General features: G+C 45.3%; 1 protein-coding gene across 1 annotated transcript; it reads right to left on the reverse strand.

The window, feature by feature from the left end:
- Positions 1-4,286: 4,286 nt before the first annotated feature.
- Positions 4,287-57,658, reverse strand: LOC141197674 (uncharacterized). Its single transcript, XM_073662761.1, has 11 exons — positions 57,600-57,658; positions 29,847-29,996; positions 29,538-29,717; positions 29,331-29,454; positions 29,150-29,247; positions 14,818-14,967; positions 14,509-14,688; positions 14,298-14,418; positions 14,117-14,214; positions 8,714-8,804; positions 4,287-6,537 (listed from the first exon to the last, which is right to left on the reverse strand). Exons 2-11 carry the CDS (start codon positions 29,922-29,924, stop codon positions 4,925-4,927), a joined length of 2,733 nt encoding a protein of 910 aa, XP_073518862.1. The 5' UTR covers positions 29,925-29,996; positions 57,600-57,658; the 3' UTR covers positions 4,287-4,924.
- Positions 57,659-72,089: the final 14,431 nt, after the last annotated feature.

Here is a 72,089-nt window from a genome sequence, read left to right on the forward strand (position 1 = left end):
GCTTTGTTACCGTGGCTGTGATCAATAAAATATTGTTGCATCGTTAACCTGCCTAGGTGATTACTTACAACCCACAACCTCAGATCTTTACAAGTGGTGGCAGCGGTGGGATCACCTATCTCTGGACCGCATACCAGGTAAAGTTATTGAGAGGTGACTTGGCAGAAGAAATGGCAGACTCCATCTACAAGAAGCTCAAGAAGGAGGAGCTGAGAGCCCTTTGCTCTGAGAGAGAACTAGAGTGGTTGCTGGAGGACAATCGGGCGACCCTAATGCAGCGCTTGGACTATTGGGACCAGGAACAACTTCATGAGGAGGTCAGTTCAGACATGGATGAGGGACAACAGCCCAATGCTGTCATCCAGATGGTGGAGGACACTGGATCTACCAGCCCAGATAATGTCCCTCCAGAGCTCCCTTTACCAGGCCGCCAAGTGACAATCGCCCTAACTGGGTGTCATCACTCAGGGGGTGGTTGCAATGGATACAAGTTTGGTTCTCATTGGGCACGTGGGGAGTTTCCCAGGACAAACCAGGGATCGGGGGGGGGGATATGGAGGACTCCGCGGAAGGGACAGACCCCTGATCCAGCAAACCAAATACAGAGTCCTCGTCTCAGGGCTTCCCCCATCGGGAAGTTGGCAGGATCTGAAAGACCATATGAGAGAAGCTGGAGATGTCTATTACACTGACGTATAAAAGGGTGGAATGGGGACTGTGGAGTATATTCGCAAGGACGACATGGAATATGCTTTGAGGAAGCTGGATGATACAAAGTTTCGTTCTCATAAAGGCGAGACCTCTTACATTTGTGTCCCTGCTGAAAAAGTGGGGGAGGTATGTGAGGAGCTGCCCACTTTCTAAAGACTATGCTACTTTTCCAGCAACGGACCACCATTTTTGTTAATATTATTATTGTGTATTAATGATTTACTTGTTATGTTTTATATAGTTCTGCTAACTTGTCAGTATGTGCACTAGATTCACTTGTAAAATGTCCAGCATTCCACTAATCTCATCTTTATCTCAGGAGTCCATTGTCTCAACAGCCAATAATCTCATTAGGTGAGTGTAGATGGAGACACAGTGGAGCAGTCATCACAGGGGGTCTTACATGCAGTCTCAGATGAAGGCTTCTAGACTATTCTTCATTGTTTTTAGCTAACAGTGAATGTTTAAGGGGGAGGGTGTGATCACTTCTGACCTGGGAGGGGACTGAGCCCAGTGGAAGAAAGGACAGACATGTTTTAGGGAGAGTTGTGTGGAAGAATTGAAAGGAAGAGGATGGAGACCGTGGAATTGGAAGGATGAATGGATAAACATGTTACCATTATGGATTATGTTGTTTGGATTTACACTTTCTTACAAGGACTGCTGCTACGGGATACATGTGCTTTCATTGTTTTATCTGCTGTCTAGAGGATCATAGACTGTGGCTACAGACTATAGTGGCTGGAGATAAGAAATCTGTGGGCCAGCCAAAAGTTGGGAGACAGTGAATATGGCCTTATACAAAGGCAGTGGAACTACTGAACCCAGATTGGTAATTTGAGGACTGAGAGAATGGTATTTTGGCCATTTACTTGGAATTGCTTTGTTACCGTGGCTGTGATCAATAAAATATTGTTGCATCATTAACCTGCCTAGGTGATTATTTACAACCCACAAACTCAGATCTTTACAAGCTCCTACATCTGCTTGTTCACATATGTCGTCAGGGTTGTTGCATGAAAGTACTGCTGCTTTCTGTGTAAGTGGGATAGTCATGCAAGGGAATATTGCTACAAAAAAAGGGACTGGCCTCTCTGACATTCACTTCAGAAAGGGAGTAAACTGTCCTGCATCCAGAAATTGAGGACCCACCTAGGCAATGGTGGTAACAAAATCTTATTAAGGTGGGCCTAATGAAGAACTTTGAAAAGGCTATGGATAAAAATGTAAAAGCATTCATGCATCTGATTGATAACTTTCCAAGGTTAAGTGAAGCAAACAGGGGCGTACATAGAAGTCATGTGGCCCCATAGCAGAAGCTCTAATTGGGCCCCCCCCTACAAAAAAATAAATATTTGTCTGTGTCACAGAAGAGCAGATCTCATAACTTTCCAGTCTTTACATAGTAATTTACCTCCTTCTGAAGTCGTAGATTCCGCCTTCATTGCCCCCATAAAGTATGATGCCAACAAAAGTGCCCCCCAAACAGTATGATACCCCTATGGTGCATTCCTCCACATGCACCGTATAATGACCCTATTGTACCCCACTTCAACTCCCACAGCAAAGTATGGTGACCCTAACACAGTATAATCCCCCAACTGTGAACCCCACAGAGCCCTCCATACACTCTCATGGCCCCCACACAGCCCTCCAAACAGTATAATGACCCCACACAAACATTCACACTGTATAATTGCTTTCATACAGTATAATGGCCCCCCACATAGCCCTCAAAATATTGTAATGGCCCCACATAGCCTTCCATATAGTATAATGCACCACCAATAATCTTCCATATAGTATAATGCGCCCCCATAATCCTCCATATAGTATAATGCTCCCCCCATAAACCTCCATATAGTATAATGCGCCCCCCATAATCCTCCATATAGTATAATGAACTTCCCATGGTCCTCCATAGAATATAATGCACTCCCCATAGTCCTCCATACAGTATATTACACACCCCATAGGGTAAAATGCAGCCCCCATATAGTATAATGCACGCCACAGTCCTGCAGTATTATGGGCACCACGTACTCACTGATTTTAAAATACCGTATATTTTAAATAAGCCGAGGCCCCTAATTTTACCACATAAAAATGGGAAAACCTATTGACTTGAGTATATGCCTAGAGTGGGAAATGCAGCAGCTACTGGTAAATTTACCCATCCTCGTATGTGTGGCCCCCTCAATCCCACAATCCCTGGTATGTGTGGCCCCCACAATTCCTGGTATGTGTGGCCCCCACAATTCCTGGTATGTGTGGCCCCCACAATTCCTGGTACGTGTGGCCCCCACAATCCCTGGTATGTATTGCCCCCACAATCCCTGGTATGTGTGGCCCCCACAATCCCCAAATCCTGGTATGTGTGGCCTCCTCAATCCCCCAATTCTGGTATGTGTGGCCTCCTCAATTCCCCAATCCTAGTATGTGTGGCCTCCTGAATCCCCCATTCCTGGTATGTGTGGCCTCCTCAATCCCCCATTCCTGGTATGTGTGGCCTCCTCAATCCCCAAATCCTGGTATGTGTGGCCCCCTCAATCCCACAATCCTGGTAAGTGTGGCCTCCTCAATCCCTAAATCCTGGTATGTGTGGCCTCCTCAATCCCCAGATCCTGGTATGTGTGGCCTCCTCAATCCCCCATTCCTGGTATGTGTGGCCTCCTCAATCCAAGTATCCTGGTATGTGTGGCCTCCTCAACCACCCAATCACTGCACACAAAACAATAAACACTTATACTCCCCTTCCTTCTTCACCTCTGCTCCAGCGCTGAGTCCTGTCTGCTGCAGCTCATGTCGGCATCTGAGCTGTGCGCGCTCTCAGATGCCGAGGTGAGCGGCTGCCGGCACATTCACTCCTCTGCACTGACAGCAGGAGCCGGGGCTCAGCGCTCCTCCGTGCCCGATACTAAAGAGAATGAATATTTCGTCTTCTCCACGCCCATGGGAGTGGAGAAGAGATAATATTCATGTCCCTTTAGCAGCGGGGACACGTGGTAGCCGCAGCAGCCGGCTACAGTGTGTGCCCCGCTCCTCCACTGCGCAACCCGCTCTTCTGCAGCCGCAACGTCCTACTCACCTATCCTCTTCGTTTCCACGCTGCTTGGGGCCCTCACGGGCCCCCTCCAGCCACGGGCCCCATAGCAGTGGCGTGGTCTGCCGCCATTGGCGGTACGCCACTGGAAGCAAATATAAAAGACTGAGTCTTTATTGGACTTCAGATTTGTAAGCTTTTTCAAGATGAGGAGTTTCTTCAGTTGTTGCAGGGCAAGGAAAAGGCTGTATGGTCTAGATTTGCATTTGTGGTAACTAACGTTTTGGGAAACTCAAGGGCAGATACAGAAACTATGAAGAGTTGGTGTTATTTCTCCTCAAAACATATAAGGATCTTGGCTGTAACATGTCCTTAATGATTAATTTCTTACATTCTAGAATTTTCTTACACCAAACTGTGGAGTAGTGAGAGACGAGGGTGGTGAGAGATGTAACCAAGATATTGCAGCTATGGAGAAGAGATATCAAGGAAAAAGGAAATCCATCAATGCTTGCAGATTACATAATTTTAATAGATGATCCGATACAGGAGTACAAGAAACAAGCAAAAAACAGTTGTCACTGAATGAGGACTAATTTTGTAGTGCAATTTCTGTAACTGTTTAAAATTCGCAATAAGGTAGACAGGTTTTAGTTATTTGAATTTTTCTAAGTTTTCTCTAAATAAATATCAAAAAAGTGGCATAACAAAATATTCTGCATCTGTATATTTACAAGAATAATAATGTTTCAAAGTACTGAAACTTTTATCATTAATTATATGTAGCAGTAAAAGGAAAACTCAATTGTCCAATTTGAATTCAGGAGGTCAAACTCATTAAGAAATGGCTCAGTTCATAGCGGAACCTGACAACTTTTAAAAATATGTAAAACAGTGTTACATAATCTGAAAGGTCATTGAGCTAGGTTCTTTAGCTGCTCAGTCAGGATGTGCAGCCTCTGTACAGGTCCTGGTACCTTCATCTCCTCTGCACCAATCAGATAAGTGTGGGGCTGGAGGAGAGAGCAGTTCTCTCACTGATCAGGAAGGACACTGTCTCTCATTGTTCTCGGTCACAGGAAGCTACCTCCAGTCTATAGGACGCACTCATTTATTAGCAAGATTTTTTCTTGCTAAAAGTGTGTCTTTTCAAGTAAAACATTTTCTACATTAAGGATATAAAAAAGGCTTCTCCCCTCTGTGACTTCTCTGATGTCTAACAAGATGCGCTTTCCGGTTAAAACATTTCCCACATTCTGAACAGGAAAAAGGCTTTTCCCCTGTGTGAGTTCTCTGGTGACTAAGAAGATTTGATTTCTGGCTAAAACATTTCCCACATTCTGTACATGAAAAAGGCTTCTCCCCTGTGTGAGTTCTCTGATGTGTAACAAGATCTGATTTCTCGGCAAAACATTTCCCACATTCTGAACATGAAAAAGGCATCTTTCCTGTGTGAGTTATCTGGTGTCTATCAAGATGCGTTTTCCGGTTAAAACATTTCCCACATTCTGAACATGAAAAAGGCTTCTCCCCTGTGTGAATTCTCTGATGATTGAGAAGACTTGATTTCTCTGTAAAATATTTCCCACATTCTGAACATGAAAAAGGGTTCTCTCCTGTGTGAGTTCTCGAGTGCTTAACAAGATTTGATTTCCCTGTAAAACATTTCCCACATTCTGAACAGGAAAAAGGCTTTTCCCCTGTGTGAGTTCTCTGATGTCTAACAAGAGCTGATTTGTTGTTAAAACATTTTCCACATTCTGAACATAAAAAAGGCTTCTCCCCTGTGTGAGTTCTCTGATGTGTAACAAGATCTGATTTCTGGTTAAAACATTTTCCACATTCTGAACATGAAAAAGGCATCTTTCCTGTGTGAGTTCTCTGATGTCTATCAAGATGCGCTTTACGGTTAAAACATTTTCCACATTCTGAACATGAAAAAGGCTTCTTCCCTGTGTGAATTATCTGATGTTTGGTAAGACTTGATTTCTCTGTAAAATATTTCCCACATTCTAAACATGAAAAAGGCTTCTCTCCTGTGTGAGTTCTCTGATGTGTAACAAGATCTGATTTCTCTGTAAAATATTTCCCACATTCTGAACATGAAAAAGGCATCTTTCCTGTGTGAGTTCTCTGATGTATATCAAGATGTGCTTTCCGGAAAAAACATTTCCCACACTCTGAACAGGAAAAAGGCTTTTCCCCTGTGTGAGTTCTCTGATGTCTATCAAGATGCGCTTTCCGGTTAAAACATTTCCCACATTCTGAACATGAAAAAGGCTTCTCCCCTGTGTGAATTATCTGATGTTTGATAAGACTTGATTTCCCTGTAAAACATTTCTCACATTCTGAACATGAAAAAGGCTTCTCCCCTGTGTGAGTTCTTTGGTGACTAAGAAGACTTGCTTTCTTATTAAAACATTTCATACACTTGAAACAAGGAAATCTATTCTTTGCTGCGTGAATTTTTTGAAGTTTAAGAAAAAAATTTTTGAGAGGAAAACTATTTCCATAAACTGACCGTGAAAATGGCTTCTTAGCTTTAGGAGCAGTTAGTTTTTTAATGCTTATTGTGTGACTTTGATTTTCCTTAGTAGTCGGTAATGAATCAGAAGATAGGACCTGTTTGAAAGGATAAGATGACAGATCTTTGCTGTGAAGGGATGATGGTAAATTTGGAGTAACAGCATTCACTTCAATTGTATCCTGTGAGATCTCCAGCTCATCTGATTTGAAAATTGAAGATGTCAGCTGTCCCGCTGATCTCCTAGTACAGTCATCTGCTAAGTAAAAAAAAGTATTATATTTGAATAAAATATTCTTGAAATTTATATGTTTGAACAGTTCTACTTAAACGGTTGGTACAAATGGCAAGTTATGTAAAAATATTGAATTATTCACCAAGACAGTCTGATAGAAAACCTCATAGCATGAACCAGTAGAGCTTGGTGTTCAACTGTTTGTCCATTCTGCCTCCCATATATGAAATATGCGAAAATAATACCAATAATAGGACCACTGTACATTCCAGATTTGTCCACTGCACAATGTGCATAGGGTTTGTAAAAATTAGCCCTATGGGCTGCGTCATGGTTGATGCAGGAAGCCACCATGCCAAAGGCCTCCAATCACAAATAGTAGTTAGGCTGGAGTAGGAATACTGTCCTGGTTTGTCCACTGCACAATGTGCATAGTTTGTAAAAATTAGCCCTACTCATCTCACAAAAAACAAGCCTCCACTCAGGTCCATCATCTGTCAATGGAAAAACAGAGGTTTCCACATCATTAGCGACTCAAAAACTCTTGAAAAGAAACATGGCTTCCATAAACCAATACAGCAAAATCCGCTCTTCCAAAGTCAAATATGATCCCTACTTAACTCAAATGGAAAGCACCACACCCTACTAAAGCTCATGCATAATGCCGGAAGTTGCCCGATACAGCCTTGCTCTCCGCTGGTTAAGTCTTCTGTGTTCAGCTCCCGTGTTGTGTATTTTCTTCTTAGTTTCTTCTTGTGATCCCAGCCCGTTTACTGACTACTATTATGTCTTCTGATTTTGTATTTTCTCTGCCCTCCTGGTTCTGACCCGGCTACCTGACTATTCTTCTTGTCATCTCACACCACAGAACAGCAGGCAACACTAAATCCAATCCTAGGGGTCTTTGTGTAAGTACAGATCAATGTAGAGGGGTTAAAGGGTGATGGGCAAAACTTTGACTATAGACAATAACACGTCTAATGGAAAGATAAAAAAAAAAAAAAAAAAAGAAAAAAAAGCAACTAGTGGTGAAACCTCTCTGGGATAATTAGAGTATGCATCTTGGTAGCTCCTGGCAATTTAAACTATAGTAAGGGCCAATATTTTCTGTCAGATGAGTATCAAGAAGAAATATACATTTAATGCGAACTTTTTACAATACTGCAGAGCTGAGGTGTCTTAAATGTAGAACTCGGGCATTTGGAAGAGACAATGGAGACCTTTTTTGAAAGAGTACCAGGGAATTACAGAGTTAAGTGAGACAGGCCGATCCCACCACAATCAAACTATCATACAGAATTAACCTGTAAAAAAAAAAGAAGACAGAATAAAAAAACACGTTACATCCCCAACAAGAATGTATGTTTGGGAGGGGGGGGGGGGGACAATTCCAACACTAAATCAGAGTTGCACTTATTTATGGTGGACCATTGGAGCTACTATGAGTCCTGACCAGAAGAGTAGAGAAAGTAGTACTGCTCCCCATTTCAGGATAAATTGTATCTAAATTCTTTAGGATCGATAATATAATTTATGACGTGGAGTGAATCCATGAAACCAGGGATCAAGTCATGCCAACATATCTCCTGCAGGCATGAATACATTTTTTACAGCCATCAGCCACTCACAGCTTAGAGATATATCATAGCACAGGTGTAATGTTTTTTGTATACTTTACCTATTTGAAGTTATTTGGTTTAAAAAGAAATTAAAAAGCCAGGGTAAAGGGAAACTCCGTTGTTATTATACAGAAATTCACACTTGGCCCTCACTGCACGTTTAATGTTGCCTATCATAAAAGCGAGGTTTGGTCATAAAGACTGGATCTGGTCTTTTAGGGACCATATGAGCACATTCAGCAGCACAGAAGGGAGAGAAGGTAGATTCATCCAATAAGATATCAGCACTTCCTACATATGCTGTCCTTTGGATTGGTAGTTTACAGATCTGGGCAGGTAACAGTCAGGATCTTCTAATTTCAGTTGGTAGGTGGATCTTCCAGGTTGTAAGTTCTACAGAAAAGGGATTTCAATGCCCAAAGTCATTTGAACTGTTTTTGGTGGAGGACAATGTTTTGGTCTAGAGGCAAAATGGTGATCACACGATTGTGATACGGCCGGACTACACCACCGATAAAGCAGCCACAGCCGGTGACTGAGAAGAATCTGTGACTTCTCTGCATTTAGTGGTTACTACTCACCTGGGTAGTCATATGTAGGAATCTCCTCTTTACACCACTCATCACCCCTCACATATGTCTCTGTAGTATTAATAAGGGTCAGATCTTCACCCTGAAACAAATATTGTACAAGTCACAGACAGATGGAGAAGTCACATATATGATCAGTAGTGATGAGAGAGTACCGTAATATTCGTAATCGCTATACTCGTAACGAGTACTTTGTAATAATCGCGTATTCATTCCAAATAGCGAGTACAATGCAACTCAATGGGAAATGCGAGCAGTTTTCTGCTTGACCCTACAAAGGGGCCTGGGCGCCTGAGGAAAAGGCTGAAATGGATGGGGAAGTGATGAAACAGAATAGGTAGAGCCTGGAGAATGTGCCTGCATGCATTTCTGACTCACATATGGTTTCTGGGAATAAGTTTGTCGCAGTATTACGCCACTTTACAGACACATAAGAACAACTACCAAACCTAACCTAAATTGCATTTAACAGGCCAAAAAGATTAAGAAACAGTTTTTCCTGCACAATCACTTGTATACAAGGCTAAATAAACTAGAGAAAGCTAAAAAATATCCTTTTAGCCTTTGTTCACACATAATGTTGTGGCTTTTTTTCACCTTTTACAATTGGGAGGGCCCTGACTTATTCATTTTGTAGGTCCCTCTGTCATAATTCATTTTCAGTTTGCTATTCCCCAGCACTTTACAAGCTCAGCTAGAACGTACTTGTATGTATGTAGATCTTTTACCTGAGAGGCCTCAGGTGGCTCTGTAACATGCGTTTTGGAGGGACAGCTGTGGACATTTGGGCGGTCCCTCCATCAACCTCCAATGACAAATATTAGTTTGGTAGGACTACTGTACATTCCAGATTTGTCCACTGCACAATGTGAATGGGGTTTGTAAAAATTAGCCCTATGGGCTGCGTCATGGTTGATGCAGGAAGCCACCATGCCAAAGGCCTCCAATCACAAATAGTAGTTAGGCTGGAGTAGGAATACTGTCCTGGTTTGTCCACTGCACAATGTGCATAGTTTGTAAAAATTAGCCCTATGGGCTGAGTCACGGTTGACAAAGGAAGGAATCTGGTTTTTATGAGAAGGGGGCGAGGTTAACAGCAGTAGCATGAATCTGCATTTTTGGTGAATTTAGGTTGGCTTGCTGTCATATGGAAGGATTACAAACTGTGGAGATATCCAGTCCTTGTTGAATTTAATCAAAGTCTGTCTGCATTTTCCGTGGAGAGGCGTGTGCGCCTATCAGTGATGATTTCCCCAGCGGAACTGAAAACACGCTCAGACACCACACTAGCAGCCGGGCAGGCCAGCACCTCCAAGGCATATAAGGAGAGGTCAGGCCAAGTGTTCAGCTTAGACACTCAATAATTAAAGGGAACTGAAGCGTCAGAAAGGACACACGTATGGTCACTTAAAGTAACCCTTGACCATGTTCTGCAACTTATTCCTCCTTGGGATTTTTATAGGCACAGATAGCCCTTGCTGTTTTGCTGGTTTATTGAAAATTGGCCAATTTGGGCACATTTTCCCCCCACCTCCGTTGGAGCTGGGGTTCGTGTATCTCCCCATTATCCCTTGGTGTTGAAAAGAGCTGGTACCTCTGCCACCAGCATTATCTGAGGGTGATGTTTTCAACAACTGATCTACAAAGGCCCTCTTAAACGATTCCATTGTACAACCCCTGGCAAAAATTATGGAATCACTGTGCTCGGAGGATGCTCATTCAGTTGCTTAATGTTGAAAAAAAAGCAGATCATAGACATGGCACAAAACTAAATTCATTTCAAATGGCAACTTTAGGTCTTTAAGAAACACTAAAAGAAATCAAGATTAAAAATGTGATACTCAGTAAGGGTAATATTTTTCAGACCAAGCAGAGGGAAAAAATTATGTTATGGAATCACTGAATCCTGAGGAAAAAATTATGGAATCACCCTGTAAATTTTCATTTCCAAAACTAACACATGCATCAAATTAGATCAGCTCGTTAGTCTGTATCTAAAAAGAAGTGATCACACCTTGGAGAGCTGTTGCACCAAGTGGACTGACATGAATCATAGCTCCAACACGAGAAATGTCAATTGAAACAAATGGGTGGATTGGACAACCTTTCAGGGTAGGATCTGGTGTCCGTCAGTGCTGTCCTCTTAGCCATTTGCTTCACACCTTTGCAATTGATCCCTTTTTCAGAAGGATCGATTGTGGATCGTTGGCAGGGGTGTGGATGGGCAGGGCAGCACGGGAGGCTATCTTGAGGGAAGTGGCCTATGCGGACGATGTCACCCTCTGTTTCTTCACAAGAGGAGGCAATTGTGGTGATGTCAGAAGTGGAGCGCTACTCTGAGGCATCCGGGTCCAAGGTCAACCAGGATAAGTGTGAAAGTCTCTGGCTGGGAGGCGGAGATCCCGGGTTTGATCTTCCGGACACCCTCCCCGAACCCCAAGAACACGCCAAAGTCCTGGGCACTGAATTCAGCCAGGGTTCTTACCCCATGAAAAACTGGGAAGGCAGAATCAAAGATGTCGCCCAAAGAGTGGACCAATGGAAGGGTTGGTCTTTGAGAATGAGGGAAAGGGTTGGCCTGTGCAAAGCTTTCCTGCTCCCCTTGCTAATCCTACCTGGGCAGCGTCTGTGTCTTGCAAAAGCCTCTCTGGACACGGGTCTACAGTCTGTTCTTCCAGATGTTATGAGGGAATAGACAACCTAGTCAAGCGGGAGGTCACTTACCGCACGAGGAGACTAGGGTGCTTGTATATGGTGAACCCCGTGGTGTTCCTAGTGAACACCTTCTTGAAAGTTAACGTGGCAAACCTCTGGAAGTAGAGGGCTCCTTCATGGGTATTATCCTGCAAGGGATGGTTTCAGCCATCAATCTTCAGGGGGAAGATTGAAAGATCCTCGCACACTGCATGGGCATCTCCCGGCTTATGTTATCCCGGTTCTGAAAATGATCCATCGGTGGGGTCTGGGAATATGGGGAGTGAGGTCCCTCCTGAGGAAACTCCTTGATAGGAGGGTCTGGCTTTCTCATTTTCAGAGTCCATTGGTCCTCAAGAACTGCCCAAGTCGGGATCTGGAGGTTGGGTTGAGTTTGTTAAATTCTAGCAGGATCCCCAAGAAGTACTGCGACTTGACTTGGCGCTGCTTCCAAGGTAAGCTGTGTGTAAGGGGCAATTTGAAGTAAAGGAGCTCCGAGGACAGGAATTGCCCCCCCATGAGGCTTGTGCTAACATGCTGGAAAGCATGGAGCACTTCCTGCTTCATTGTCCCTTTAATACAGAGGTGTACAACAGGGTGGGAGCTTCTATTGGTGGGCCACGGCTGGCTACTCTGTCCTATGCTGGGTGGGCCTATGGATCGTTCGGAGACCATGGGAGAAGGGACCAAACAACTTTATTCATAATAAGTGTGGTCAGGTATTTCACGTGGAATGCACGAGTTTTAGTTTCGACGCAGAGTAAAATCCTAAGTGCAGATGAAGTTTGTAGGAACATCCTAGGTGACCTGGTGATGGTACGTTCTCTGGAGTATGAAAGACTGGCTTCCCGGAGGGCGGCCCGTCTCTGAAGGAGCTTTTCCTTCAGGGTGCCTTAGTCCGGTAGTACTCCTATATCCAGGTGGTAGGCTGATGTCTTTTGTTTTGTATTTATGTCTCCTGAATAGATTTGCAAGCATCGAACTTGAGCCTTGGATGGTGAGCATGTAGGTTGCCTTTGTCCTGGCCTCTGCTCAACTTGGTATGGCAGATGCTACAGCCTACAATGTTTTTCTCTGAAGGACTTTCAGAAAAAAAATTCCACACAGCAGCTGAACGCCCCCTTGCCCTGACTTGGCAGACAGCGGGGGTGCTCTTGGGAACAGTTGACCCAGTTCTCACTCTGGGAAAACCATGACCCCTTGGTGCCTGTGTTGGTGCTACATATCCATCTTCCTCTGTGTTGCTGTCATGGCTATGCATGCCAATGGTCCAGGTCGGATCAGTGGACTCATCATAGACTACCTCATCTTCCATCTCATCCTCCTTCCCAGTTGACATTGTAGGCTGACCTGATAGCAACTATGTCTCATCATCATCAGCCTCCACCTCTGGAGACAAAAAATAATGTTCCGCCAAGTGTCTTTCTTCTGGCCATAGGTCCTCAAATACATAAGCATCAATGCACGCCACCTCCTCTTGTCCCTCTTCAATGCTGCACAGTGATAGACCAGAGCCAACCAAAGGATACGTACCAAACAGATCCTCGGAGTGGCCAAGCTTGGGGTCATATGTCTCCTGTGACTGATAATGGTTGGAGGAAGGAGAACCAGCTTCAGGATTGGATGGGCCAGCCTTCTGTGAATCCACAGTAGACTGCGTGGTCGTGGAAGATTTGTTGTTGCTTGACAAATGCGTAGAGGCCTTGTCTGCTATCCAAGACAGAATCTGTTCTCGCTCTTGTGGCTTCCACACACGTTTACGTTCCAGACCGGGAAATTTTTCCATGAACATAGTGGATGCATCAAGCTGCTTCGGACCTGACACAGACTGAGTGCCTTCTCGCGCACCACTGACACATCCCTTAACAACAGTCTTTTGGCATTTTAGGTTTTGTTGACAGATTTTCAGATGTTGATGGCACAAGGCAAGCTAGCAGTCACAGCCAAAATAGTGGTTAAAATGGCCTGGTGTGTGCTTTGTTGCAGGCAGTAGGAAATGTTTGGACTACTGCTTTGAGTAGGGCACAAAACACTTTTTTAAGTGGACTAATATGGACAGAAGGTAGGCTCTGACCCCTAAAACAGCAGGGAAAATAGACCGGTGCTATTCTTTTATGGTATTATGGAGCTAGTGAGCGGCTCCTTTAAACACAGAACTTGTATACATTGCAGGTAGCCCTTAAAAGGGCTTTTGTTTTATCAATAGGCCTAAACACTCTACCTAGCAGCTCAGCAATCTCTCCCTATGCTTATAGAATGCAGGCTCCAGATGCAATGTGCACAAAATGACGACAGGGCTTAAATAGACCCTATGAAGCTGGGTGGTCAGCCAATCACAGTAATGCCACAACCAAGATGTCTGAAGCATTACTGTGATTGGTTATGAAGCCCAGAATGTTTAGTGGCGGCAAAGGAGGCGCCAAAACTGCAGGGCGGGACATTCGAATATATCGAGTCGAGTACACAAATACTCGCAATATAACTAGCAACCCGAATACCGTACTATCTATGCGTATAGCGAATAGTAACGAATACACTCGCTCATCACCAACGATCAGCTCTAATCCAGCCATCTTCACCATTCTCATTATACAAGTATAAACCATATAATTCTGGTGGATAAAACAAGACCGAACACAAGACCTTCACAGCCGTATACACATCACAGGAGAGATCTCATGACACCTTCTCTCCATCTACCTGATGATCCTGAGGAATATTGGGATCTTCTTGTTTACAGTCCTGTGAAAGAAGAGGATGTGGACATCTCTCTGGTGTTGTCCTCTTACTGGATAGATCTAGAGGAAGCACATATAGGGACTGAATTCATTCTTTACATATAGACAATTAAAGGCTGTGTGTATTCAGTCCTGTCTATTACCTGGTGATGTGAGGGGCTGGGGAACCTCCATCATGACGTCCTTGTACACATCTTTTTGTCCTAAACACTCCCACTCCTCCATGGAGAAATAGACAGCGACATCCTGACATCTTATAGGAACCTGACACATACATTGATAGAGTTATCCCTCCAATCCCTTCATAGCTTTACTATAAAATGTCCCAGCATTCCTCATTCCTAGCAGTGTCACCTCTCCAGTCAGCAGCTCAATTATCTTGTAGGTGAGATCTAGGATCTTCTGGTCATTGATGTCCTCATGTATCAGGTGGTGAGGTGGAAGCTCCGTGATTGGGCTCAGGGTTCTTTCCCATCCCTCAAACAAAGGGTCCTGACAGCGCTCACTAGAGGTCTTCTTCACTACTGTGTAATCCTGATTATGGAGAGACACATTCATAAATCTCACTACGGATATTTCCAGAGTCCTCACCTCTCCAGTTCTGTCCATCTGTTATTTCCATACATAAGAATGATGTAATGTGACGTCATCAGAATCTCTCACCTCTCCAGTAACCCGGAAGAGGATCTCTAGGGTGAGGTGTAATATTTTCTCAGCCATCTTGTCTGTGTCCATATTCATCTTTGATGCGTAGTTCAGGAAAATTCTCTTATATAGAAGATATTCACTGAGAGGATCCGATATTGTAGAGACCTGAATGAGAAGTTGAGCAGATGTAACGTCATAAAAACCCTGTGTAATAATACAATTACTGGAGAAAATAAGGGAAACATTTGAGGAGATTTAGGTTTTACAGTATCTAGTTTTCTTCTTTACATCTACTAATAAAGCCTATATATTTTAGGCCACAGACAACAAGCAGTTTCTTCCTCACAATCTGTAAGTGAATACCTTTCTCATAGACTCATCTTCCTTATTGCTAATTCTCATCTCATTTACCAACACTGGAATCGGCATTAGCAATACTGCAGGAGATACTGATTACACGTGACACGAGAAATAACTACTTTATGATGAAGACGAAATCTTCATCTTCTACTACGGCTCTATAAACGTATTTGGCCAGAGTCCGTCACCGACTTCATCACCACCGGCCGTCTATATGTTTCCCGTCTTCACCGGACTGTCCTCTTCTATCACGTTAGATCTCAGGTCTGATTCATACTTAGAAGTTTGAGGCATTTATAAAAGCTTGTTTGTAAGACCACAAAGACAGGAGTTATTTGATACCAAAATTTCCATGTACAGTGTTTTATGGGGTTTCAAAACAAAGTGTGAATCTCAAATTGAAGTCATTGTTGTTGAGATTTTGTGCAAATTTCAATGCCTCCTCCTGTGTGCCTCCCCACATCAGGAGGAGGTCGTCGATAAATCGACCGTACCAGATGATTTTTTGGGCTAGAAATATTGCTCTCATGGTAAATGTGTTGCTCCTCCCATTGGACGTGAAAATTTGCTGCCCATACTTACTTCCCTCCTTTGTAAAAAAAAAAAAAAAAATTGATTGTCAAAGCAGAAATAATTATGATCCAGAAGAAATTTATCTGACATGATAATGAAATCTTTTATTTCTACTGTATACGTGCTATAGGTATCCAAGTGATAGCTCAGGCTAGTTAATGCTACACTGTGTGGTATGGATGAATATAGAGCTACACGTGGTCAAAATTGTTAATACCCCTTGTTTAACCCCTTACTGGCCTGGGGCATATTAGTACGCCCCAGGCCATCACCCCCGGTTCAGCACAGGCTTCGGCGCTGAGCTCGCACTGAACCGGGCACATGTCAGCTGATTCTTACAGCTGACATGTGCCTGCAACAGCCTCGGGTGGAATCGCAATCCACCCGCGGCTGTTAACCAGTTAAATGCCTCTGTCAATCTCTGACAGCGGCATTTAACAGGGCCGCACCAGAAGTGTGTCACTTACCCCGCCCATCAGTGACCCCGTCATGTGATCGCGGGTCACTGATGGGTGGGCATGGCAACCCGGGGTCTGCAACAGACCCCAGTGGTTGTCATGAAAAGATTGCTATGAGCGCCACCTAGTGGTCGGCGCTAATAGCACAGGAGCATTTCTGCTACACAGAGGTGATCTGCTCATCGCCTCTATGTAGCAGAGACAATCAGACAGTTGCTGCTTCTAGTCTCCTATGGAGACTATAGAAGCAAGCAAAAAGTGTAAAAAAATGTTTTTAAAAATATTACATTTTTTTAAAAATATAAAAGTTTAAATCACCCCCCTTTTCACCTCATTCAAAATAAAATAATAAAAAATAAACCCCCCCACACACATATTTGGTATCGCCCATTCAGAATTTACCGAAAAAATAATTAATCCGATCGGTAAATGGCGTAACAAGAAAAAAATTCCAAACGCCAGAATTACGTTGTTTTGGTCGCCGCAACATTGCAATAAAATGCAATAACGGGTGATCAAAACATCGGTTCTACCCCAAAATGGTATCAATAAAAACGTCAGGCAAAAAATGAGCCCTCGCCCGGCCCCAGATCCCAAAAAAATGGAGACGCTGAGGGTCTAGGAAAATTGTGCCATTTTTTTCTGGAATTTTTTTTCACCACTTAAATAAAAAAGAACCTGTACATATTTGGTGTCTAAGAACACATAATGACCTGGGGAATAATAATGGCAGGTCAGTTTTAGCACTCAATGAACGTGGAAAGAAAAAAAAAAAAAAAAAAACAGTGGAATTGCATTTTTTTGCAATTTCACCGCACTTGGAATTTTTTTCCCCGTTTTCCAGTACACGATAGGGTCAAACTAGTAATGACGTTTAAAAGTACAACTCGTCCCCCAAAAAATAAGCACTCACATGACCATATTGACTGGTCATGAAGGGGTTAATGAAAGAAAAACCCACAATGGTCACAGAAATACCTTGAATCTGACAAAAGTAATAAATTAAAACTCTCTGAAAATGAACAAATTAAAGTCAGGATTTTCTTTTCAACCCTGCTTCCACAGAATTAAAAAAAAAATTAAACTCATGAAATAGGCCTTGACAGAAATGATGGTTCTTCTTAACTTAATATTTTGTTGAACAACCTTTTGAGGCAATCACTGCAATCAAATGATTCCTGTACCTGTCATTGAGACTCCTGCACCTCTCGACAGGTATTTTGGCCACTCCTCATGTGCAAACTGCTCCAGTTGTCTCGTGTGTGAAGGTTGCCTTTTCCAGACGGCATGTTTCAGCTCTTTCCAAAGATGCTCAATAGGATTTAGGTCAGGGCTCATAGAAGGCCACTTCAGAATAGTCCAATGTTTTCTTCTTAGCCATTCTTGGGTGTTGTTAGCTGTGTGTTTTGGGTCATTATCCTGTTGCAAGATCCATGACCTGCGACTGAGAACAAGCTTTCTGACACTGGGCAGCACATTTCTCTCTAGAATCCCTTCATAGTCTTGATATAGGGAAAATATATATTCTTGTACCATGTTAGCCAGTAGATAGCAAAATATTTAGATTTGAGAGTCCTCAATGGTTGATACCTTTTAATGGCTAACTGAAAAGATGGTAACAAATTGCAAGCTTTTGAGACTACTCCGGTCTCTTCATCAGGCACAGTATACCACAAAATCTGAAAAGTCACATATTTATACACAATAAGACATACAAAAAATGCAATAGGTAAGGCAGGTGATGAAAAGCAGAGTTATTATGGAAGAGATAAACAGTTCAGGCTATAAATATTTTAGCAGTTAATAGATAAGGAGTGTGAAGGTTTTATTGTCCTGTGACTAGGTCCAGTGTAGTGATGACCTCACAAGTCTGAGGAGCAAATTCCTTAGTTGATGTAGAATGACATAAATCCATGCGACACATTCATTGCTGATCTGAAAGTGAGGCCATCACAACACTGGACCTAGTCACAGGACAATAAAACCTTCACACTCTATCTATTAACTGCTAAAATATTTATAGCCAGAACTGTTTATCTCTTCCATAATAACTCTGCTTTTCATCACCTGTCTTACCTATTGCATTTTTTGTATGTCTTATTGTGCATAAATATGTGACTTTTCAGATTTTGTGGTATACTATGCCTGATGAAGAGACCTGAGTAGTCTCGAAAGCTTGCAATTTGTTACCTTTTAATGGCTAACTGAAAAGATGGTATCAACCACTGAGGACTCTCAAATCTAAATATTTTCATAGTCTTGAGATTTCATTGTACCCTGCACAGATTCAAGGCACCCTGTGCCAGATGCAGCAAAGCAGCCCCAGAACATAACAGAGCCTCCTCCATGTTTCACAGTAGAGACAGTGTTCTTTTCTTGATATGCTTCATTTTTCCATCTGTGAACATAGAGCTGATGTGCCTTGCCAAAAACTTCCATTTTTGTCTCATCTGTCCATAGGACATTCTCCCAGAAGCTTAGTGACTTGTCAACATGTAGTTTGGCAAATTCCAGTCTGGCTTTTTTATGATTTTTTTTCAACAATGGTGTTCTCCTTGGTCGTCTCCCATGAAGTCCACTTTGGATAAAACAACGACGGATGGTCCGATCTGACACTGATGTTCTTTGAGCTTGAAGTTCACCTTTAATCTCTTTTTAAAAGTTATCCTGGGCTCTTTTGTTACCATTTGTATAATCCGTCTCTTTGATTTGTCATCAATTTTCCTTTGCTTGTCAACTCTTTCCTTTGCTTCCTCTAGTCCATGTTGAGTGTGGTGCACACCATGTCACCAAACAGCACAGTGAGTATCTGTAGCCCTATATACAGGCACACTGACTAATTACAAGATTGTAGACACCAGTGATGCTAATTAGTGGACACAACTTAATTTAACATGTCTCTTTTGTCACATTATTTTCAGGGGTACCATCATTTCTGTCCAGGCATCCAGGCTTCATTTTCATAGATTTTCAATTTATTATTACTTTTGTCAAATTCAAGTTGTTTCTGTGGCCATTGTGGGTTTTTCTTTCATTAAAAGAGGGGTACCAACAATTTTGACCACGTGTGTTTAACAACATCGAATGAAAGCCAATTTTCTTGCTATAAAAAAAATTTCAAATACAGTAACCACAAATTTAGAGTCCCTAATGTAGCTGGGAATTTCTTGCACTACAGTCATGGCCAAAAGTATTGAGAATGAGACAAATAGTAATTTTTCCAAAGTTTACTGCTTCATTTTTTGTAATGGCAATTTGCATATACTCCTGAATGTCAAAGAGTGATCAGCTTAACAGCAATTACTGTACTTGCAAAGTCAATATTTGCCCAGAAAATGAACTTTAACCCCCAAAACACATTTCAACATCATTGCAGTCCTGCCTTAAAAGGAGCAGCTAACATCGTTTTAGTGTTTGATCCATTAACACAGGTGTGGGTGTTGATGAGGACAGGGCTGGCGATCAATCAGTCATGATTAAGTAAGAATGACATCACTGGACACTTTAAAAGGAGGCTGGTTCTTGGTATCATTGTTTCTCTTCAGTTAACCATGGTTATCTCTAAAGAAACACGTGCAGCCATCATTGCACTGCACAAAAATGGCCTAACAGAGAAGAGTATCGCAGCTACAAAGATTGCACCTCAGTCAACAATCTATCGCATCATCAAGAACTTCAAGGAGAGAGCTTCCATTGTTGTCAAAAAGGCTCCAGGGTGCCCAAGAAAGACCAGCAAGCGCCAGGACCGTATCTTATACTGTTTCAGCTGCGGGATCGGACTACCAGCATTGTCAAGCTTGCTCAGGAATGGCAGCAGGCTGGTGTGAGTGCTTCTGCACTCACTGTGAGGCGGAGACTCTTTGAGCAAGGGCTGGTTTCAAGGAGGGCAGCAAAGAAGCCACTTCTCTCCAGAAAAAACATCAGGGACCGACGGATATTCTGCAAAAGGTACAGGGAGTGGACTGCTGAGGACTGGGGCAAAGTCATTTTCTCTGATGAATCCCCTTTTCGATTGTTTGGGACATCTGGAAAACAGCTTATTCGGAGAAGAAGAGGTGAGCGCTACCACCAGTCTTGTCTCATGCCAACTGTAAAGCATCCTGAAACCATTCATGTGTGGGGTTGCTTCTCAGCCAAGGGAATCGGCTCACTCACAGTCTTGCCTAAAAACACAGCCATGAATAAAGAATGGTACCAGAATGTCCTCCAAGAGCAACTTCTCCCAACCGTCCAAGAGCAGTTTGGCGCCCAACAATGCCTTTTCCAGCATGATGGAGCACCTTGTCATAAAGCAAAGGTGATAACTAAATGGCTCATGGAACAAAACATAGAGATTTTGGGTCCATGGCCTGGAAACTCCCCAGATCTTAATCCCATTGAGAACTTGTGGTCAATCAAGAGACGGGTGGACAAACAAAAACCAACAAATTCTGGCAAAATGCAAGCATTGATTATCCAAGAATGGACTGCTGTCAGTCAGGATTTGGTCCAAAAGTCGATTGAGAGCATGCCAGGGAGAATTACAGAGGTCTTGAAGAAGAAGGGGCAACACTGCAAATATTGACTTGCTGCATTAACTCATTCTAACTGTCAATATAACCTATTGGTACTCATAATATGATTGCAATTATATTTCTGTATGTGATATAAACATCAGACAAACACTAATAAAAACCAGAGGCCAGCAGATCATGTGAAAATATAATTTTGGTGTCATTCTCAATACTTTTGGCCATGACTGTATGTGGTCAAATATAAGCACATTAGACTGAGGTTGAATGAAAGCACTGATTTCGGAGGTTTGGTTGACTATATAATGTATTTGGGGGCTTCCCGAGAGATAATGTCAGGGCAGAGTAGGATCTGGCATTTTAAATTTCAGAGGCTAATCCGTTTGTTCTTCCTGTAGATAATCCTCCGCTAGAGGAGTCTGGAGGCGACTCTCATACAGACCACAGGAAAGCTGGAATATTTGTGTGTATGGGGGAGTCTGGAGAGATAGCCGTCTGCCAAATGACGGTTCAGCCAACACTTATCTCATGTGTATGGGGCCGTTAGTATTACATGACAAGCAGTGATAGTACACAGCACTACAGTAGTACAGTGCATCATCTGAGCAAGCAGAGGCTTGTATGTTGTATGATCGCACTAAAGAGAGTTGTTTAACCCCTTAGAGCCAATTTTGACAATAATAACCAAGCCAAATTTTACAATTCTGACCAGTGTCACTTTATGAGGCAATATCTTTGGAACGCTTCAACGGATCTTACTAATTCAAAGATTGTTTTTAGTGACATATTGTACTTCACGAGAGTGGCAAAATTTATTCGATATGACTTACATTTATTTGTAAAAAAAATTGAAATTTGGTGAAAATTTTGCTATTTTCAAACTTTGAATTCTTATGCCCTTAAATCAGAGTTATGTCACATGCTTCACAGGAACTGAAGCAACGTGGAAGGAAAAAAGAAACATTTAACTTTTTTCACATAAAAAAAAATTGAGTCTGAAGTAAAATTTATTTTCACAAAAGTAATAATAGAAAATGGACCACAAAATGTGTTGTGCAATTTCTGCTGAGCATGCCGATATCCCATATGTGGGGGAAAAACACTGTTTAGGCGCATGGCAGGGTTCGGAAGGGAAGGAGGTCCTGTGTGCCACGTGTATTGCGATATATCTCACAAAATATATCCCAAACACGTGGCACACAGGACCGAGCCAACTGCAGCATGGCACCAGACCATATTTTTCTGTCCGCCACTTATAATTTCCCAGCAGATGTGGCCCTTGTCTCCAGGACACCATGAATCCAGCACTTTTCTAACTGACGGGCATACTTCATCCTTGTCTATACCCAGACACCTCCTACCGGATTGGTAAGGCCCCCCCCCCCCATGTTTTGCCATCCACCATCAACATGTCAATGATAACCCATTCATATTTTATAGGTTTCCTTATCTAAGAATTGCCCCTCACTTCTTCTTGACTGGTAATTCTTCTCCTTTTTTACCCGGATGTATCTATCCACTTGGTAAGTCGCACTTTTTCTTCTAAAAAAATTCTTACTCTTGACCCTGATCATTGTCATGTGGTTATTATGACCTGCTCTCAAAATGCAGCATGTATGTTGATATACCATCTTTTTCCACCACAAGCGATTTATTATGGTTGAACTTTGTCTGTACCCTGTGAACAGCATTATAACACGGACATGTTTTCATTCATTGTTTTGTACATATGTAGGTATATATGTTGTTTCCTATTTGTTGTACTTATTGTATATTTTTGTACATATTTTCTTACAGCGACATTGTGATCAAGGCCACAGTGTGGGCCGAAACGTCCACTAGTCGCCTCAAGCATCACCCTTTAAATAAAGTTTCACCTAAAGCATACCATACCTCTCTACGTGTGCAGTGATTTTTATCGCTTACCTGGAAGCACCTGCCTGTTACCTGCCATGCCTGCCAGCCCGCTTACCTGGAAGAACCTGCCTGTTACCTGCCGTGCCTGCCAGCCTGCTTACCTGGAAGCACCTGCATGTTACCTGCCGTGCCTGCCTGCCCGCTTACCTGGAAGCACCAGCCAGCTACCTGTTGTGCCGCCATCTTGCCTACCCAGAACACTCTCCTGACTATCTGCCTAATCAGCCTGCTTGTCTACCCGGACCACCTGTCAGCATGCCAGCCGAAGCTCATCCGCTGTACTGGTCAGTTCCTGCCTTCTGACCCGTGGGAGTCACCTGCTCTCATACAAGGTCGGTCCCAGAGTGGCACCTGGTCCCTCTGCTCACTTCCTTCCTGGTTCACGGAGTCGACTGAGCCGCCGTGCGACCTTGGTCGGACCGAGTTGATACTTAGTCATGCCCCTCCTTGCACAGCAGCACAGATGTTTCACCACCCGGATCTGTAACAGTTTGCACGGGCCATGGAACCCGGTGGCCCCCAGGCTCCTTCTCTTGCTGACCTGTACCAGGAGGTTTCTTGTCAGAGATCCCAACAGGAAACCATCCTGACCTACCTGCGGTCTGTCAACTCCCGCCTGGAGATGCTGTCCGTCCCACCTGCATCCGCCTCAAGCCGAGCGGCACCCGCTCTGGCGGCGCCTCAGCCTACTGTTGCCATGGCATCCAGCTCTGGACCCCGGCTCTCTGCACCTCCTCGTTATGGGGGTGACCCCGTCTTATGTCGGGGTTTTCTGAACCAGTGCACGCTGCACTTTGAACTCCTGGCACATCAGTTTCCCTCCGACCGGGCCAAGATGGCGTTCATCATATCTCACCTCACCGGGGAAGCATTGGCATGGCTAAACCCTTTATGGGAGAGAGGGGATCCCCTGGTGTCCGATCTTCCGGCTTTCCTCACTGCCTTCCGGAAGGTCTTCGATGAGCCTGGACGAAGGACTTCTACTGCCTCCTCATTGCTCCGTCTCCGCCAAGGGAGTCTCACCGTGGGCCAGTATGCCATACAGTTCCGTACTCTCGCATCTGAGCTTGCCTGGAACAACAAGGCCCTGGTGTCCACCTTTTGGGAGGGTCTTTCCGGACGGAGCAAGGACGAGCTAGCCGGCCGGGACATTTCTACCACCCTGGATGACCTGGTGTCACAAGCTACCCGGATTGACATCAGTTTCCTGGAACGAGCTAAGTAGACTACCCGGGAGAGAAGATTTCCTCGTCTCACTCCTGTTTTCCAGAAACCTGCCTCCCAACCACCAACTCCCTGGGCACGCTCGCCCGAACCCATGCAGATCGATCAGACCAAGATGGTCAAGTCTCGCCAAGAATCACGCCGAGCCGAGGGGAGCTGCTTTTACTGTGGTAGCAAGGAGGATCTGATCTGTTCCTGTCCGGTGAAGCCGGGAAACTTCAGTGTCTAGGACCGCTCGGAGAGGTCGTCCTAGGCAAAAGTAAATCCACTCTGCATTTTCCATGGAGAGGAGTATGCGCCTATCAGTGATGATTGCCCCAGCGGAACTGAAAACACGCTCAGACACCACACTAGGAGCCAGGCAGGCCAGCAGCTCCAAGGCATATAAGGAGAGGTCGGGCCAAGTGTTCAGTTTAGACACCCAATAATTAAAGGGAACTGAAGTGTCAGAAACGACGCACGTATGGTCACTTAAGTAAACCTTGACCATCTTCAGCAACTTATCCCTCCTTGGCATTGTTACAGGCACAGATAGACCTTGCTATTGTGCTGGTTTACTGAAAATAGCCCAATTTGTGCACATTTTGATCCACCTCCATTGGAGCTGATGTTCATGTGTCTCCCCATTATCCCTTGGTGTAGAAAAGAGCTGGTACCTCTGCCACCAGCATTGTGTGAGGGTGACATTTTCAGCAACTGATCTACAACGGCCCTCTTGAACGATTCCATTGTAAAACTCTTTGGTGACTCCAAAAGGAGAGAAGGAAATTTCTCCTTGCACCGTGGATTGAGAAAGGTGGCCAAGCAGTATAGGTTGTTGGATAAAATGTGTATCACGCGAGGATCTTGCCACAGACACTTACACATGAACTGTGCCATGTGGGTCAAGCTGCAAAAAGGCAAATGTTCTGTGTCCCCAAAAGTACCCATCCTCTCCTCACGCTGACTCGTCTCCTCCTCCACCTCCTCGTTCTCTCCAGCCCATCCAGCCTGGACAGATACGAAGCTTGGGTTGGGTGTCCCCTCTGTAGCATTACAAGTCCCCTCGGTAGCACAGAAAAACAAGTCTTCTACCTCCTCATCTTCCCCCTCATCACCCATTGTTGCCTCAGAATATTGAATTGGCTGGGTAGTAACACCCAATGGGAAATCTGGCTCCATACCAACATGCTGGGCACTCAAAGCTTCCTCTTTGAGATTAAGCAGCGATTGTTTCAAGAGACACAGCTGCGGGATGGTTATGCTGATAATAGCCTGCTCACTGCTCACGAGGTGTGTGCAGTACTCAAAGTTGAAGAGGAAGCAAGACTGGCGATCGATGGGCTTAGACCCAAAAAGTCACCAGGTCTGGATGGCTTAACACCCGAATTCTTTAGGACCTTTAGGGACTAATTAGTCCCTCTCTTGACTCCGGTGTTTAATGAGTGTCTCTCTTCGGGCACTCTGCCGAGATCATTAAGGAGGTCAGCTTTGATCATTTTGTCGAAGGCTAAGGATCCGTCATGCATTGATAATTGGCGTCCCATAGCACTTCTCAATGTGAACAGGAAGATTTTGGCTAAGATACTTTTCAACAGGCTGGTGAAGTTTGCACCCCGGCTCCTTACGAAGGCTCAGCACTGTTGCGTTCCTGGCCGTAGCACTTTTACTGCTGTTCTTGTTGTCCAAGAGGCCATGGAGCAAAGCAGGTCAGGCCTTTGGAAGGAGTTTTTGCTGACCCTGGATCAGGCAAAAGCCTTTGATAGGGTTAACCATGAGTACCTCTGGTCCACTCTTGAGGTATGGTCTGCCTGGAGGGTTTGTGGACTGGCTTAAGATCTTGTATGCAGGGGCTGAGACTTTCCCTCTGGTAAATGGGTGGACTGGACAACCTTAAAGGGTAGGATCTGGTGTCCGTCAGGGCTGTCCTCTTAGCCCTTTGCTTTACGCCTTCGCAGTTGATCCCTTTCTCAGAAGGTTCAATTGTGGATCATTGGCAGGGGTGTGGATGGGCAGGGCGGCACCGGAGGCTATGCTGAGGGCAGTGGCCTACGCGGACGATGTCACCGTCATTGTTTCTTCACAAGAGGAGGCAATAGTGGTGAAGTCAGAAGTGGAGCACTACTCGGAGGCATCCGGGTCCAAGGTCAACCAGGATAAGTGTGAAAGTCTCTGGCTGGGAGGCGAAGATCCGGAGTTTGATCTTCCGGACACCCTCCCCGAACAACAAGGACACGCCAAAGTTCTGGGCACCGAATTCGGTCAGGGTGATTACCCCATGAAAAACTGGGAAGGCAGAATCAAAAGGTGTCGCCCAAAGAGTGGACCAATGGAAGGGTTGGTCTTTGAGCCTGAGGGAAAGGGTTGGCCTGTGCAAAGCTTTCCTGCTCCCCTTGCTAATCTACCTGGGCAGCATCTGTGTCTTGCCAGAGCCTCTTTGGACACGGGTCTACAGTCTGTTCTTCCAGATGTTATGGGGGAATAGACTGAACCTAGTCAAGCGGGAGGTCACTTACCGCACAAGGAGACTAAGGTGGTTGGATATGGTGAGCTCTGTGGTGTTCCTAGTGAACACCTTCTTGAAAGTTAACGTGGCAAACCTCTGGAAGGAGAGGGCTCTTCCGCGGGTATTATCCTGCAAGGGATGGTTTCAGTCTTTCTTCCAGGAATGGGAGACAGGGGGAAGATTGATGGATCTTCGCACACCGCATGGGCATCTCCCTGCTTAGGTTACCATTGTTCTGAAAATAATCCACCAGTGGAGTCTGGGAATGTAGGTGAGGTCCCTCCCAAGGAAACTCCTCGATAGGAGGGTCTTGCTTTCTCATTTTCAGAGTCCATTGGTCCTCAAGGACTGCCCAAGTCGGGATCTGGAGGTTGGGGTGAGTTTGTTAAATTCTAGCAGGATCCTCAAGAAGTACTGGGACTTGACTTGGCGCTGCCCCCGTGAGGCTTGTGCTAACATGCTGGAAAGCATGAAGCACTTCATACTTCATTGTCCCTTTAATACAGAGAGGTGCACAACAGGGTGGGAGTTTCCATTGGTTGGCTGGCTACTCTGTCCTATGCCGCAAGGGCCTATGGAGCGTTCGGAGACCTTGGGAGAAGAGACCGAACCATTTCATTCATAGTAAGTGTAGTGGTCAGGTATTTCACGTGGATCGCACAAGTTTTAGTTTTGATGCAGAGTAAAATCCTCAGTGTAGATGAAGTTTGGAAGAACATCTTAGGTGACCTGGTGAAGGTACGTTTTCTGAAGTATGAAAGACTGGGTGCCTGGAGGGCGGCCCATCCCTGGAGGAACTTTTCCTTCAGGGTGCCTTAGTCCGGTAGTACTGCTATATCCTGGTGGTGGGCTGATGTCTTCTCACCCTAGATTTTTGTTTTGTATTTATGTCTCCTGAATAGGTGGTTTTCAAGCATCGAACTTGAGCCTTGGATGGTGAGTATGTAGGTTGCCTTTGCCCTGGCCTCTGCTCAACTTGGTATGGCAGATGCTACAGACTGCAATGTTTTTCTCTGAAGGACTTTCAGAAAAAATAATTCCACACAGCAGCTGAATGCCCCCTTGCCATGACTTGGCGCACAGCGAGGGTGCTCTTGGGAACAGTTGACCCAGTTCTCACTCTGGGCAAATCACGACCCCTTGGTGACTGTGTTGGTGCTACATATGCATCTTCCTCTGTGTTGCTGTCACGGCTATGCATGCCAACGGTCCAGGTCGGATCAGTGGACTCATCATTGACTACCTCGTCTTCCATCTAATCCTCCTTCCCAGTTGACATTGTAGGCTGACTTGATAGCAACTGTGTCTCATCATTAGCCTCCACCTCTGGAGACAAAAAATGTGGCTTTCTTCTGGCCGTAGGTCCCCAAATATTGAGCATCAACGCACGCCACCTTCTCTTGTCCCTCTTCAATGCTGCACGGTGATAGTCCAGAGCCAACTAAAGGATACATACCAAATAGATCCTCGGAGTGGCCAAGCTTGGGGTCATATGTCTCCTGTGACTGATAATGGCTGGAGGAAGGAGAACCAGCTTCAGGATTGGTTGGGCCAGTCTTCTGTGTATCTACAGTAGACTATGTGGTCGTGGAAGATTTGTTACTGCTTGACAAATGCGTAGAGGCCTTGTCTGCTATCCACGACAGAATCTGCTCTCGCTCTTCTGGCTTCCACACACGTTTACGTTCCAGACTGGGAAATTTTTCCAGGAACATAGTGGATGCATCAAGCTTCTTCTAACCTGACACAGACAGAGTGCCTTCTCGCGCAGAACTGAAAACACCACGTCCACGTCCCATAACAGGCTTTTTTGGCATTTTGGGTTTAGTTGACAGATTTTCAGATGATGATGGCACAAGCCAAGCTAGCTGCCACAGCCAAAATAGTGGTTAAAATGGCCTGGTGCGTGCTTTGTAGCAGGCAGTAGGAAATGTTTGGACTACTGCTTTGTCTAGGGCACAAAACACTAGTTTAAGTGGACTAATATGGACAGAAGGTAGGCTCTGACCCCTAAAACAGCAGGGAAAATAGACCGGTGCTAAAAAAAAAAAAGGCAGCACAAAATGCTACTTCTGTGTGTGCTGGCAAAATATTGCTGTGCCTCTGACAAGAGCTGTTTTAATATGGACACTGGAAGAACACTACCTAATACACTCCCTACCTAATACACAATCTCTCCCTCCTTGTACTCTGACTTTGTTATGTGTCTTCAGGTCTGAAAAGAGCTATTTTTTGATGGTATTATGGAGCTAGTGAGCGGCTCCTTTAAACACAGAACTAGTATACATTGCAGGTAGCCCTTAAAAGGGCTTTTGTTTTGTCAAGAGGCCTAGACACTCCCTAGCAGCTCAGCGATCTCTCCCTATGCTGATAGAATGCAGGCTCCAGACGCAATGTGCACAAAATGGCAGCAGCAGGGCTTAAATAGATCCTATGACTCTGGGCGCCCAGCCAATCACAGTAATGCCACAACCAAGATGTCTGCGGCATTACGATTAGTTATGAAGCCCAGCATGTTTAGTGGCTGCAAAGGAGGCGCCAAAACTGCAGGGTGGGACATCCGAATATAGAGAAGAGAGTACACAAATACTCGCAATATGACTAGCAACCCGAATACCGTACTATCTATGCGTATAGCGAATAGTAACGAATACACTCGCTCATCACCAACGATCAGCTCTAATCCAGCCATCTTCACCATTCTCGTTATACAAGTATAAACCATATAATTCTGGTTGATAAAACAAGACTGTACACAAGACCTTCACAGCCGTCTACACATCATAGGGGAGATCTCATGACACCTTCTCTCCATCTACCTGATGATCCTGAGGAATATTGGGATCTTCTTGTTTACAGTCCTGTGGAAGAAGAGGACGGGGACATCTCTCTGGTGTTGTCCTCTTACTGGATAGATCTGGAGGAAACGCATACAGGGACTGAATTTATTCTTTACATATAGATAATTATAGGCGGTGTGTATTTAGTCCAGTCTATTACCTGGAGATGTGAGGGGCTGGGGAACCTCCATCATGACGTCCTTGTACAAATCTTTGTGTCCTTCTAAATACTCCCACTCCTCCATGGAGAAATAGACAGCGACATCCTGACACCTTATAGGAACCTGACACATACAATGATACAGTCATCCCCCTGATCCCTTCATAGCGTTACTGTATAATGTCCCAGCATTCCCAGCAGTGTCACCTCTCCAGTCAGCAGCTCAATCATCTTGTAGGTGAGATCTAGGATCTTCTGGTCATTGATGTCCTCATATATCAGGGGGTGAGGTGGAGGTCCTGTGATTGGACTCAGGGGTCTTCCCCATCCCTCAGACACAGGGTCCTGACAGCGCTCACTAGAGGTCTTCTTCACTACTGTGTAATCCTGGTTATGGAGAGACACATTAATAAATCTCACTACAGACATTTCCAGAGTCCTCAGCTCTCCAGTTCTGTCCATCTGTTATTCCCACAGATAAGAATGATGTAATGTGACGTTATCAGAATCGCTCACCTCTCCAGTAAGCCGGAAGAGGATCTCTAGGGTGAGGTGTAATATCCTCTCCGCCATCTTGTCTCTGTCCATATCCATCTTTCATGGGTAAATCAGGAAAATTCTCTTATATAGAAGATATTCTCTGAGAGGATCCGATATTGTAGAGATCTGAATGAGAAGATGATGAGCAGATGTAACATCATAAAAACCCTGTGTAATAATACAATTACTGGAGATAATAAGGGAAACATATGAAGAGATTTATTATTTTACAGTATCTAGTTTTCTTCTTTACATCTACTAATAAAACCTAGATATTTTAGGCCACACACAACAAGCAGTTTCTTCCTCAGAATTTGCAAGTGAATACCTTTCTCATAGACTCATCTTCCTTATTGCTAATTCTCATCTCATTTACCAACACTGGAATCGGCATTAGCAATACTGCAGGAGATATTGATTACATGTGACATGAGAAATAACTACTTCATGATGAAGACGAAATCTTCATCTTCTACTACGGCTCTAGAAACGTATTTGGCCAGAGTCCGTCACTGACTACATCACCACCGGCCGTCTATATGTTTTCCGTCTTCACCGGACTGTCCTCTTCTATCATGTTAGATCTCAGGTCTGATTCACACCCAGAAGTTTGAGGCATTAATAAAAGCTTGTTTGTAAGAACACAAAGACAGGAGTTATTTGATAGCAAAGTTTCCATGTACAGTGTTTTATGGGGGTACAGTGTTTTATGGGGTTTATTTCTGGCCTTAGGCTTTCCTATAATACAAGAAAAACTCCATAAAAAGCAGATATTAAAATCAGAAAATAGGAGGAATGACCCAGCGTATCAGGATATAAACTTGAATAAAACATATCTTTTATTGAGCCATTAAAAAATGCTGCTACCACCATAATAAGTCTTAGTGCACACAAGGATCACAGCTGTCTCGACCTATGCGTTTCGACTTGCAGTCTTAATCATGGTCTGTCTGAACTGTGGACTAGTGAGCATATAAAGGTGGGTTGTAATTAAAGATAATAGTTATGTGCTCACTAGTCTCTGAGGTCAGTATGATTAGCATAGACAAAAGTGAAATAAAAACGTTAGTGACACATATTATTACCCTCTAAAATTAATATCATTGACATGTAGAAAAAATAAAAATATTTGTGATTCAAATATAGAATAAATATAAAAACTAGCGCTATACCATGTCCAAGGTGTAAACAAAACTGTCACTAATATTGTAGCATTAGATCCTGCCTGAGATTCAATCCAAAGGGTACTCGGGTTTTCTAACATAAAAATCCAATATGGTTCCCTATTTAGCAGTTTGCGTCCATGGTCTCCCCCCCCGGATAGGTCTATACACTCTTTCTATGCCTTGAAATTTCAGTGCTGAAACGTCCTATTTATGGAACGTTCGGAAATGTGTTGACGCTGCTGAAATATTTGTGGCCAAAGGATTAACCGCATCAGATATGTGTCCTCTAATCCGTAGTATTAAAGGGCCGGTAGTACAACCAATGTATTGGATCTTACATGTAATGCATTCAACAAGGTATATAAGCCAGGGTGTGCTGCAATTAATAAAGTCATGTATTTTGTGTATACGATTATTATGCAGTAAACGTATCCTTTTTCACTGTGTGTGAACACGCTTTACAGCGGCTCGCTCCGCATTTGAGAAAAACACTAAGGTTCAACCAGGTAGTAGATTCAGAATTCCTATGCTCTTCACTCAGGAAAAGACTGGGGGACAGGGTGGTACCACAGCCACAAACCGAATATCCTTGGTAAGAATATTATTAAGTCCTGGATCCTGGTGTAACATTGTATGTATTTCTTTATAATGGACACCACTTTGTTATACTGCGGACTATAAGTTGTAGAGAATGTTACACTGGAAGTTTCACATCCCAAATCTTTTTTTCGCCCCTTATTTTTGAGAAGATCCTTACGTTCTAGGCTCGATACCATTTTGTATGATTTTATAAGATTCCAATCAGGATAACCTCTTTTTGCCAATCTGTCACAAACTTCACTGGCTTCCATATCAAACGCAGTATTATCTATACAATTTTGTTTCGTCCTAATTAACTCCCCATATGGAATATTGCGCTTGATATGCAGCGGTGGAGAGCACTGAATGTTCATGCTTCTTAATAGCGGTACACAGCATAGCCGCACTGCGGCTCCTGCCGGAATCGCCTGTGCCCGCTGTTAAAGGGCATGAATATTCAACCTCTCTCCACGCCCATGGGCGTGGGTGAATATTCATGCCCTTTAATAAGCGGGCACACGCGATAGCCCAGCAGCAGCAGGAGCCGCAGCGCTGCTATGCTGTGTGCCGGCTATGAAGGAGAGTGAAGTCACTGCTCCCCGCACGGGGAGCAGTGACTTCCGTCAGCTGATCTCTCCTTGTGAGCCGCGCATGGTATTGACGCCATGCACGGCTCACATGGATCACATGGAGAGATCAGTGCGGGCAGACAGGACGCAGCGCTGGAGGTAAGAAGAGAGGTGAGTAGGAGTGTTATTTATTTTTTATGTGCAGCATGATGCGGATTAGGGGGAACATGCATACTAGGATAAGGATGAGGGGGCCAAGCAATCCAGGATAAGGATTAGGGGTGCCATACATACCAGGATAAGGATTAGGGGTGCCATACATACCAGGATGGGGATTAGGGGTGCCATGCATGCCAGGACGGGGATTACGGGTGCCATGCATACCAGGATAGGGATTAGGGGTGCCATGCATACCAGGATAGGGATTAGGGGTGCCATGCATACCAGGATAAGGATGAGGGGTGCCATGCATACCAGGATAAGGATGAGGGGTGCCATGCATACCAGGATAAGGATGAGGGGTGCCATGCATACCAGGACAAGGATGAGGGGTGCCGCCATGCATACGAGGACAGGGATGAGGGGTGCCATGCATACCAGGATAAGGATGAGGGACGCCATGCATACCAGGATAAGGATGAGGACGCCAGGCATACCAGGATGGAGGGACGCCAGGCATACCAGGATGGAGGGACGCCAGGCATACCAGGATGGAGGGACGCCAGGCATACCAGGATGGAGGGACGCCAGGCATACCAGGATGGAGGGACGCCAGGCATACCAGGATGGAGGGACGCCAGGCATACCAGGATGGAGGGACGCCAGGCATACCAGGATGGAGGGACGCCAGGCATACCAGGATGGAGGGACGCCAGGCATACCAGGATGGAGGGACGCCAGGCATACCAGGATGGAGGGACGCCAGGCATACCAGGATGGAGGGACGCCAGGATACCAGGATGGAGGGACGCCAGGCATACAAGGATGGGTATGGGGACCACATATAAAAGGAAGGGGGGGGGGCATATATACCAGGATGGGGGATATTGTTAGAATTGGGGGACATTACCCCTATACCAGTGTCAGCAGAAGACCCCCTCCCCCTTAAAAGTGCATCATGAACACATTTTTAGCTTAATTTTTTTATTATTATTTTCCTCCTCTAAAACCTAGGTGCGTCTTATGGTCCGGTGCGTCTTATGGTCCGAAAAATGCGGTAATCCCATCAACTTCAATGAACAATCGCTAAGGATGCAGTTCCACTCTGTTTGAAATGTCTCATCATACAGGGCTGGGCCACTTTTTTTTAGCCTTAATCCCCTTGGTATCATCTCCTTTTTCACATACATTTCCAGAGTTGTAAAATCCCAGCAGATTTTTAATTCTTGAGATTTTTAAATCTCAGGCAGGATCTAATGCTACAATATTAATGACAGTTTTCTTTACACCTTGGACATGGTATATCGCTAGTTTTTATATTTATTCTATATTTGTTTTCACAAAATATTTTTATTTTTTCTACATGTCAATGATATTAATTTTAGAGGGTAATAATATGTGTCACTAACGTTTTTATTTTACTTTTGTCTATGCTAATTATACTGACCAAAGAGACTAGTGAGCACATGATAACTATTATCTTTAATTACAACCTACCTTTATATGCTCACTAGTCCACAGTTCAGACAGACCATGATTAAGACAGCACGTCGAAAAGCGCAGGTTGAGACAGCTGTGATCCTTGCGTGCACTAAGACTTATTATGGTGGTAGCAGCATTTTTTAATGGCTCAATAAAAGCTATGTTTTATTCAAGTTCAAACCCTGATACGATGGATCGTTCCTCCTATTTTCCGATTCATGAACCAGGCTGCCCTGGCTGGATACGAGCGAGACTGAGACTGCACTGTCATGGTACATCGTTTTCCCTGTCCTGCATTTCTGTATAAAATGTCATGATGTGATGTAAATACCCATGCTCTTTCCCAGATATTTGTTCCTCAACCATAATTTAACTTGGGCTTGTGTCAACACCGCTAGAGGACTCCCCATTGTCTCTTAAGCAGGGGGAGAACTCTCAGTACACATCTTTATAGACACATCGGAGCCATGCCATGGACTAAACCATTGACTAGGAGGGGGGAAACCTCTCCTCCCCTACCCTTGGGCTGTTCCCGGTAGCCCAAGACAATGGACTTATGCGTGACCAGTGTTGTGTTGGGTGATCTCTGGAGGAAGAAGTGTGGGGGCTCTTAGCTGCGGCAAGACCTCACGCCCGTCGGTGATTGTGGACTTATTATGAACCTTAGGAATAACATGGATTTTTGATTTGGTATGCTGCCTGCCTTAATAAATCCCGTTGGATCGTTCTTAGTCCGGTGGTCTCTTCTTGCTCTGCCGCATACCCCGTCACAAACTGGTTGGCAGCGGTGGGATCAGAGCAGAAGGAATGGAGGACAACGGCCCATCAACTGCTGGAACCAGAGCCTCAGAGTACAAGAACTGAACTGTGGTGAGCTTACAAACAAAGGCCCGTGAACTGGGGGTCAGCTACAAGGGACTCTCAAAGGAGCAGCTAACTGAGGCTTTGGAAGGAGTTCGCCTGCAAGAGGACGCTGAGGAAGCACCTCCACGGCCAATGGAGGAAAGGCGACAGGCAGAGGTAAATACCCAAAAAAGTCAGTGGGCTGTGTGGTATGAGGAGGAGATGGCAATGATGGGAGAGGAGGTCTCCATAGACTATAAGATGGAGGTCATGCGAGGAGCTAAGGAGATGGCATTGCTGGAGAGGCAGATAGCTTTGGAAGCAGCTAGAAGCGCCAGACAGACTGTAACCCCAGCACCCACCATGAGGGAACTCCCCAGAGTGTCCCGCAAAGATTTTAAGCCGTTCCAGGAGGCTGCAGGTGACATTGAGGGCTTCTTCCAGGACTTTGAGCTTCAGTGTCGATTAATGGAAGTCCCAGAAAGGGAGCGAATCTGACATCTGGTGGGGCTCTTAGAGGGTGGAGCTGCCGCAGCCTATAGAGCTATGGACCCTCAGGGGGACTGTGAGTATGCAGACATTAAACGGACTATTCTGGAACACTACGCTGTGACCCCAGACACTTATAGGACCCAGTTTCATACTTTGGCCTGTGATGAGGAGGTGTCCTTCAAGATGTATGCCCACAGACTCAAACAAATATGTCATCGCTGGCTGGAGGGAGAGGAGGCCTTAACTTGGGGAGCCTTCCTCCAGGTCATCTTGAAAGAGCAGTTTTACTTCAAGTGTCCCGCTGAGTTCCGAGAATGGGTGCGTGAAAGGAGACCAGCCACGGTGGAGGAAGCTGCAGCTCTAGCGGATGAGGCTCTCACCATCAAGCCTCAATGGAAAAAATTACTACTCAGTGAGAAAAGAACTACCAGCACCCTGACGATGACGGCCCCTGGTCCTTCGGCCTCCCATACTCACCATCCCAATAGACCATCCACTCATGGTGACCTTCGTGTGACTGTGCCTCGCATTACTCCTGCTCCGCCTTCGGGACTACGACGTGGAGGAAGAGTCCCAGAGCGCAGATGTTATAGATGTGGGCAGCCTGGGCATCTGCAATTCCAATGTCCAGGTGTTCGGAGGCAGGACAGCTACAGACCGCCTTTGCTGGTTCATTATCTACAGACACCCTCACCAGGAGAAGAGCTGGATTCAGTCCCTGACGACTTGCCAAGTGACTCCGATACCCTGGCTCCCATACCAGGAGTCTATGGGGTGCGAGCCCCAGCCACCTGTTCTTCTGACCGTCAGCACAAACATCTACAGGAGGTCGTGCTGGATGGCCAAAAGGTTGTCGGTTTCCGTGACACTGGGGCTTTTCTCACCATAGCCGATCCCAGCGTACTTCAGCCAGAAGCAATTCAAAAGGGACCAAGAATTGCCATTGAATTGGCTGGAGGCACCCAGAGATAGATTCCAAGAGCGAGGGTGACCCTGGATTATGGCTTTGGGGCCAAACAATGCGTGGTCGGAGTGATGAGCGGCCTCCCCGCAGACGTTCTTTTAGGAAATGATGTGGGACATCTGCATTGCCACTTCGTCGGTGCGGTAACCAGAAGTCAAGCCAAGAGAGCAGCAGATGGGGACGCATACAACTCATCCATGGAAAAGAGGCCACCAGAACCGCCGGTGAGTGATTCTTCTTGTGGGGACAATGTGAGTGATACCTGGGATAGAGTTCAGTTTCGACAAGAGGTCGATACTGACCCCACCCTAGCTAATTTTAGAGCACGAGCTGAGACAGGGCAGTTAGGGGAGAACAGGGAAAGGATTATCCGAGAAAATGGACTTTTGTATAGGTTACCAATGCTGCCTCCCCAGATAAGCCCTGGACTTGTAACAAACAGATGATTGTTCCTCACAAATACAGGATTCCCCTACTACACCTTGCTCATGATATCCCTACTGCTGGCCATCAAGGCAAAACCCGCACCGAGAGACGATTGACTCAAACCTTCCATTGGCCAGGGTTTCTCAGGCAGTGGCGCATTTCTGCCGAACTTGCGATATCTGTCAGGGTAGAGGGCGACCCGGAGATCACCCAAAGGCCCCTCTGCAACCACTCCCTATCATAGAAGAGCCATTTCAAAGAGTAGCTGTCGATATCATTGGGCCTCTAGCTAAGCCAAGTAGATCAGGAAAGCAGTACATTCTCACTGTTGTGGACTACGCCACCCGATATCCGGAAGCTGTGGCCTTGTCCAGTATTTCTGCAGCCAAGGTGGCCGAGGCCCTGGTTACCATTTTCACCAGAGTAGGATTTCCCAGTGAGATCTTGTCGGACCAAGGCTCCCAGTTCATGTCAGAACTAGTCCAGTGTCTGTGGCGCACCTGTGGAGTACGAGCGATTCGAACGACACCGTATCATCCACAAACAAATGGACTTTGCGAACGATTTAACGGCACTCTGAAGAATATGCTGAGGGCCTTCACGGACAGAGATTCAGACTGGGAGAAGTACCTACCCCATCTCTTGTTTGCCTATCGGGAAGTTCCTCAGGAGTCCACCGGGTTTTCCTCCTTTGAACTCCTCTATGGAAGAAAGGTCCGAGGACCCTTAACTCTGCTCAATGAATACTGGGCGGGGCAAGTTGAAGATACAGGAGCCCCTGTTGTCCCTTATGTCCTAAAGCTGCGAGAAACCCTGGCTCAACTTGCTAGTTTCGCACAGAGTCATGTGCATATGGCTCAAACCCGACAGAAGACCTGGTATGACCGTAAAGCACGCTATTGGGAGTTTGTAGAAGGACAACCGGTCTTAATGATTATTCCCCATCCACAAAATAAACTGCAGACCATGTGGGAGGGTCCCTTCCGGGTTCTCAAGAAACTAAATGACACCAATTACCTTCTTGCTCTAGATGATCAGGGACTAAGACAAAAGACTGTCCATGTGAATATGATTAAGGAATACCACGACCAGAACCTTCCAATGATCACAAGCTGTCGGCTAGCTTCAGAAGACGGTCCCGAGGAAGAGGACTCCCTACCAGATCTCGTGGAAGCCATGAGAGCCCCGTCCATTGTGGAACAGGTTCCTCTGGGAGATCACCTGGACCCCTTACAGAAAGACCAGATGCTGGGAGTGCTTCAACAGAGACAGGCTGCTTTCTCATCTCAACCAGGTCGAACCACCATCACCCAACATCATGTAGACACTCAGGGTATCCGTCCCATACAACAGGCTCCTTACCGGGTACCTGAATCAGTTCGAAACACCATGCAGCACGAACTAGAGGAGATGTTACAGCTGGGAGTAATCCAGGCCTCTCATAGCCCTTGGGCCTCTCCTGTGGTGTTAGTACCAAAGAAGGATGGGAGTACTCGATTTTGTGTGGACTACAGACGACTTAATGACCATACTGTCAGTGATCCTTACCCAATGCCCCGTATTGACGAACTTCTAGACAGAATGGCTGGATCCCGATATGTCACTACCTTAGATCTCAGTAAGGGATACTGGCAAATTCCTCTGACGGAGGAAGGGAGAGGACGGTCCGCTTTTATAACCCCCTTTGGTTTGTATGAATTTCTAAGCATGCCTTATGGAATGAAAAATACCCTGGCAACCTTCCAGAGAATGGTAGATCAGATCCTCCGGGGATGTGGGAACTTTGCTTGTGCCTACTTAGATGATATCGCCGTCTTCAGCCAGACGTGGGAGGAATATCTGAATCAAGTAGCCGTTATTCTTGACCTGATTCTTGCAGTTGGCCTAACCATTCGACCTGATAAATGTCAATTGGGGATGGGTGAAGTCCAGTACCTAGGGCATAGAGTAGGGGGAGGGAAGCTCCGTCCAGAACCTGCAAAAATCCAGGCTATTAGAGACTGGCCTGTACCCCAAACTAAGAAACAAGTTTTGGCTTTTTTGGGCACTGCTAGCTACCACAGAAAATTTGTTTCTCATTTTAGCACTGTGGCCAAGCCTCTTACAGACCTGACCAAGAAAATGATGCCCAGGCTGGTAATCTGGACTCCAGCCTGTGAGGAGGCTTTTAACAGGCTGAAGGACGCCCTGGTCTGTGACCCTGTTCTGGCTGCTCCGGACTACAAGAGCCGATTCATTGTGCAGACGGACGCCTCTGCTTATGGATTGGGAGCTGTAGTCAGCCAGGTGAATGCAGCAGGGGACGAGCACCCCGTCGCCTACCTCAGCAGGAAACTGCTGGACCGAGAAGTGGCCTATGCAACTGTAGAAAAAGAATGTCTGGCTATAGTGTGGGCCCTCCGGAAACTAAAGCCGTATCTGTATGGACGAGAATTCACTGTGGTTACTGATCACAATCCCCTCACTTGGCTGAACAGAGCCTCTGGGGACAATGGACACTTACTACGATGGAGCCTGGCTCTGCAACCCTATAACTTTACAGTACAGTATAGAAGAGGCAGCCAACACCAAAATGCAGATGGACTGTCCAGGCAGGAGGAGCCCTGAGTCCGGTCAGCCCTGCCTGTGTGTACTTAACAAGTGACCTGTAGAGGTCCCTCGTACGTAAACAAAATTGCAGGGGAAGGAATTGTCATGGTACATCGTTTTCCCTGTCCTGCATTTCTGTATAAAATGTCATGATGTGATGTAAATACCCATGCTCTTTCCCAGATATTTGTTCCTCAACCATAATTTAACTTGGGCTTGTGTCAACACCGCTAGAGGACTCCCCATTGTCTCTTAAGCAGGGGGAGAACTCTCAGTACACATCTTTATAGACACATCGGAGCCATGCCATGGACTAAACCATCGACTAGGAGGGGGGAAACCTCTGCTCCCCTACCCTTGGGCTGTTCCCGGTAGCCCAAGACAATGGACTTATGCGTGACCAGTGTTGTGTTGGGAGATCTCTGGAGGAAGAAGTGTGGGGGCTCTTAGCTGTGGCAAGACCTCATGCCCGTCGGTGATTGTGGACTTATTATGAACCTTAGGAATAACATGGATTTTTGATTTGGTATGCTGCCTGCCTTAATAAATCCCATTGGATCGCTCTTAGTCCGGTGGTCTCTTCTTGCTCTGCCGCATACCCCGTCACATGCACCACACCCCAAAGGTCCCACACCGCTCCCGGCACATTAACTCCCTCAATAAGAAAATGCAAAAATATAATGTACCCATCAATAAATATTATGGATAATAAAAAAAAAAAATCAATAAAAGTACACATATTTGGTATCGCCGCGTCCGGAACGACCTGACCTATAAAACTGTCCCACTAGTTAACCCCTTTAGTGAACACGGTAAAAAATAAAAATAAAAAAAATAAAGCAAAAAACAATGCTTTATCATCATACCGCCAAACAAAAAATGGAATAACACGTGATCAAAAAGACGAATATAAATAAAAATGGTACCGCTGAAAAGGTCATCTTGTCCCGCAAAAAACAAGCCGCCATACAGCTCCATCACCTGAAAAATAAAAAAGTTCTAGCTCTCAGAATAAAGCGATGCAAAAAAGTTTTTTTCTTTTAAAATAGCTTTCATTGTGCAAAAGCGCCAAAACATTAAAAAACTATATAAATGTGATATCGCTGTAACCGTACTGACCCGAAGAATAAAGCTACCTTATCAATTTTACCACATGCGGAACAGCATAAAAAAAAACCCATAAAAATAATTCCGGAATTGCTGGTTTTTGTTTATTCTGCCTCCCAAGAATCGGAATAGAAAGCGATCAAAAAATGTCAAGTGCCTGAAAATGGCACCAATAAAAACGTCAACTTGTGCCGCAAAAAACAAGCCATCACATGACTCTGTCGGGCCAAAATATGGAAAAATGATAGCTCTCAAAATATGGTGATGCAAAAACTAGATTTTACAAAAAAATGCGTCTTTTAGTGTGTGACAGCTGTCAATAATAAAAACCCGATATGATTCTGGTATCGCTGTAATCGCACCGACCCGAAGAATAAAGTCGTCTAATCACCTATACCGCACGAGAAACGGTGTAAAAAATAAACTCTAGGGTTAGGGTTGTGATTAAGGTTGGGGTTAGGCTAGGGTTATGGTTGGGCTTGGGATTTTCTTCAAAAGTAAAAAAAAAAGAAGATGACGATATGTCGACTAGTGTTGAGCGCAAGTGCTTGCTACTTGAGTTTGCATCGGGTGCTCGGGTATGCACTGAGTATCGCGGGTGCTCGAGTGACATGCTCGAGTCTCTGCCCCATATGTTTCGTGGCCAAAAAAACCTTGCGGGGATTGCCTGCCATGCACGAGCAATCCCTGCATATTTTTTTGGGGTGCCTAATAACCGTGGAAACATGCGCGAGGGGACTCGAGCATGTCACTCGAGCACCCGTGATACATGGTGAATACCTGAGTACTCGATGCAAACTCAAGTAGCGAGCACTTGCACTCAAGACTAATGACAACTTATTCAATTTGATGACCTAATGTCATCAAATTCTGTGTCGTACCTCTGGGTTCAAAATGTTCACTATACCCCTTGATAAAAGCCTTGAGGGGTTTAGTTTCCAAAATGGGGTCAGTTGTGGGGGTTTTCCACTATTTAGGCACATCAAGGGCTCTCCAAACACGATATGGCGTCCACTCTCAATTCCAGCCAATTTTGCATTCAAAAAGTCACACAGTGCTCCTTCCCTTCTGAACTCTGCCGTGCGCCCAAACACTGCATTTTCCCCACATATGGGGTATTGGCGTACTCAGGAGAAATTGCACAACAACTTTTGGGGTCCATTTTCTCCTCTTACACTGGTGAAAATAAAAAAATTGGGGCGAAAACATCATTTTTGTGGAAAAAATTTGATTTTTTTTTTTTCACGGCTCCATGTTATAAACTTCTGTAAAGCAATTGGGGGTTCAGGGTGCTCACCACACATCTAGATAAGTTCCCTGAGGGGTCTAGTTTCCAAAATGGTGTCACTTGTGGGGGGTTTCCACTGTTTAGGCACATCAGGGGCTCTCCAAACGCAACATGGCGTCCGCTAATTATTCAAGCAAATTTTACATTCAAAAAGTCAAATGGCGCTCCTTCTCTTCCGAGCCCTGCCGTGCGCCCAAACAGTGGTTTTCCCCCACATATGGGGTATCGGCGTGCTCAGGAAGAATTGCTCAACAAATTGCATGCTGCAATTTCTTCTGTTACCGTCTTGAAAATGCAAAATTGGAGGCTGAAAAACATTTTTGCTGCAAAAATGTGAAAATTTTATTTTTACGGCTCAATGTTCTAAACTTCTGTGAAGCACCTGGGGGTTCAAGGTGCTCACCACACATCTAGATAAGTTCCCTGAGGGGTCTAGTTTTCAAAATGGTGTCACTTGTGGGGGGTTTCCACAGTTTAGGCGCATCAGGTGCTCTCTAAACGCAACATGGCGTCCGCTAATTATTCAAGCAAATTTTACAATCAAAAAGTCAAATGGCGCTCCTTCCCTTTCGAACCCTGCCGTGCGCCCAAACAGTGTTTTTTCCCCACGTATGGGGTATCTGCGTGACAAATTTTGGGGTCCATTTTTTCCTATTACCCCTGCAAAAATAAAAAAAATTGGGTCTAAAGTAACATTTTTGTGAAAAAAGTTAAATGTTCATTTTTTTTCTTCCACATTCCAAAAATTCCTGTGAAGCACCTGAAGGGTTAATAAAGTTCTTGAATGATGTTTTGAGCACCTTGAGGGGTGCAGTTTTTAGAATGGTGTCACTTTTGGGTATTTTCTGTTATAAAGGCCTCTCAAAGTGACTTCAAATGTGATGTGGTCCCTAAAAAAATGGTTTTGTAAATTTTGCTGGAAAAATGAGAAATCGCTGGTCAACTTTTAACCCCTATAGCTCCCTAATGAAAAAAAAATTTTGGTTCCAAAATTGTGCTGATGTAAAGTAGACATGTGGGAAATGTTATTTATTAACAATTTTGTGTGACATATCTCTCTGATTTAAGGGCGTAAAAATTAAAATTTTGAAAATTGCAAAATTTTCGCCAAATTTCCATTTTTTTCACAAATAAACGCAAGTGATATCGAAGAAATTTTAACTCAATCATGAAGTACAATATGTCACGAAAAAAAAAACTCAGAATCAGGGGGATCCATTGAAGCGTTGCAGAGTAATTACCTCATAAAGTGACAGTGGTCAGAATTGTAAAAATTGGGCCGGTCATTAACGTGCAAACCACCCTCGGGGGTAAAGTGGTTAAAACAAATGTTTAACATGTTAAAAAGTAACTGTTTTGAGCACCAGAACAGATGTAGACCGCAGGGATGGCACAGGTACGGCTGCTACACGAACCCAGGCAGTTTAACTACTTGCTGCTGTCAAATGCAAACATGGCATCTAAGAATGTTTGACAGAGTTCGGCTCAATGCCCCTCCTCCCCAAGTGCTCAATAGTATGGGGCTGCCTAGTTACTACAATATTTAAATGCCTAATAATGGTGTCTGGGCCTGGAATGTACGAAAGTCTATTAAGCAACGTCCAATAAGTTACTTTTTAACGCCTCCATACACATTGGACTAAAACACACGCTGCCAGGAAGAAGCAGGTGCGAAACGCGCGTCGGGGCTTCCGCCTACCCAGTGGCTGCGACTATCCTAGGTACTATTCCTATACATATATCTATGCTCTTATAGATTTATATGGTAGTTTTTTTAACCCCTTCAACTTTTTAGCTGGTAAGTCTATTGCACGCAAGGCACTTTATGTATTTATTTATATGCCTATCTCTTCCGACAAGCCTACAAACTGCAGTAACCACCGCTCCACCACATTACTGCATGACCTCCTCTACCCCCACCTACTGTATCCTCACCCATCCCTTGTAGACTGTGAGCCCTCGCGGGCAGGGTCCTCGCTCCTCCTGTACCAGTCGCTGACTCGTTTTGTTAAGATTATGTAAATGTTTTTGCTATGAATATCCCTATCACATGTAAAGCGCCATGGAATAAATGGCGCTATAATAATAAATAATAATAATATGCTGTATTATAAGCATTTACTTATTAATATATACATATTCCTTATACATTTAATTCTGTTTTTTTGTTAAACTACTCTAGTAGTGCATGATCTATTGAACTGGTACCATTGTTGGTCTGATTAATTTTTAGATATTTAATTGCACTAGGAATATGTTGTAAGAGAACCACATGTTATATACTATCCACTTGGTGGCTACACTATAATTATTTATTATTTTTATATCACATTAATTTTTGTAATTGTGACATACTCAGGGGTACCATTTCTAATTTATACTGGGTGAGGAGTGACTCTCTCTTGTATCTCCTCTTGAATTTTAATATATTTTTGTCTTTGTAAAGTTCGATTCATAAACATTTACGTTTTACTCTATTGGATTTATATCATCTCTGTCTTTTTGGATGTCTGTAATTTGCAGTACCCATTTAATGTACCGGTATGTGGTCAAATATAAGCACATTAGACTAAAGTTGCATGCAAGCACTGATTTCGGGGGTTTGGTTGACTATATAAAGTATTTGGGAGCCTCTTGGCAGATGAAGTCAGGGCAGAAAAGGATTTGGCATCCTGAATTTCAGAGGCTAAATCAATTTGTTCTTCCTGTAGATATTCCTCCGCTAGAGTAGTCTGGAGGTGACTCTCTCATACAGACCACAGGAAAGCTGGAATATTTGTGTGTATGGGGGAGTCGGGAAAGATAACCGTCTGCCAAATGACCGTTCAGCCAACATTTATCTCATGTGTATGGGGCCGTTAGTATTACATGACAAGCAGTGATAATACACGGCACTACAGAAGTACAGTGCATTATCTGAGCAATCAGAGGCTTGTATGTTGTATGATCGCACAAAGGAGAGTTGTTTAACCCCTTAGTGATGGAGCCAATTTTGATCTTAATGACCAAGCCAAATTTTACAATTCTGACCAGTGTCACTTTATGAGGCAATATCTCTGGAACGCTTCAACGGATCTTACTAATTCGAAGATTGTTTTTAGTGACATATTGTACTTCACGATAGTGGTAAAATTTATTCAATATGACTTAAATTTATTTGCGAAAAAAAATGGAAATTTGGCGAAAATTTAGCAATTTTCAAACTTTGAATTCTTATGCCCTTAAATCAGAGTTATGTCACATGCTTCACAGGAACTGAAGCAACATGGAAGGAAAAAATAAACATTTAACTTTTTTCACATAAATTAAACTTCAGACCCAAATTTTTTTATTTTCACAAGGGTAATAATAGAAAATGGACCACAAAATTTGTGGTGCAATTTCTTCTGAGGATGCCGATATCCCATATGTGGGGGAAAACCACTGTCTAGGCACACGGCAGGGCTTGGAAGGGAAGGAACATTAGGTCGTCATATGGAAAATTTTAATTTTTTTTTCACGGAAATATTGTTTTAGCCCCAAATTTGTAATTTTCACAATGGATAATAGGTAAAATGGACACCATAATTTGTTAGGCAATTTCTCCCGAACGCGATGATACTGCATATGTGGTCAAAAATTTCTGTCTGGGCACATGACAGGGTTAGGAAAGGAAAGAGAACTATTTGTCTGGAATAAATTGTGAATGTGGCATTTGGAAAGCACCTGACATGCGAAAACAGCAGAAACACCCCCCCCAGGTGACCCCATATTTGAAGCTTCACTGCCTAAGGAATTCATCTAGGGGAGTAGTGAGTATTTTGAACTCATAGGTGCCTCACAGAATTTTATAACACTGAAACATGGAAATATGACGTTTTAGTGGTAAAAGTATAATTATTGTATTTGCTGCAAATTTTCAGGTACACAAGGGTTAAATAGGTGAAACTGAACCCCATAATTTATTGCACACTTTCTTCCGAACGCGGTGATGCCCTATATGTCGTCAGAAATTACTTTTAGGCCACACGCCAGGGCTGAGAAGGAAGGAGCGCTATTTGGCTTTTGGAGCACAGATTTTGCTAGAATAGTTTATGGGCGACATTTTTGGAGCTCTGAAGGTGTTAGAACAGCAGAAAAACCCCAAAAGTAACCCCACTGTAGAAATTGCACCTCTCAATGAATTCATCTACGGCTGCAGTGACTATTTTGTAACATCCATGCCAGGCTTTTTTTCTGGAGAATTGCAAAACTGCCAGATTAGTGCCCACACATTGTGCCCACATACAGTGTAGTGCCCCCATATATTGTAGCGCCCCCATACATTGTTCCCAGCTTGTGCTTCTGGCGATACGCAGCCCGTAAACTGTCAAGTGCTCTCTTCCCACTAAAACAATGCCAAACATATGGCTGCTTATAGTGGTTTAGGCACAGTGGGGTTCAGAAGGAGGGACATTTGGATTTGGGAGAGCAGAATTCACTGGATTTAATTCGAGGGGGAAGAGAGACATGTCGCTTTTCAGTTTGTTCTACCAGTAACGTGGGAACCTCATATAGTTTCAGTGACAGATGACGGACCTGAGTCTGGTTTTGTTGGGGATAAATTAGGGGGTTTTATTGGTAACATTTTGGGACGCATAATATCTTTTGATCGCTTCCAGAATAAGGCTGGGATCACATTCTTGTGTTCAACGCTGAGCACTTACCGCAGGGTTTCCGTGTAAATTCCACAAAAATGCGATACAGGCGAAACCCCCAATAGACCCACCCACCATAACGACGCAGATGGAGACACTTTGGGCTCCGTTTGGCATCTGCTCCGGTGGTCTCCATCTTTTTAGGCGTGCAAAGACCTGGGGTTGCCCACACTTGTGCGCTAAAAAGACGTCCTAAATAATGGGACACCCTGGATCAGAGGCCAGTCCAAAGTGACTCCATCAGCCTCATAAGTAAGTGGGTCCATCGGGGGTTTTGTCTGAAATAAGGTATTGGGGAATTAACACGGAAACCTAGATGTAAGCTCTCAGTGGAGAGCGCAGGATAAATGTGAGTTAAGCTTTATTCCGATTTTTGTAAGGCAAAATGAACAAATAGACAGCAGTACAAGAATAGTCCTTATTTTTATTTTTTCGCCGTTTTCCGTGTGGTAAAAGTGATAAGCCAGATTATTCTTCGGGTCGGTGCGATTACAGCGATACCAGATTTATATATACTGTATATATACTGTATATTGTTTAAGCTTTTGCTGCCATCACACAGTAAAAATGTTTTTTTTTTTTTATAAAATACTAGTTTTTTTTGTCGCTATGTTATGCGTGATCCCACTGTACCATGAACCGAGGAGTGCCTGGAGAGCCGTAATTAAGTATCAACCCGATCCGACCAAGGTCGCACGGCGACTAACGACTCCGTGAACCAAGGAGGAACCGAGCAGAGGGACCAGGTGCGACTCTAGGTCAGACCCCGATCACAGCTGTTGACCCACACCGGGGAATGCAGGAATGGGCAGGTTAGGCTGGCATGCAGACAGGTGGGCACTGGCAGGCACGGCTGGAGGGCTGACGGGAAGATACTGGCAAGCACAGCTGGTATGCAGACAGGGGGGTACTGGCGAGCACGGCTTGAGTGCAGACAGGGGGGCACTAGCAGGTTGGAGCCCAGGCTGGATAGAGGCCAGTACAGACTGGGAGACTGGAGCAGAGCCGCAGTTGCGGTAGACAGGTAGAGCAGAGAGGAACTGCCGAAGCGGTGGGCTAGGCAGAGCGGAGAGGAACCGCCGGAGCGGTGAGCTAGGCAGAGCAGAGCGAAACAGCAGGTGCGGTGAACAAGGCAGAGCAGAGAGGGACCGCCGGAGCGGTGGGTCAGAGCAGAGAGAAGCCGCCGGAGCGGCGGGCAAGTCAGAGCAGAGAGAAGCCGCCAGAGCGGTGGGCAAGTCAGAGCATAGAGAAGCCACCAGAGCGGTGGGCAAGTCAGAGCATAGAGAAGCCACCAGAGCGGTGGGCAAGTCAGAGCAGAGAGAAACCGCCAGAGCGGTGGGCAAGTCAGAGCAGAGAGAAACCGCCGGAGCGGTGGGCAAGTCAGAGCAGAGAGAAACCGCCGGAGCGGTGGGCAAGTCAGAGCAGAGGAAAACCGCCGGAGTGGTGGGCAAGTCAGAGCAGCACGAAACCGCAAGTGCGGTGGACAAGGCAGAGAGGACAGGGCTCTGTTCACATTGAACAGACTGGAAAATACAGGAAGATACGGAGGAAGGGAAAAGGGACAAGCAGAACCAGATACACACAAGGTACTTGCTAGGAAGTAGCGAGTGGACACAAAACTCACAAACAGAAGTACAGAGACAACGAGTAGGAGTTAGGTGCAGGGTCAGACAATGCAGGAAAAGGGAAGGTACGGACATAGAGAAAAACAGATAACAGGCTAAGGTACAGTTCAGACATGAACTGCTACTGCAAGAGATACAGGAGCGAGTCTGGGTATACGGCCCCCAGAATGGCGGACAAACAGGCTAGGGTACAGTTCAGACAGGAACTGCTACTGCAAGAGATACAGGAGCGAGTCTGGGTATACGGCCCCCAGAATGGCGGACAAACAGGCTAGAGTACAGTTCAGACAGGAACTGCTACTGCAAGAGATACAGGAGCGAGTCTGGGAGTACAGCTCCCAGAGTAGCGAAAACAGAGGGGACGGGACAGGACCTGGCAATACAGTATGCAAAGACAAATTGAGTGAAGGTGTTGCTCAGGCACCTCCTTCTGGGTAGAGGGGGTTTAAATATCCAGTGACTGACAGCAATAGGCTGGAGACCCATTAGGGGTGTGCCCACAGCAGCTATAAGAATCAGGAAGTAACCGGGGGGCCGCTGCCCTAAGCAGACAGTATGATCTGGAACACGGTTTGCAGGCTGGACTGAAGGGTAAGATTGCGGTCTTGCATGGTGGGAGGTGGTGTACCATGCAAGCATGCCGCCAGGGATGTTACAGCTATATTCTGAGAGCTGTAAATTTTACTTTTTTGCCGAATTAGTTATTTTAGGGCTAGTTTTTTGCAGTTTGGCGCTTTCACTTTTACCATTTTTTTTACATAACTTTTTGATTGCTTTTAATTCACTTTTTTGTGAGTCAGTATGATGAAAAAGCAACGTTTTTGGCTTTTTTTTATGGTGTTTGCCAAACGGAATAAATAATGTGCCAGTTTTATAGAGCGGGCCGTTCCGGACGCGGCGATACCAATTTTATGTGTACTTTTTTGTTTATTTTTGTTTTATCACAAATGCTGTGTTTTGAATGGCGAAACAGCTTTTTGTGACGTGTGCGTTTTTTTCTTTTTTCACTCTGGGACATGTATGATATTTATTTTTATCACTGGTCTCATATACTGCAGTACTCATGTAGTGTAGTCAGCTTATAGCTGGATCTCAAAGGCCACCGTACCCTGGGGTCATCACATGACCTCAGGGTACCATTGTAACCATCGTGATCGGTAATTTTCATCACGGGGGTCTCATGGTTACAAAGGGGGTCTTGTGACCCCCTTGTAACAACTTAAATACTGCTGTCGCAATTGACAGCTGTATTTAAGGGTTTAATCGGCCCTGATCGGTTGCAAAACCGTCCGGGGCCGATACTGCAGGGTGCCAGCTGTCACATACAGCTGACACCCACGCGAATTGCCACCGCTGGGTGGCAATATTCCTTTATTCCCAATTGCAGTTTTAAAACGGCAATGAGGGGATAAAGTCCCTTAACGACAGCCGTTTTAATGCGTATTGGCGTTCATTAAGGGGTTAAAACAAAAGTTCTAAAAGAGGTGCCTAAACAGTGGAAACATACCACAAGTGACACCATCTTGGAAACAAGACCGCTCAAGGAATATTTAGATGTGTGGTGAACACCTTGAACCCCCAGGTGCTTCACAGAAGTTTATAACGTAGAGCTGTGAAAATGAAATGTCTATTTTTTTCTACAAAAATTATCTTTTAGTCCCAAATTTTTTAGTATCACAAGGGTAACATGAAAAAATGGACTTCAAAAGTTGTTGTGCAATTTCTCCTGAGTTCACCAATATACAATGCGTGGTCGAAAACTACCTTTGAGGCACAGTGCAAAACTCAGAAGGGAAGAAGCGCCATTTTGGAGTTCAAATTTTGCTGGAATGGTTTGAGTATGCCATGTCACACTGGCAGAGCCCCTGAGGTGCCAAAACAGCAGAATCCCCCATAAGTGACCCCATTTTACAAACTACACCTCTCAATTAATTCATCTAAGGGTGCAGTTATCATATTGACACCACAGGTATATCACAGAATTTTATACCATTGGGCAGTGAAGGAAAAAATAATTACATTTTTACCACAAATATTTTGTTTTAGCCCCAGATTTTACATTTTCGCATGGGGAAATTGGTAAAAAAAAATGGCACCAAAATGTGTCACACAATTTCTGCTGAACGTGGCAATACCTCATATGTGGCTGTACAGTACTGCTTAGCCACACAGTGAGACTCGGGAGGGACAGAGAGCTATTTGCCTGCTGGAGGGCAGATTGTCCTAAAATAGTTTGCGGACTCCATATACAGAGCCCCTAAGTGCTAGAAGGGCAGAATCCCCTCTCAAGTGACCCCATTTTGGAAATTATACCCCTGTGGACGCTAAATGAGGTTAAGACACACTGTGGTGCTCAGAAGGGAGGTGGGATTTGGGAGCGCAGAATTTGCTGAATTTCTTTTGGTGAGGGGAGAGGGGCGAGAAGCAATTTCGCTTCTCCAGAGCCCTTGTACTACCAGTAACGTGGAAGCTTCCTATAATTCCATTAACACATGACGGACCTGAGTGGGGGCTTTTTATGTGAAGCTTTAATTGGGAATATTTTACATAACATTTTGGATCACATTTATCCAGCGCTCTACGCTGAGCACTTACTTTGGGGTTTCCATCTAAATATCAGAATGATGTGATTCAGATGAAATCCCTGAGAGATCCATTCACTATAATGAGATGAGGCAGCAGAGTTACTCTGGACTCCGTCTGGGGAATTACTGTATTTTTTTTCTATTCAGCATTGTCAGAGGTGCACAAAACTGTGGCTGACCGTGCTTTTATCTACGGCTAAAAAGAAGGACACCACCGAATCATAGGTCAGATGCCGTCCACAGTGCCGCCATCTGCCTCATTACAGGGAATCTTCCACTGGGGGTTCTGTCTTAGTGTTGAGCGAGTATGTTCTGGTCCGAGTATGCTCGGGCCGAGCTCCGAGTATTTACAGCTGCTCTGTGATAAGGTTAAATCGCTCCCGTGTGCCTGATTTGCAACTGTTTGACAGTTTTATTACATGTGAGGAATGTGTAAGAAATAGACATTCCTTACATGTACTAAAACTGTCAAACAGTTGCAAATCATGCACACGGGAGCGATTCAACCATATCACCGAGCAGCTGTAAATACTCGGAGCTCGGCCCGAGCATACTCGGAGAAAGGGTTAATAGAACATACTCGCTCAACACTAGTCTTAATCATTTATTTCAGAGATTTACACGGAAACCCCGGTGTAAGCGCCTTACTGCGATCTTTGGGAGGCAGAATGAACAAATCAACAGCAGGTGAATAATTGGTTTTATTTATTTTTTACGCTGTTCCTTGTGCACTGTAAGTAGGCGACTTTATTCTTTGGTCGGTGCGATTACAGTGATACCAGACTTATATTGGGTTTTATGATTGGCTGCTGTCACACACTAGAAAAATGATTTTTTTTGCAAAAACTAGTCTTTGCATTGCCATATTTTGAGAGCTATAATTTTTCCATATTTCAGCCGACAGAGTCATGTAGGGGCTTGTTTTTTGAGGGACAAGTTGACGTTTTTATTGGTACAATTTTCGGGCAAATTACATTTTTTGATTGCTTTCTATTCTGATTTTTTGGGAGGCAGAATGAACTAAAACCAGCAATTCAGGAATTGTTTTTTTTTGTCGTTACTTGTGTGGTAAAATTGATAAGGCAGCTTTATTCTTCGGGTCAGTGCAATTATAGCGATACCTCATTTATTTAATTTTTTTTATGTTTTTGCGCTTTTACATAATTATTTTTTCTATAAAAGTTTTTATCTTGACACCGCTGTATGCTGAGAGCTGTAACTTTTTAATTTTTCGGCTGATGGAGCTGTATGGCAGCTTGATTTTTACGGGACAAGATGACGTTTTCAGCAATACCATTTTTATTTACATCTGTCTTTTTGATTGCGTTTTATTCCACTTTTTTCCAGCTGTAGGATGAAAAGGCTTTTACATCATTCACTGAAGGGGTTAACTAGTGTGACACGGGTCATTCTGGACACGGCAATACCAAATATGTTTACTTTTTTTTAACATAAAAATGTGTGTTTATTAATGTAATATATTTTACTATTATTTAACATTTTTTTACAATTTTTTTTACTTAGTCCTGATATGGTACTTTCACTTTTTTCACAGGTATAATGTATTGCAATGCACTAGCATTGCAGTACATTATACCTTTGTAGAATACTTCTGAGACCATGCTGTGAGGGGATAACCCATCCTGGTGCGAGAACTAGCACCCGGCCATGATGGGCTATCCCTGTCATTGAAGGTAATGGTGTTAATCTCCTTTAATTAGATTACTGGCCACTCAGGGCAAAGTTCTGTACCATCTAAGCAAGCCTCCTGGCCTGAGCTAAGGACCTCGCCCTGCTCTTTGTCTCCACTATGCTTCCTGCCTGAAATCCAGATTCACACTGCCATTATATCTTTGCTTTCCTTCAGAATGTACTATTTGATGTCTCCCTCCTACACACAACACCATATCAATTCAAGTCTACAACCAGATGGACTGAATGTCTGTATTTCTCACTTACTTATCCCTCTCTGACTCATCACCAGGAAATTGTTCTCCTGTGTGCCCATATAGCTCAGAATGAGGGCTGCCAGACAGTATGATTTCCCCCACAATTACTGATATAAAAAAAACCACACACATTACTCAACCAACTCCGTTCCTGAGATGCGCTGCTCCGGTCTGTGCAGTGTAAGTACTGAGGCTCCATACTACAGCCGTGATGTAGTGATGCCATTGCGCCTGCAGTGCACGGAGCCTCAGACTCACAGGTGAAGGCTGAATGGGGGATCAGTGAGCTTTCGACTCAGATTCACTATTCTATTCACTGGTATCACAGTCATAGGAACGTGGATATCACTGAAATTGTGATGATGGGTAAGGAGAGTGTGCTCGGTGCTGAGTCATGGGCACCATAGCGGCCGCATGGGCTTCCGTTATGAATGATAAGGCCCTGCTACCTATTGTGTGGTAAATATCTCATAGGTCCTGGGTTCATTATTATCTGCACCAAGAATGGGGCTAAGTGAATATTCATTCATTAGCTGTGGGGTAGTCGGTGGGGTGGATGGTACCATGTTGTGTGTGTAAGGGGCAATACTGTCGGAACCCCCCCTAAAATAAAATATTAAACCCTTTTTAAATATACTAGATGGTGGCCCGATTCTAAAGCATCGGGTATTCTAGCATAAGTCTCCCGACCCTCCTTTATAATGCCCCATGCAGGAAGTCACATAACCCATATATAATACCCCATGCATATAATACCCCATGCAGGATGTCACATTCCCCGTATATAATACCCCATGCAGGATGTCACATCCCCCCTATATAATGCCCCATGCAGGATGTCACCTCTCCTCCATATAATGCCCCATGTAGGATGTCACCTCTCCCCCCATATAATGGCCCATGCAGGATGTCACCTCTCCCCCCATATAATGCCCCATGCAGGCTGTCACATCCCCCCTTTATAATAACCCATGCAGGATGTCACCTCTCCCCCCATATAATGCCCCATGTAGGATGTTACCTCTCCCCCCATATAATGCCCCATTTAGGATGTCACCTCTCCCCATATAATGCCCCATTTAGGATGTCACCTCTCCCCCCATATAATGCCTCATGTAGGATGTCGCCTCTCCCCCCATATAATGGCCCATGCAGGATGTCACCTCTCCCCCATATAATGCCCCATGTAGGCTGTCACCTCTCCCCCATATAATGCCCCATGTAGGATGTCACCTCTCCCCCCATATAATGCCCCATGTAGGATGTCACCTCTCCCCCCATATAATGCCCCATGTAGGATGTCACCTCTCCCCCCATATAATGCCCCATGCAGGATGTCACCTCTCCCCCATATAATGCCCCATGTAGGATGTCACCTCTCCCCCCATATAATGCCCCATGTAGGATGTCACCTCTCCCCCCATATAATGCCCCATGTAGGATGTCACCTTTTCCCCATATAATGCCCCATGTAGGATGTCACCTCTTCCCCATATAATGCCCCATGTAGGATGTCACCTCTTCCCCATATAATGCCCCATGTAGGATGTCACCTCTCCCCCATATAATGCCCCATGTAGGATGTCACCTCTCCCCCATATAATGCCCCATGTAGGATGTCACCTCTCCCCCATATAATGCCCCATGTAGGATGTCACCTCTCCCCCCATATAATGGCCCATGCAGCATGTCACCTCTCCCCAATATAATGCCCCATGTAGGATGTTACCTCTCCCCCCATATAATGCCCCATGTAGGATGTCACCTCTTCCCCATATAATGGCCCATGCAGGATGTCACCTCTCCCCCATATAATGGCCCATGCAGGATGTCACCTCTCCCCCATATAATGCCCCATGTAGGATGTTACCTCTCCCTCCATATAATGCCCCATGTAGGATGTCACCTCTCCCCCCATATAATGCCCCATGTAGGATGTCACCTATACCCCATATAATGCCCCATGCAGGATGTCACCTATCCCCCATATAATGCCCCATGCAGGATGTCACCTATCCCCCATATAATGCCCCATGCAGGATGTCACCTCTCCCCCATATATTGGCCCATGTAGGATGTCACCTCTCCCCCCATATAATGGCCCATGAAGGATGACACCTCCCCCCCATATAATGCCCCATGTAGGATGTTACCTCTCCCCCCATAAAATGCCCCATGTAGGATGTCACCTCTCCCCCATATAATGCCCCATGTAGGATGTCACCTCTCCCCCATATAATGCCCCATGTAGGATGTCACCTCTCCCCCATATAATGCCCCATGTAGGATGTTACCTCTCCCCCATATAATGCCCCATGTAGGATGCTACCTCTCCCCCCATATAATGTCCCATGTAGGATGTCACCTCTCCCCCATATAATAGCCCATGCAGGATGTCAACTCTCCCCCATATAATGCCCCATGTAGGATGTTACCTCTCCCTCCATATAATGCCCCATGCAGGATGTTACCTCTCCCCCCATATAATGCCCCATGCAGGATGTCACCTCTCCCCCATATAATTCCCCATGTAGGATGTCACCTCTCCCCCCCATATAATGCCCCATGTAGGATGTCACCTCTCCCCCATATAATGCCCCATGTAGGATGTTACCTCTCCCCCATATAATGCCCCATGTAGGATGTTACATCTCCCCCCATATAATGCCCCATGGAGGATGTCACCTATCCCCCATATAATGCCCCTATGGCCCCATACAAAAAAAAAAAAAATCCAATACTCACCTCACTGCTTCTCTGGACTCCAGCGTAGGCCGCATCTTCACGCTGTGCGCTGTGATCGGTCAGGAGAGAGCGCGGTGTAAAGACGTCACCGCGCCCTCTGACCTGAGACGTCACAGGGCATCAGTGGAAGACACGGGAGCTGCTGCACAGGCACGGGGAGGGGTACGTATGACGCCGGGTGCCGGGGTCCTGATCGAGCGGGGGGAGGGACGGGAGGAGAGGGGAGGGGAGAGGAGGGGAAAGGAAAGGAGGGGAGGGGCGTCACACTTGTCCTTGGGAGATAAGCGGCTGTAGCCGCTAATCTTCCGACGATAGCCGCATGTAGGTCAGCGGCGCATTCGGTTGGGGGACTTATGCTGCGAGCAGCCGGCTGCATCGCCGCTGACCTCCGTGCCTCACATGAGCCGCTAATGGCCGCCATGTTTTTCTGAAATGCCGCGTCGCTGATTGGCCGGGGCCGGACCAATCAGCGACCCGGGATTTCCAGGACAGACAGACAGACGGGATAAGACAATTATATAGATAGATGCATTGAAAACTGGACTAACAATATATATATACTTAAAGCTAGCAAAATTACAAGCTCAATGACTTGGTGTGGATGTATATAAACAGATGTAAGCAATGATGCTGCTGAATAATTGATACAGTCACTACTGTACCCTATCCTGTACCTAAACAAAGCGGATACTGCCTAGCTGCGGAGGTTAGCACCCTCAACAATGGTGCCCCCGCTCACTGGTGGCTGTACCTCAGAAGCTCTAGCTAATGCTGATATATATCAAAAAATACACTGATAAATTAAATAGTATCAGATATGTCTCCAGGTATATATAAAGGAAAGGGTATGATAGTCATCAGAGAACGGTTCAATAATCAGCCTCGATGCGTTTCCCCAACAGGTTCATCAGGAGGCTTGATACAGGGATGATAATTCATGATGTTCAGCATAGTGTGCCTAATAGCCAGGTGTCCATGTATAAATATCCCACTTCATCCAAAACCCCAGACTAGGAGACCCATTCCCATTCCTAGAGGTGAATTGTCACAGGATATACAGAATAGAGTCTGTCTACAATAATGTCCATCCCCTAGTGTGCATGTCCGGAAGTGACGCACTTTACACTGAAACACCAGATAAAGTGATTGCTGCCGCACCACTCGTACCCGTGACCGCGCATGACCGTAGTTATGTGTTCCACGCCGCAGAGCATAATGGCCTATATGTGTCCGGACCATAATTCCTGTCAGTAAAGTAATATACGATTAAAGGGTTTGTGTTTACCTGTGTGTTGTATCCTGTCACCTGATTACAGGGGCATAATTGGGGCATTACACTGTGTGGGGGCATCATACATAATGCATAAGGGGCATAATGGGGACATTACACTGTGTGGGGGCATCATACATCCTGCATAAGGGGCATAATGGGGGCATTACACTGTGTGGGGGCATCATACATACGGCATAATGGCATTACACTGTGTGGGGGCATCATGCATACTGCATAAGAGCCTTAATGGGGGCATTACACTGTGTGAGGGCATCATACATACTGCATAAGGGGCATAATGGGGGCATTACACTGTGTGGAGGCATCATACATCCTGTATAAGGAGCATAATGGGGGCACTACACTGTGGGGGCATCATACATCCTGCATAAGGGGCATAATGGGGGCATTACACTGTGTGGGGGCATCATACATCCTGCATAAGAGGCATAATGGGGGCATTACACTGTGTGGGGGCATCATACATCCTGCATAAGGGGCATAATGGGGGCATTACACTGTGTGGGGGCATCATACATCCTGCATAAGGGGTATAATGGGGGCATTACACTGTGTGGGGGCATCAAACATCCTGCATAAGGGGTATAATGGGGGCATTACACATCCTGCATAAGGGGCATAATGGGGGCATTACACTGTGTGGGGGCATCATACATACTGCATAAGGGGCATAATGGGGGCATTACACTGTGTGGGGGCATCATACATCCTGCATAAGGGGCATAATGGAGGCATTACACTGTGTGGGGGCATCATACATCCTGCATAAGGGGCATAATGGGGGCATTACACTGTGTGGGGGGGCATCATACATCCTGCATAAGGGGCATAATGGGGGCATTACACTGTGTGGGGCATCATACATACTGCATAAGGGGCATAATGGGGGCATTACACTGTGTGGGGCATCATACATACTGCATAAGGGGCATAATGGGGGCATTACACTGTGGGGGGCATCATACATCCTGCATAAGGGGCATTACACTGTGGGGCAGTAAAGGGGTCCTGTACTATGAGAACAATACGTTTCCTCCCTTCCTGTCTCCATAGTTGGGTCGTATGTATCTATTATAGGAAACAGAACAAAAACCTTATGATTCTTATAAAGGGGCAACACAAGACCCCAAAAGAGTCTCCGTGCTGAAGGGGTTAATGCCCCCTGCGCCCAGTAATGGGGTCTCCACATACCTCCACCTGCAGAGCCGCCACCACATATATGGCTGCTCTGTGCGCACAGGAGCTGTGATGAGGTCACAGGAGGGGAGGAGTCAGGGGTCACATGATCAGGGGCCTCAGTGGATGCAGGACTCTGCTGTGCTGGTTGTCATGGTGCTGGATGAGCTGAAGTTTATGTGTGGGGTCAGGAGGGGTTTACAGTGTGGATGTAGCAGAGCCGCGTGTGTACGAGGTGTACGGAGCAGAGCCGCGTGTGTACGAGGTGTACGGAGCAGAGCCGCGTGTGTACGAGGTGTACGGAGCAGAGCCGCGTGTGTACGAGGTGTACGGAGCAGAGCCGCGCGTGTACGAGGTGTAAGGAGCGGAGCCGTGTGTGTATGAGGTGTACGGAGCACAGCCGCGTGTGTACGAGGTGTACGGAGCAGAGCCGCGTGTGTACGAGGTGTACGGAGCGGAGCCGCATGTGTACGAGGCGTACGGAGCGGAGCCGCGCGTGTACGAGGTGTACGGAGCGGAGCCGCGCGTGTACGAGGTGTACGGAGCGGAGCCGCGCGTGTACGAGGTGTACGGAGCGGAGCCGCGCGTGTACGAGGTGTACGGAGCAGAGCCGTGTGTGTACGAGGTGTACGGAGCGGAGCCGCGTGTGTACGAGGTGTACGGAGCGGAGTCGGGCGTTTACGAGGTGTACGGAGCGGAGCCGCGTGTGTACGAGGTGTGCGGAGCGGAGCCAGGCGTGTACGAGGTGTACGGAGCGGAGCCGCGCGTGTACGAGGCGTGCGGAGCGGGCGTGTACGAGGCGTGCGGAGCAGCGCGTGTACGAGGTGTACGGAGCGGAGCCGCGCGTGTGCGAGGTGTACGGAGCAGAGCCGCGCGTGTACGAGGTGTGCAGAGCGGAGCCGGGTGTGTACAAGGCGTACGGAGCGGAGCCGGGCGTGTACGAGGCGTGCAGAGCGGAGCCGGGCGTGTACGAGGCGTACGGAGCGGAGCCGGGCGTGTGTACGAGGTGTACGGAGCGGAGCCGCGTGTGTACGAGGTGTACGGAGCGGAGCCGCGTGTGTACGAGGTGTACGGAGCGGAGCCGGGCGTGTACGAGGTGTACGGAGCGGAGCCGGGTGTGTACGAGGTGTACGGAGCGGATGCTGCCCCTCTCCAGGAGCGATCACAGCAGCATTCACGGCATGAGACATTCTTGTACTACACAGACTGTCCTGACAGAACACAGCTCGTCAGGACATAGCCCCGACCTCCAGCGACAGCCGGACAGTCCCATTGGATCGGGGACGGTTGGGAGGTTTCTGTATATAAGTTGTGTGTGATAATTGTAGAATTATTAATGTCTCAGCATAAAAGGATGTACCTGAGTGTTTGTGCCGGGGTCCACATGCATGGAGGGGTTGAGGCGGTGCTGGCTGTATTATGCAGACGGCATCTGCCTGTAACAGTAGTAACCAGAAACTACTAGAAACTCTGCACCAAAATGAAGCAAATCCTTATATATCTGGGACCTTCGCCTTGTACGTAACACCCCCGGATCCGGTACAAGCCGGGCAGATGTTCTCATTCATGTCATTTTCTGCTTAAGGTTCTGCGGTTTTCTGGCCAACTATAAAAAAGAAAAAGCGTAAAACAATATTTATTTCTGCTGCATTGACATAAGTCCAATCTTTCATAATATATAAATCTATTACACGTCGGGTCAATGCTGTAAAGGACAGTAAAGTGCCAGGGTTGTGGTTGTGGTTTTTGGGTCACTCTACTTCCCTCCCAAAAATGCAATCAGAAACTTGTAACTACTGATCTCTCCACAAGAAAAAGCCGACAACTCCATCAATGGGATCATTTTATAAAATTAGGTCTTCGCAAGATGAAAATGGTCTCACAAACCACATTTTTTTTTAAATGTTCATAAAAAAAACCCAAACAAACAAAAATAATAACCTTACTTTGAATTTTTCCCCATTTTTCAATACTTTATGTGGTAAATTGAATGTTGTCATTCCAAAGAACAACTAGTCCCACAAAACACAAGCCCTCCGTCTATGTGAATGAAAAAACAAAAAATTGCTCTTGTCAGAATAATGTAATTGCTATATATATATATATATATTTTTAAATTGAATAATTTTACCCAAAAATTGTGATCTCTTATAATATTATCATTCTTCATGCGAGATTAATCATTAGTCTGTAAATAAATCCAAACATCTGGAAGATGTAGAACAATATATCTGTGATTCTCTTCTGCCAGGATAAGCGCGGCCTTTCTGTCCTTTCTGTGATGGAGAAAACGCTTGAAAGATTCAGAAAGTCCGATGAGTTTTTGGAGTTTATTGTAAAGGGCCTTAATGACGACCTGGGAAAGAAACCACCAGAAACAAAGGATCCAACCAGGTAAGTTCTAATGATCCCATCTGATAAAATGATCAGCTTTATTTCCATGGGATTGTTCTGTAGAAGAGATGGGACCTGCAGCATTTTGATCTTGAACTTCACTATGTATAGATGTAGCAAAGCTTAATGTGACAATTCACACAGCGCATTGATAAATTGTCTCAGGTTAGCTCTCATAAGAGAATTAACATCACTTATAGTGGAACTAAACTTACAATTTTTTTTCAGAATTGTGAAAATTATGGCACTTTGCAAAGCACTTCATTAGTTTCTTTGGCGTCATATCCATAAAATGATGATATTAAAGTGGCCTCCAGACCCTGCTTTTCCCCAGTGCAGGAGCGTTGCTGGGGTCCTAAGAGATCAGGGACCCCAGCCCCAAAGTACATGTTTCCCCATATAACCTCCCTGCCACTTAAAAGAGGATTTATACATATATAATTACAGTATACCACTGTTACTAATCTAAAATACACTATACAAAGACCAATATTCCCAAAATTACTACTATACAAGGCCAAAATGATCCTGCTACACAATGTCCTCTACCATCACCACCACACAGTGAGTCCATATATGAAAGAAAACCCCGCAGGGTAAAAGACCATCAAAGGAGTCCAGGGAGTATAAAATCTATCATATTTATTCAGCAATAGAGAAATAGGATGATGGGGGAAGGGACACGACACATATGTGATTGTTAGACATGTAAGCAAAAAAAAGCCAGGCACGCAAGGAAGGGGCCATTCCAGGTATAATGGCTGTCTATAGGATCATCATGGGTATACTAAAATATCCCAAAATAGACACCGCATATATTCCACTGGGGGCAACAGTCATCATATACAGGTGCATCTCACTAAATTACAATATCATCAAAAAGTTAATTTATTTCAGATCTTCAATACAAAAAGTGAAACTCCTATATTATATAGAGTCATTACAGACACAGAGATCTATTTCAAGTGTTTATTTCTGTTAATGTTGATGATTATGGCTTACAGCCAATGAAAACACAAAAGTCATTATCTCAGTAAATTAGAATAATTAACAAAAAACACCTGCAACGGCTTCCTAAGTGTTTAAAAATGTCCCATAGTCTGTTTCAGTAGGCTCCACAATCATGGGGAAGACTGCTGACTTGACAAATGTCCAGAAGGCAGTCATTGACACCATCCACAAGGTCCCAGAGTTCCAATTTTCCTTTGGAAATCAAGGTCCCAGAGTCTGGAGGAAGAGTGAAGAGGCCACAATCCAAGCTGCTTGAGGTGTAGTGTGAAGTTTCCACAATCAGTGATGGTTTGGGGAGCCATGTCATCTGCTGGTGTAGGTCCACTGTGTTTTATCAACACCAAAGTCAGCGCAGCCGTCTACCAGGAAATTTTACAGCACTTCATGCTTCCCTCTGCCGGCAAGCTTTTTGGAGATGGAAATTTCATTCTCCAGCAGGACTTGGCACCTGTCCACACTGCCAAAAGTACCAATACCTGGTTTAAAAACAACAGTATGACTCTGCTTAATTGGTCAGCAAACTCACATGACCTTAACCCCATAGAGAATCTATTATAGAGAATCTATGGGATATTGTCAAGAGGAAGATAAGAGACACCAGACCCAACAAAGCAGACGAGCTGAAGGCTGCTATCAAAGCCACCTGGGCTTCCATAACTCCTCAGCAGTGCCACAGGCTGATCGCCTCCAAGCCACGCCGCATTGATGCAGTAATTGATGCAAAAGGAGCCCTGACCAAGTATTGAGTGCATTTACTGAACATACATTTCAGGAGGACAACATTTCGGATTTTAAAAACATTTTTCAAGCTGATGTTATAAAGTATTTTAATTTACTGAGATAATGACTTTTGTGATTTCATTGGCTGTAAGCCATAATCAGTGGTGTACCGCCAATGGTGGCAGGCCACACCACTGCTATGGGGCCCGTGAGCCTCGGGGGAGCGAGGAGGATAGGTGAGTATTGGGGGGGTGGGAGGTTGCGGCGGAGGAGCGGGCACACGCAGTAGCGGCTGCTGTAGCTACCACGTGTGCCCGCTGCTAAAGGGACATGAATATTCCCTCTTCTCCACTTCCATGGGCGTGGAGAAGAGGGAATATTCATTCTCTTTAGTAGCGGGCACGGAGAAGCGCTGAGCCGTGGCTCCTGCTTACAGTGCCCGCTACTAAAGAGAATGCATATTCACGCTTGTCAACGCTCATAGTCCCGGCGTGGAGAGGAGTGAATATGCCGGCAGCAGCAGCAGCTCACCTCGACAACAGAGAGCGTGCGCTGCTCAGATACCAACATGAGCTGCTGGCAGACAGAACACAGCAGCTCTGGAGCAGAGGTGAGGAAGGAAGGTGAGTATAAGTGTTTATTTTTTGTGTGTGCAGTGATGGGGCCACACATACCAGGATTGGGGGGTGAGGAGGCCATGCATACCAGGATTGGGGGGTGAGGAGGCCTTACATAACAGGATTGGGGGATGAGGGGGCCATGCATACCAGGATTGGGGGATTAGGGGGCCACACATACCAGGATTGGGGGTTGAGAAGGCCACACATACCAGGAGTGGGGGTTGAGGAGGCCACACATACCAGGATTGCGGGATGAGGGGGCCATGCATACCAGGATTGCGGGATGAGGGGGCCATGCATACCAGGATTGGGGGATGAGAAGGCCACACATACCAGGATTGGGGGATGAGGGGGCTATGCATACCAGGATTGCTGGATGAGGGGGCCATGCATACCAGGATTGGGGGATGAGGAGGCCACACATACCAGGATTGGGGGGTGAGGAGGCCATACATATCAGGATTGGGGGATGAGGGGGCTATGCATACCAGGATTGCGGGATGAGGGGGCCATGCATACCAGGATTGGGGGATGAGGAGGCCACACATACCAGGATTGGGGGATGAGAAGGCCACACATACCATTCCTGACCCCATTTTTGGCGGTCGGATATTTCCCTGGATGTCATGTATCCTGCTGCATATTGCTGTATATAACATAGGCTTACGTCATGTGAACAATGGCCAAATAGCTGTTGGCTGAGCCATATATACCAGGAATGGGAGATGAAGAGGCCATGCATACCAGGATTGGGGGATGAAGAGGCCATACATACCAGGATTGGGGGATGAGGAGACCATTCATATTAGGATTGTGGGATGAGGAGACCATGCATACCAGAATTGGGGGATGAGGGGGGGGGGGCATGCATGCCAGGATTGGGGGATGAGGGGTGCTATGTATACCACGATTGGTGGATGAGGGGTGGCCATGCATACCAGGATTGGGGGATGAGGGGTGCCATATGTACCAGGATTGGGGGATGAGGGGTGCCATACATATCAGGATTGGTGATGAGGGAGCCATACATACCAGGATGGTGAAATTTTCCACTAGCTGCTGCATTTCCCACCCTAGGCTTATACTCAACTCAATACGTTTTCCCAGTTTTTTTGTGGTAAAATTAGGGGCCTCGGCTTATACTCGGGTCGTCTTATTTAAAACATACGGTATTTTAAAATTAGTGAGTACGTGGTGTCCATAATACTGCAGGACTGTGTGGTGCATTATACTATATGGGGGCTGCATTTTACCCTTTGGGGTGTGAAATATACTGTATGGAGGACTATGGGGAGTGCATTATATTCTATCGAGGACCATGGGAAGTTCATTATACTATATGGAGGATTATGGGGGTGCATTATACTATATGGAGGATTTTGGAGGGTGCATTATACTATATGGAGGATTATGGGTGGCATATTATACTATATGGAAGTCTATGTGGGGCCATTATGATATTTTGAGGGCTATGCGGGGGGCCGTTATACTGTATGAAAGCAATTATACGGTGTGAAGGTTTGTGTGGGGTCCATCATACTGTTTGGAGGGCTGTGTGGGGCCATTATACTGTTTGGAGGGCTAGTGTGGGCCATTATACTGTATGTAGGCCCATTATACTGTATGGAGGGCTGTGTGGGAGTCACAGTTGGGGGAATCATACTGTGTTAGGGTCACCATACTTTGCCTTGGGAGTTGAAGTTGGGTACAATAAGGTCATTATACTGTTCATGTAGAGGCTAATGTGGAGGAATGCACCATGGGGGTATCATACTGTGTTTGGGGGACACTTTTATTGGCATCATACTTCATGGGGGCAATGAAAGAGGGATCTAGGACTTCAGTAGGAGGAAAATTAGAAAAAGCGAAGTAAAGGCTGGAAAGTTGTGAGATCGGCTCTTCTGTGACACAGACAAATATTTCTTTATTTTTTTGGTGGGGTCCAATTAGAGCTTCTGCTATGGGGCCTCATGATTTCTATGTGCGCCCCTGGCCATAATCATCAACATTAACAGAAATAAACACTTGAAATAGATCACTTTGATTGTAATGACTTTATATAATATATGAGTTTCATTTTCAGCATTGAAGAACTAAAATAAATAAACTTTTTGATGATATTCTAATTTAGTGAGATGCACCTGTATATATAAGGGGTGTGGGTGCCATCATACTATAAGGGGCTATGGGAGTCATCATGCTATATATAAGGGGCAGTGGGACCATCATATTATATAAAATGGGGAGTGGGTGCCAGAATACAGTTTATAAGGGGCTGTGGGGCCATCATACAGTATAAAGGGAGCTGTAGGGGCCACAATATAGTGTACAAGTGGGTGTGGGGGCCATCATACAATATATATTGAGCTGCGGGGGCCATCATACAGCACTGTATATATGGGGCTGTGAGGGCCATTATACAGGATATAGGGAGTTGTAGGGACCATCATGCCAGTTATAAGGAGTTGTAGAGACCATCATACAGTGCATAGGGAGCTGTGGGGACCATCAGACAATGCATAGGGAGCTGTGGAGACCATCATACAGTGCATAGGGAGCTGTGCGGACCATCATACAGGGCATAGGGAGCTGTGGGGACCATCAGACAATGCATAGGGAGCTGTGGAGACCATCATACTGTGCATAGGGAGCTGTGGGGACCATCATACAGTGCATAGGGAGCTGTGGGGATCATTATGCAGTGCATAGGGAGATGTGGGGACCATCATACAGGGCATAGGGAGCTGTGGGGACCATTATGCAGTGCATAGGGAGCTGTGGGGACCATTATGCAGTGCATAGGGAGCTGTGGGGACCATTATGCAGTGCATAGATAGCTGTGGGGACCATCATACAGTGCCTAAGGAGCTGTGGGGACCATCATACAGTGCATAGGGAGATGTGGGGACCATCATACAGGGCATAGGGAGGTGTGGGGACCATTATGCAGTGCATAGGGAGCTGTGGGGACCATCATACCGAGCGTAGGGAGCTGCAGGGACCATCATACAGTACATAAAGAGCCGTGGGGACCATCATACAGTGTATAAGGAGCCGTGGGTACCATCATACAGTGCTTAAGGAGCTGCGGGGACCATCATACAGTGCGTAGAGAGCTATGAGGACCATCATACAATGCTTAGGGAGCTGTGAAGACCATCATACAGTGCATAGGGCACTGTGGGGACCATCATACAGAGCGTAGGGAGCTGTGGGGACCATCATACAGAGCATAGGGAGCTGTGGGGACCATCATACAGTGTCTAGGGAGCTGTGGGGACCATCATACAGTGTCTAGGGAGATGTGGGGACCTCATACAGTATCTAAGGAGCTGTGGGGACCATCATACAGTGTGTAGGGAGCTGTGGGGACCATCATACAGTGTATAGGGAAGTATGAGGACCATCATACAGTATCTAAGGAGCTGTGGGGACCATTATACAGAGCGTAGATAGCTGTGGGGACCATCATACAGTGCATAGGGAGCTGTGGGTTCCATCATGCAGAGCGTAGATAGCTGTGGGGACCATCATACAGTGCATAGGTAGCTGTGGGGACCATGATACAGTGCATATGGAACTGTGGGTACCATCATACAGGGCATAGGGAGCTGTGGGGACCATTATGCAATGCATGGGGAGCTGTGGGGACCATCATACAGGGTATAGGGAGCTATGGGGATTATCATACAGTGTATAGGGATCTGTGGGGACCATCATATAGTTCGTAGGGAGCTGTGGGGAACATCATACAGTACGTAGGGAGCTGTGGGGACCATCATACAATATACAGGGTGCTATGGGGGCACTCAGGACATTATTTGTTTTAAATGGGTGCATCATCAGAAATTTCTTCTTTCACCACCCCGAAATCATCGTCCATAGACTTGAAGAAGAACTTTGTAGTTGGGTGTAGTTTGATTGTGGCTTTAAGGGGGCATTATTACTTAAAGGGGATACTCAACGGTATTTGTTGCTTGGAGGGAACACTTCAGATATTGAAACTTTCATAAGAGCTTATCTGGCATTATTACTTGCTAGGTAGCACAGTGGGGTCTTTACTACTTTCTATGGGACGCTATTATTTTTATAGGTCCCCTCTATCTGGCACACAGTCTTTGTAGCATTAATTGGTGGAGGGTAATCATAGTAATGACATAATTTTTGAAGTATTGAGGTTCCTATTCCACGTCGGAGGAGCAGGCAGCATGGGGAGGTTGTGCAGGGTGGGAATAGATGGGGACGGAGCTGGAAATGTGAGAAGTCAGATGGTCTTTGTACAGTGTGTTTTTTATGTAGAGGCAATGGTCATATCATAATACTATGTACTCACTGTGTAGTGTTGATGGTAGAGGGCATTGTGTAGCGGGATTATTATTGCCTTGTATAGAAGTAATTTTGGGAATATTGGTCTTTCAGTTGTGTATTTTGGTTAGTAACAATGGTGTACTGTAATTATATATGTATAGGTCCTCTTTTAAGTGGCGGGGAGGTTGTATGGGGAAACACCTACTTTGGGGCTTTGGCCCCTGATCTTTTATGACCCTAGCAACGTCCCGGCATACAAGGGATATCGGGGGTCACAAAGTGTTCTGGACGTTTCCTTTACAGTATGAAGCATTTTCCACACAGTATCCTTCCTCTGTAATATACTCCAGGACTGGTGAGGCGCACTGTCGCTCCCTATTTCGCCATAACTCGGCCTCGGCACTGCAGTGCTGATCAGCAGGTCTGCTTACTTGTTCTTGGGTTTCGCGCACTATGTCTTCCACTACTGGCGCCCTTGAACCCTTGCACTCGTGACTCCCACTAGTACATCATATTCAGTGCTGCTTTGGGGTCCGTAACTCGGCGTCCAATCGAAGGACCCTTCTCTGTAAGGCCACTCTGTCTCATCGGTCCAAAAAAGTCTGGCGCACTTCATGGCCGCCTCATATAGAATGAATGGAGCAGCATTTTAACATGCGGACCACCGTTCCAATCTAAAGGGGATGAAGGTTCCTGTAGATTGGAGCTTGTTTTCATTGGACAACCCCTTTAATTTTTCACACACTGTTTCTGCATTTAAGTCTATTTTTTGGTAAATATTCGATGACCTGGTGTAATTTGTGATGTGTTGTTGTTCACCTGAGGTTGTATTGACCTCATTTTATAACTTCTAAGGACCAGACTTTTTTTTAATATATCCTGAATAGAACACAATAGAATTGTATGGAAACATTATTGTGTTCTTCACAATTCAAGGCAACGTGTCCTTATGAGATCTTTTTCTTGAAGGTATATGGCCCTCAGGTTCTTTATCACCATGCAATCTGAAGAGCCAACTTAGACTAAGAGTGGCCACCACTGGGCATACACCATGGTGCAGCAAGGGCTAGCAATCTGTCCCTCCAATTGTGTGGGTACTTATTGCTTAGGGAATGTCAGTCCAATTCTTCTTTTTAAGAGGGTTCACTGTCTGTGCATCTCTGTGCCCGAAGAATATTAACCTGGTGTTACTGTATTACTGCTGTTCCAAGTGGCAAGCACATGGTTCTCTTAGAGACAGGACCCTTGTTTAAACCCAAGTAGACTTGAATTGGAAAGGCCACTGGTCTGGACCAGGACTCTGGTTGTGTCCGGTGATGGCGGCATGCACGGTTTCTATGGACGTGTCTGTGTGTAGTCAGAAAAGCATTTCAGTGGTGGCCTAATAACTGCAAGGAGCGACGGAGGTGCTGGACAAAGGTAAACGAGTGGCTGCAGAACGGTTGGTAAATGTGGCCACATCATGGGAATATTGGCCACTGATGACTGAGGCCTCCCTCCTGGTTTGGTCCTGGAGCCCCCCGGCCACTTGTTGAACATCTTTCCTGTTTTTTACTGTTACACAAGACCCTGTGTCTCCTGTATTCTGCGGCTGCGTCCCGTTCTTCAGTCTTCTTTCTGTAGCATGGTGTGTACGACGTCCTGGATACAATGTTACTGCTCCATCACAGACTGAACCCCAGAACAATTGTCATGGAATTTGGTACCAGAGTTCTCTCTGTGTATGGAGCCCCCATATTTTGTGATTACTCTCAACATTCTCACTGTGTAAGGTGAAATCCAGGAGAAAAACCCACACAAAACAATATATATATATATATATAATTAATTTTTTTATTGAAATAGCAATAAGCAACATTGTAATGAAAATATTACTGGTCCTTTAAGAAATTAAACTATGGTCACAGTCACTCTCAGATTGGCCCCGGTGGAGACCACAAAACGAGCTGCGGTCATTGGGGACCACCTGAGAGTCATTGGGACCCAAAGATCCAGAAGAAGGCAAAGAAACCCCCCCAAAAGAATTCTGATTCAGGGGGGAAAAAAATTCCTTCCTGACCCCTTTTCTGGCGATCGGATATTTCCCTGGATCTCGTGTATCCTGCTGCATATTGCTGTATATAACATAGGCTTACGTCATGTGAACAATGGCCAAATAGCTGTTGGCTGAGAACTCGTCCTGTATGATAAAATCTGCGATGGAGGTTCCTAATACGGCTTCCAACGAAGATGTGACATCATCCAAATGTGTATAAGAACTAGCGAGTGATAAAGGAGACAATGGCTGGTAGGTAATAAGTCATTACCTGTCTGCCAATATCTTCTTCTGGAAGACTTCAAGATATCATGTATTACATATTACATATTATTCTGAAAGAGCACCATGTAATACCAGATGTGTCCTGGAGAGGCCACTACGTCCAGCAAAACACAGCTGATTGCTGAGGGGGTTCACTGCCGGACCCCCGACTATCAACTGATCGCCTGCAAGTCCTCATTTGGGGACAGGAGTTGTTCACACTTGGCATATTTTGTGATTCATGAGGGGAAGACAGTAGCTGGATAGAGACTTTTTCTATAAAGTCAGATTAAAGGGGTTTTCAGGAATGTTTTTATGTAATATATAGGAGGGTCCCAGTGGTAGAGAAAACACACAGAGCTTTACTTTCTCCTGCTGCTCCAGCTCTGGATCTTCAGCGCTTCCTGTGCTCTATTGTGACAGGCTGCAGGGGTGATGGCTCAACTTCAGCACACATCATTGCTGCAGCCAATCACTGAGCTTAGAAGCTCTGTCAGCGTGGCCCACTGAGCCAAGTGATTGGCTGCAGAGCTGCAGTCATGATGTCACCCTTGAAGCCAGTGACTAAAGATCAGTGGCAGCGGTGAAGTGCTGGAGCTGGAGCAGGAGGTAGTAAAGCTTCATCTCTTCTACTTAAGTGACGATTTATAGGATTTATATTTAAGTGATGAAAAATAATTTGCTTGTGTCGCCACTTTCCGAGATCTGAAAGCCGCGGCGTTTTCATGTTTCGGGAATGGGGCAGCGTGAGGGCTAGTTTTTTGCACCACAAACTGATGGTTATATTGATATCATTTTGGGGTATATACAATGTTTTGATTGTCTGTTATAATATTTTTTCTTGTTGCAACAAATGTAGATCTGTAATTCTGGCATTTTATGTAATGTTCTAGTTACGCCGTTTACTAAATGGATTAATTTATTTTAGATTTTGATGGATCTGACTTTTACAAACGCAGCGATACCAAATATGTGTATTTTTTAAATGTTTTATATTTCTTAATTTTTAATGGGGGGAAAACTGGGATGATTTGAACTTTTATACTTTTTTCATTTTTTTGTTACTTTTCACTGTATTTGTTCGTCTCTTTAGGGGGCTTGAACCTCCGATCATCTGATTGCTTGTGCTATATACAGCATTGCTATATATAGCAGAAATCACGGTCTCCTATGAACACTAGCAACAGGCTGGCTGTCACAGGAATCCAGTGATGACAGACACAGGGATCTTCAGTGATCAAGTCACGGGTGCGCCAATGAAGAGATGGAATGGTGCACCCCCTGCTGGCGCACATTAAATGCCGCTGTCACAGACTGATAGCAAGATTTAATAGGCTAACTGTCGTGGACAGAGCTCCGCTCAACCTGCGACTGTTAGAGGCATATGATTGCTGAATAACACAGCCATCATCTGCCGAGAAAGATGCAGACTCGGCGTGTGAGCCTGCAAGAAATGCGGGGAGCAGAATTTTGACGGATATAGTCCTTCATAAGTTAAGATGCATTTCTGAGTTAAAGAGTGACCGTCATTAACTGTATTTTCTAGACTATATGACGCACTTTTTAACAACAAAAAATCTTGCTCAGTATTGTGTGCGTCCTATAGACCAGAAGCAGCGTCCTATCAAGTATGCTTATCATGTGTCTGGCAACTGCCGGAGCAGATTTCAGCTGATCGTGGGGGTGCCAGGTGTCAGACCCTCCGATCTCATACTGATCAGCTATCTTACAGATAGGTCATCAATTCTTAAGTCCCAAATAACCCTTTAAGGGGACTAGAAATGAAATCACCACCAAGGCACCAACAGAATAATAAATATGTCCTTGTATAAACTGTTGGTTCATTATAAGCTCATTGTCTACACAATGCAGAAATGAATGATTTATACAGGGGCATCTTTATAAACTCATTACACAGTGGTATTTCACAATGGTGGTGGTTTAGGGGCCTGAAATGAAGTGATGGGTTACCTTTAATACATCCATGAACATTCACACACATACACACTCACCTCAACACACACATACATACACACACAGACACAAATACACACTCACCTCTATACACATACAATAAACACACGTGCACACACCCCTTCAATGCTGCAGTGCTCGGTAGACAAACACACAAACCAGGGACACACAAACCATCACACAGCCACCCCGTTATTGATGGGGTCACAGACACACACATCTTCAGTGCTGGGGTCACAGACACACATCCCTTTGGTGCTGAGGTCACACAAACAGACACAGACACACACCTTCAGTGCTGGGGCCACACACACAGCCCTTCAGTGCTGCATTTCAGGGGACATGTACACGTGTGCCAAACACACGTGCACACACCCCTTCAGTGTTGCAGTGATGAGGAAACAAGCACACACCCCATTAGTGCAGGGACACGCAAACCATCACACAGCCTCCCCGTTATTGATGGGGCCATAGAGACACACATCTTTATTGCTGGGGTCACAGACACACATCCCTTTGGTGCTGAGGTCACACAAACAGACACAGACACACACCTTCAGTGCTGGAGCCACACACACAGCCCTTCATTGCTGCATTTCAGGGAACAAGTACACGTGTGCCAAACACACGTGCACACACCCCTTCAGTGTTGCAGTGATGAGGAAACAAGCACACACCCCATTAGTGCAGGGACACGCAAACCATCACACAGCCTCCCCGTTATTGATGGGGCCATAGAGACACACATCTTTATTGCTGGGGTCACAGACACACATCCCTTTGGTGCTGAGGTTACACAAACTGACACAGACACACACTTTCAGTGCTGGGGCCACACACACAGCCCTTCAGTGCTGCATTTCAGGGGATTTATACACGTGTGCCAAACACACGTGCACACACTCCTTCAGTGCTGCAGTGTTGAGGACACAAACACACACCCCATTAGTGCAGGGACACACAAACCATCACACAACCACCCCTTTATTGATGGGACCATAGAGACACAGGCCTTCATTGCTGGGGTCACAGACACACATCCCTTTGGTGCTGAGGTCACACAAACAGACACAGACACTCACCTTCAGTGCTGGAGCCACACACACAGCCCTTCAGTGCTGCATTTCAGGGGACATGTACACGTGTGCCAAACACGAGAGCACAAACCCCTTCAGTGCT

This window comes from Phyllobates terribilis, unplaced genomic scaffold (genome assembly GCF_046119375.1).
Source record: "Phyllobates terribilis strain yellow unplaced genomic scaffold, ASM4611937v1 Scaffold_85__1_contigs__length_6476398, whole genome shotgun sequence".
Taxonomy (NCBI): Eukaryota; Metazoa; Chordata; class Amphibia; order Anura; family Dendrobatidae; genus Phyllobates; species Phyllobates terribilis.

What these genes read in the sequence shown, in the direction of transcription:
- LOC141197674 (XM_073662761.1), bottom strand. Translation starts at nt 29,924, where the DNA reads ATGGATATGGACAGAGACAAGATGGCGGAGAGGATATTACACCTCACC. An exon ending in CCAGCCCCTCACATCTCCAG is followed by an intron (nt 29,248 to 29,330) that starts GTAATAGACTGG and finishes CGTTTCCTCCAG; the next exon opens with ATCTATCCAGTAAGAGGACA. An exon ending in ATATTCCTCAGGATCATCAG is followed by an intron (nt 8,805 to 14,116) that starts GTAGATGGAGAG and finishes TATTTGTTTCAG; the next exon opens with GGTGAAGATCTGACCCTTAT.